General features: G+C 34.7%; 6 protein-coding genes and 1 pseudogene across 8 annotated transcripts; 1 reads left to right on the top strand and 6 right to left on the bottom strand.

Annotated features, from left to right (window-relative positions):
* Positions 1-13,489: 13,489 nt before the first annotated feature.
* LOC145612176 (uncharacterized) lies at positions 13,490-18,373 on the bottom strand. Its single transcript, XM_081667555.1, has 4 exons — positions 18,192-18,373; positions 16,006-16,129; positions 14,158-14,441; positions 13,490-13,732 (listed from the first exon to the last, which is right to left on the bottom strand). The coding sequence occupies exons 1-4, from the start codon at positions 18,342-18,344 to the stop codon at positions 13,640-13,642; spliced, it is 654 nt and encodes a 217-aa protein (XP_081523681.1). The 5' UTR covers positions 18,345-18,373; the 3' UTR covers positions 13,490-13,639.
* Positions 18,374-18,437: 64 nt separating this feature from the next.
* Positions 18,438-20,175, bottom strand: LOC145612758 (uncharacterized). The gene is made up of 3 exons (XM_081668052.1): positions 20,061-20,175; positions 19,586-19,886; positions 18,438-18,562 (listed from the first exon to the last, which is right to left on the bottom strand). The coding sequence occupies exons 2-3, from the start codon at positions 19,851-19,853 to the stop codon at positions 18,438-18,440; spliced, it is 393 nt and encodes a 130-aa protein (XP_081524178.1). The 5' UTR covers positions 19,854-19,886; positions 20,061-20,175.
* A 2,054-nt stretch (positions 20,176-22,229) lies between these two features.
* Positions 22,230-46,279, bottom strand: LOC145611089 (transportin-1-like). Its single transcript, XM_081666330.1, has 30 exons — positions 46,123-46,279; positions 45,432-45,633; positions 41,099-41,386; positions 40,320-40,409; positions 40,111-40,188; positions 39,954-40,034; positions 38,532-38,582; positions 38,314-38,399; positions 34,993-35,059; positions 34,107-34,163; positions 33,982-34,011; positions 33,812-33,871; positions 33,239-33,349; positions 31,982-32,095; positions 29,580-29,678; positions 29,318-29,443; positions 29,167-29,241; positions 28,987-29,058; positions 28,725-28,835; positions 28,176-28,259; positions 27,598-27,708; positions 25,671-25,772; positions 25,466-25,528; positions 25,317-25,391; positions 24,496-24,567; positions 24,293-24,417; positions 23,846-23,897; positions 23,703-23,771; positions 23,539-23,598; positions 22,230-22,902 (listed from the first exon to the last, which is right to left on the bottom strand). The coding sequence occupies exons 2-30, from the start codon at positions 45,624-45,626 to the stop codon at positions 22,819-22,821; spliced, it is 2,688 nt and encodes an 895-aa protein (XP_081522456.1). The 5' UTR covers positions 45,627-45,633; positions 46,123-46,279; the 3' UTR covers positions 22,230-22,818.
* Positions 46,280-47,680: 1,401 nt separating this feature from the next.
* LOC145610162 (26S proteasome regulatory subunit 8 homolog A-like) lies at positions 47,681-52,500 on the bottom strand. The gene is made up of 9 exons (XM_081665433.1): positions 52,164-52,500; positions 51,050-51,147; positions 49,940-50,164; positions 49,770-49,832; positions 49,475-49,638; positions 49,048-49,204; positions 48,845-48,943; positions 48,543-48,653; positions 47,681-48,207 (listed from the first exon to the last, which is right to left on the bottom strand). Exons 1-9 carry the CDS (start codon positions 52,321-52,323, stop codon positions 48,067-48,069), a joined length of 1,218 nt encoding a protein of 405 aa, XP_081521559.1. The 5' UTR covers positions 52,324-52,500; the 3' UTR covers positions 47,681-48,066.
* A 1,315-nt stretch (positions 52,501-53,815) lies between these two features.
* On the top strand, positions 53,816-60,304 carry LOC145611816 (uncharacterized). The gene is made up of 7 exons (XM_081667184.1): positions 53,816-54,421; positions 55,050-55,185; positions 57,262-57,343; positions 57,642-57,817; positions 58,656-58,793; positions 58,883-59,022; positions 59,829-60,304. Exons 1-7 carry the CDS (start codon positions 54,304-54,306, stop codon positions 60,095-60,097), a joined length of 1,059 nt encoding a protein of 352 aa, XP_081523310.1. The 5' UTR covers positions 53,816-54,303; the 3' UTR covers positions 60,098-60,304.
* Positions 60,305-61,499: 1,195 nt separating this feature from the next.
* Positions 61,500-64,676, bottom strand: LOC145610161 (3-ketoacyl-CoA synthase 11 pseudogene; annotated as a pseudogene). Its single transcript, XR_014106224.1, has 2 exons — positions 64,210-64,676; positions 61,500-63,439 (listed from the first exon to the last, which is right to left on the bottom strand). The product of XR_014106224.1 is annotated as a 3-ketoacyl-CoA synthase 11 pseudogene (transcript).
* Positions 64,677-66,945: 2,269 nt separating this feature from the next.
* Positions 66,946-70,738, bottom strand: LOC145611113 (heme-binding-like protein At3g10130, chloroplastic). 2 transcript variants are annotated; one of them, XM_081666351.1, is made up of 8 exons: positions 70,279-70,738; positions 69,306-69,443; positions 69,135-69,203; positions 68,983-69,054; positions 68,434-68,516; positions 68,197-68,328; positions 67,590-67,803; positions 66,946-67,478 (listed from the first exon to the last, which is right to left on the bottom strand). In XM_081666351.1, the coding sequence occupies exons 1-8, from the start codon at positions 70,693-70,695 to the stop codon at positions 67,428-67,430; spliced, it is 1,176 nt and encodes a 391-aa protein (XP_081522477.1). In that variant the 5' UTR covers positions 70,696-70,738; the 3' UTR covers positions 66,946-67,427. The 2 variants fall into 2 exon arrangements, with proteins under 2 accessions (XP_081522477.1, XP_081522478.1); XM_081666352.1 differs by having other exon boundaries at positions 69,306-69,439; positions 70,279-70,416.
* Positions 70,739-71,335: the final 597 nt, after the last annotated feature.

Genomic DNA, 71,335 nt, shown 5'->3' with positions numbered 1-71,335 from the left:
ATTTTCTAATTATGGAAACAATCGAATTACCCATAATAATGCAAGATATTTGTATATTTTCTTCCTTCCCAAGCCAAAAATAAAAATAATTAAAAAAGTCACTTACCTTTTTTTTTTTTTTTTTTTTTTTTTTTTTTTTTTGAGGAAACAAATCACTTACTTGAGATCTTATCAAAAAAAAAAAAAAATCACTTACTTGAGATAGAATTCATTTAATATTTGCTCACAAAAAAAAAAAAAAAAAAAACCTTCACTACACAATGTTTCCTTAAAAATTTATCTATAAATATAACTAAAGTAATTACCGCTGATGTCATTACTTTCCACATGTCAACTTCTTATAAAAAATTTTCCCTCCAAAACTAGTAATGACATTATTATTTTTTTTTCAATATAAATAAAAATTTAAAAATGCTAAATTAATTATATATTTTTCTAATAGATTTTATATTTGAATTGACTATCTATAAATATAACTAAAGTAATTACCGCTGATGTCATTACTTTCACATGTCAACTTCTTATAAAAAAATTTCCCTCCAAAACTAATAATGACATTATTATTTTTTTTTCAATATAAATAAAAATTTAAAAATGCTAAATTAATTATATATTTTTCTAATAGATTTTATATTTGAATTGACTAATTATGCAAATTCCATTGGAGAAATAAAGGAAGGTCGGGTTCTTATAAACATTATTTTTTCTCCTACTCCGTATATTTTATACAAATTATATGAATTGGGGTGTCCATTCTTTATTAATTTATCAATTTATTAGATTTTTCTTAAATTATTTACACACAAATAAGCAAAAAAATATTGTTAAAATCGTAAATTATTGTTAAAATCGTGCATCGCACGAGCCTAATCTAGTTTATTTATTTAATTAAGTTCCTTTGTCTCATTGAGATCGAGAATTCGAGATGGTAATTGACTCATTTCTTTAGTATACATATATATATGTATTCAACTTTTGCCGCCTTATGTTCTTCTTTGGTCGAATAAGAAGATTTTGTGTAGGAAATCTTAAACCTGCAAATTGAAGAATATGCATGTGTATGGATTTTAACATTAAAATTGGATGGATAGAATTATCAAGATATACAACTATGAACTATATGTATTAATGTATAACCCAATAGATAAAATGGGAGAAAAACGTTGGCCATTAAAGGGAAGATACAAATAGGTAGGAGACTTAAAAAGAACATTCATTCATAATTTACCTCAATATAATTAAGAGTTAACTACGAATATAATATTTATAAAATATATGTGTATCACTTTTTCCGTATACAAAAATAATGTAACCAAAAATCCAATCAAAGGTTGGTGAGGATTCTTTTTACACCCTCCCAAAGAGTCTAGCCGGTTAATTTGAAGCGGGTGGATTTATAAGAGATTCCGATCTAATGGGGTCATCTTTCTACTAACAAAAAAATATATACGAACTAGAAAATCTTATGTAACTAGAAAAGACATGTCTCTTCGTGGACAAACACAAAGATTAGACTAACTATAGACTAAAAAGATACCATTAATTAGTGTGTAGGTTAAGCCCCAAAATCAAAGCTAAACTAACATGCATGTGTCAACGAACGTTGAATCCTATCTCACCGTGATCCACTACTTTATTTTTGGTAACAATTGACTTTGTAACAAACTAACCGAAAGGCTATATTATGTCTTTGTTCATGCTATATATAATATATGCATAATTAAACACATGCATATAATGTTTCCTACCAAATTCATGCAATAATTAGTGTTTTAATTATAAGGATATATTGTTTGGAGACATCTTCACATTCAAAAGCATGAAGTGATGGGCATGTCTAAATTTGAAAGATGAGTTTGTCTTTCTATAATTAAATCTTGCTATTGTATTTCAATACTTACTCATGTGAGTTTGTTGGATATATGCCCAATTTTGTATGCAATAATTGATGCATGAATTAAGGTTCCTTGGTATCTTTCTTAAAGGATAACGAGGATTCAAAATCAAGCAATAAATTTTCAAAATTATTCTTTTTTAGTAATAAATACTTGTAATCTTTCATACTCTATGATTCAAATATGGTTTTATTTTTAGTTGATATATAATTGTTTATTGTAAATGATGATGACCACATATATAGTACTTTACAACACAATTTTTTCAAATTTTTAAGAGCATCTTCTGCATGGGGCTCGAATAGGGGACCAAGAGAGGAGAGTGAGAGCGTGTTGTAATAAACTAGTTTCCCACGGAGTTACTTAAAGTTGTCAATAACTAACCCGACCCAAGAACTTGACCTGAACCCAACCTGTACCCGGACAATGGGGTGAAACTAGTGACCTGTAACCCGACCAGATGCTGACCATATGATAACCGACAACCGATTTGATCCAATACTTTTTAAACTGAACCCGAACCTGCTCCCGTCAACCCTCAACCGATTTAATCCGACCCAACAACAATCTGAACCCGAACTAGTACCTGACCCAATTAGAACTTGTACCCGAGTCATGGAAGGTTTAATAAAATTTATGTCTTTTGTTCAACTTATATACCGGTACAAATCTCTAAACCCACAATCTGATCAAATAAAATCTTTTATTCAGCTTATATAACATTTGTTCTCTATTACTCGTATATATAGGTTTAATAAAAATTGCCGAGATTTTTACCATGGTCCGTAATACCCTCTGGGAGTCTAATTGGGTCGGTGGAACCTCCCAATATGCCCTTAAACGGTCATTTTACTCGTTCACAACTTGTAGTGATTTCGTAAACTTAAGCCTACCACGGATGTTTATGACAACATATAATGATCATATATAGTTTCAAACGACATTTTATGACCCCGAAATGTATCCCTTATGGTCTCAAGGCTTTTCGCCAACGGGCCCCGAAACCTCTAAATTTCCTCAAAAAGCGTGGATTATAGCCTTCAATTTTGTAATTTTTTGACCTTTTTCCGTCCGGAAATAAAAATTGCGGAGATGTTTACCATGGTCCCTAATATCCTCCGGGAGTCAAATTGGCTCGGTGGAACCATCCAATATGCCCTTAAACGGTCATTTAACTCGTTCACAACTTGTAGTGATTTCGTAAACTCAAGCCTACAACGGACGTTTATGACAACATATAATGGTCATATGTGGTGTCAAACGGCATTATATAAACCCGAGATGTATCCTTTAGGGTCTCAAGGGTTCGCCACCGAGCCCCGAAACCTCAAAATTTCCTCAAAAAGCGTGGATTATAGCCTTCAATTTTATTATTTTTTGACATTTTTTCCCTCCATAACTAAAAATTGCCGAGATGTTTACCATGGTCTGTAATACCCTCCGTGAGTCAAATTAGATCGGTGGAAACATCCAATATGCCTTTAAACTGTCATTTTACCCGTTCACAACTTGCAGCGATTTCGTAAACTCAAGCTTACCAGGGACGTTCATGATAACACAAAATGATTATATTTGGTTTCAAACAGCATTATATAACCCCGAGATGTATCCGTTAGATCTCAAGGCTTTTCGCCACCAGACCCTAAAACCACAAAATTTCCTTAAAAAGCGTGGATTATAGCCTTCAAATTTGTAATTTTTGACTTTTTTTTTTCGCCCAAAAATAAAAGTTTCCGAGATGTTTTCCATGGTCCCTAATACTCCGGGAGTCAAATTGGGTCGGTGGATCGGAACCATCTAATACGCCCTTAAACGGTCATTTTATCCGTTCACAACTTGTAATGATTTCATAAACTTAAGCCTAACACGTACATTTATGACAACATATAATGATCATATATGATTTCAAATGACATTATATAACCCCGAGATATATCCTCTAAGGTCTCAACAATTTTCGCCATCGGGACCCAAAACCTCTAAATTTTTCTAAAAATGCGTGGATTATAGCCATCAATATTGTAATTTTTTGACTTTTTTTGCCCGGTCCCTAATACCCTTCGGTCCAATTGGGTCAGTGGAACCAATTAATATGCCCTTAAACGGTCATTTTACCCGTTCACAACTTGTAGGGATTTCGTAAACTCAAGCCTACCACAAACGTTTATGACAACATATCATGATCATATGTGGTTTCAAACAGCATTGTATGACCCCGAGATGTATCCTTTAGGGTCTCAAGGCTTTTCGCCACCAGGCCCTAAAAGCTCAAAATTTTCTCAAAAAGCATGGATAATAGTTCAATTTTGTAATTTTTTGACCTTTTTTTTCCTCGGAACTAAAAATTTCCGAGATGTTTACCATGGTCTGTAATACCCTCCGGAAGTCAAATTGGGTCGGTGGAACCATCCAATATGCCTTTAAACGGTCATTTTACCCGTTCACAACTTGTAGTGATTTCGTAAACTCAAGCATATCACGGACGTTTATGATAACACATAAAGATTATATATGGTTTCAAACGGCATTATATGACCCCGAGATGTATTCGTGAGGGTCTCAAGACTTTTCCCCACCAGACCCTGAAACCTCAAATTTTCCTCAAAAAGCGTGGATTATAACCTTCAATTTTGTAATTTTTTGACCTATTTTCGCCCGGAAATAAAAATTGCCGAGATTTTTACCCTGATCCCTAATACCCTCCGAGAGTCCAATTGGGTCGGTGGAACGAACCTCCCAATATGCCATTAAACGGTCATTTTACCCGTTCACAACTTGTAGTAATTTCATAAACTCAAGCCTACCACGGACGTTTATGACAACATATAATGATCATATATGGTTTCAAACGGCATCATATGACCCCGAAATGTATCCCTTAGGGTCTCCAGGATTTTCGTCACCGAGCCCCGAAACCTCAAATTTTCCTCAAAAAGCGTGGATTATAGCCTTTAAATTTTTTAATTTTTTGACCCTTTTCCGTCCGAAAATAAAAATTGACAAGATGTTTACCATGGTCTCTAATATCCTCCAGGAGTCCAATTGGGTCGATGGAACCATCTAATATGCCCTTAAACGGTCATTTTACTCGTTCACAACTTCTATTGATTTCGTAAACTCAAGCCTAACACGGACGTTTATGATAATATATAATGATCATATGTGGTTTCAAACGGCATTATATGACCCCGAGATGTATCCTTTAGGGTCTCAAGGCTTTTTGCCACCGGGCCCCAAAACCTCAAAATTTCCTCAAAAGAGTGGATTATAGGCTTCAATTTTGTAATTTTTTGACTTTTTTTTCCCCCGAAACTAAAAATTGCTGAGATGTTTACCATGGTCCTTAATAACCTTCGCGGGTCAAATTGGGTCGGTGGAACCATCCAATATGCCCTTAAATGATCATTTTACCCGTTCACAACTTGTAGTGCGTGATTTCGTAAACTCAAGCCTATCACGGACGTTTATGACAACACATAATGATTATATATGGTTACAAATGACATTATGTGACCCCGAGATGTATCCGTTAGGGTTTTAAGGCTTTTCGCCACCAAGCCCCGAAACCTCAAATTTTCCTCAAAAAGCATGCATTATAGCCTTCAATTTCCTAATTTTTAGACCTTTTTTCGCCCGAAAATAAAAATTTCCGAGATGTTTGTCATTGCCCCTAATACTCTCCAGGAGTCAAATTAGGTCAGTGGAACCATGTAATACGCCCTTAAACGGTCATTTTATCCGTTCACAACTTGTGACGATTTCATAAACTCAAGCCTATCACGTTCATTTATGACAACATATAATGATAATATATGGTTTCAAATGGCATTATATGTCCCCGAGATGTATCCTCTATGGTCTCAACACTTTTCGCCATCAGGCCCCGAAACCTCTAAATTTACTCAAAAAGTGTGGATTATATAGCCTTCAATTTTGTAATTTTTTTTACCTTTTCCGTTCGGAAATAAAAATTGCCAAGATGTTTACCATGGTGCCTAATATCCTCCGGGAGCCAAATTGGCTCGGTGGAACCATCCAATATGCCCTTAAACGGTCATTTTACCCGTTCACAACTTGTAGTGATTTCGTAAACTCAAGCCTACCACGGACGTTTATGACAACATATAACGATCATATGTGGTTTCAAACGGAATTATATGACCCCGAGATGTATCCTTTTGGGTCTCAAGGTTTTTTGCCACTGGGCCCCGAAACCTCAAAATTTCCTCAAAAAGCGTGGATTATAACCTTCAAAATTGTAATTTTTTGACCTTTTTTCCCCCAAAACTAAAAAATGCCGAGATGTTTACCATGGTCCCTAATACCCTCTGGAAGTCAAATTAGGTCGGTGGAACCATCCAATATGCCCTTAAACGGTCATTTTACCCGTTCACAACTTGCTTTGATTTCGTAAATTCAAGCCTACCACGGACGTTTATGACAACACATAATGATTATATTTGGTTTCAAACAACATTATATGACCCCGAGATGTATCCGTTAGGGTCTCAAGGCTTTTCGCCACTGGCCCCGAAACCTCAAAATTTCCTCAAAAAGCGTGAATTATAACCTTTAAAATTGTAATTTTTTTGACCTTTTTTCCCCCGGAACTAAAAATTGCCGAGATGTTTACCATGGTCCGTAATACCCTCTAAAAGTTAAATTAGGTCGGTGGAACCATCCAATATGCCCTTAAACGGTGATTTACCCGTTCACAACTTGTTGTGATTTCGTAAATTCAAGCCTACCACAGACGTTTATGACAACACATAATGATTATATTTGGTTTCAAATGACATTATATGATCCCAAGTTGTATCCGTTAGGGTCTCAAGGCTTTTCGCCACCAGGCCTCGAAACCTCAAATTTTCCTCAAAAAGCGTGGATTATAGCCTTCAAATTTGTAATTTTTTGACCTTTTTTTTTCTCAAAAATAAAAATTGCCGAAATGTTTTCCATTGTCCCTAATATCCTTCGGGGGTCAAATTGGGTCGGTGGAACCATCTAATACGCCCTTAGACGGTCATTTTACCCGTTAACAACTTGTAATGATTTCATAAAGTCAAGCCTAACACGTACATTTAAGACAACATATAATGATCATATATGGTTTCAAATGGCATTATATGACCCTCGAGATATATATTCTCTAAGGTCTAAACACTTTTCGCCACTGGGCCTCGAAACTTCAAAATTTCCTCAAAAAGCGTGGATTATAGCCAGAACTGTCAAAAACTGACCCAAACCGAGAACCCGACCTTAATGGACAAAGATTTGAACCCAGCTTGTACTCGAACAATAAGGTTAAACTAGTGACCTGTAATCTTACCTGAACCTGACCTGATCTTAACCGAAAACCCATTTGATCCAATACTTTATGAACTGAACCCGAACTTGCCCCCTACCTGATATTAACCGTAAACTGATTTAATCCGACCCGTAAACAATCCGAACCTGAACTAGTACCTGACCCAATTAAAACATGAACCCGAGTCATGGAAGGTTTAATAAAATTTTATATACCTTTTATTCAGCTTATATACTGGTATAATTCTGTAAACCCTCAATCCGATTTAATAAAATCTTTTGTTCAGCTTATATACCTTTTGCTTTCTATTACTCGTATATAGGTTTATAAAATTTTGATGATGCTTGATAAAATTATGAAAGGCGTAATTATATAGTTCAACTTTGCCACATCGATTTTTATTAGAATTGAACTTGAACCAAAACCCGACTCAACACTAACCCGAACCCGAATGTACCATCTTGTTAACCCATCCAAACCCGACTCAACACAACCCGAACCTGAAATTGAACCCGATCTGATTTTAACTCGAATTGAACCTGACCTATATCCGAAAAGGTGAACAACCCATTATAACTTGTACTGAAATTGACCCAAACTAAACCTGAAACTGATCTGAAGCTAGATTGACCCGACATAACCTGATCCTGATTTAACCCGAGACCTAATTTGACCCAACCCAAACCCGACTTGAATATCCGAATTGACAGCTCTAGAGTTACTTCGTAGTATATAACAAATTAGAGAACTTTAATAGATAATAGCTAGTCTCACTAATGGAATGAAAATAAATAGTCATGAATAAGTTTTAGGAAAAATTGTCAAAAATAATACAAACTTTAAGCGGTCCGTCAAAAACAAGTCTAACTTTTGATTATTTTTAAATAATACAAACTCTATGGGGTGTTTGGCTGTTCGCTTTAAACAAGTAATTTTTACTTTCAACCTGAATGACCGGTTAATTTTTTTTCTTTTTAATAAATTTGTTTAACCATGTAATTAACACTTAATAAAAACTTTTAGTTAACAAGTAATTTTTTTTTTCAAAATTTTTCTTTTAGAAAACATCTCGTCCACCAGCCACCACCGACGCCAGCCACCCTCCTGCCCGATGCCGACGCCAATCGCGCCCAGATCCCACTCCCCGGTGCTGGCGCCGGCGCCGACCCCCTTCCCTGCGCGGACCTGCTTCCCCTTCTCTCTTCCCGACAATCCCTGAATAATTGAATCCCCTCTCGCAAAGTCCCTCCCTTCAAACCACTATAATCGTAATCCCCTTACTCCCCACAAAAAAACCACAAAACATCCCTCTCCTGGCCTCGAAACCCGCAGACCTTCCCCATCATAGAAAAGCCTAGTCGCAGTTTTCGGGAGTGGTGGATTGTGGGGTTTTGTGGGTTTTGTCATGGAGTCGGGGAGGGGAGAGGGAGGGGTAGGGATGCGAAGATCGGGGTCGCCGGCGCGAGGGGGGTGGCTGCATCGCCGGCAAGGGATAGTCGGTGGTCCTGGCGCCGGGAAAGGGGTGGCTGCCTGGCTGGTGGTGGAGTGGTTGATTTTTATTTTTTTAATTATATTAATTAATACTTCATCCGTTTTCTTTTAGATACAACACACCCTTTAGCGCAGTAATTAAGAAAGGTGGGGTTTACATGATATAATAAAATTTAAATAGGATGAGTGGTTGTTAGAAGTGTAATTTAGTGGGTCATGTGCTTTAAATAAGGGAAATAGTATAGTTATTCCCTAAAGTAACTTTCCTTTTATAGTGTGTTGCAAGTATTGTGACATTTCCTTTTTAGGGAAGTGTTGCAAGTAAAAGAAAATGGAGGAAGTATTATTTTATATCTTATAAAAATTAAAAACATTAGATAATTTTTTTTTTTAAAAAAAAAATTGTTAAACTAATAAACAATGACACGTGTCTTAAATACCTACTAATCAAGTCACTAAGCGGTTATAACTTGTTTAAAGCGGACACGCCCCAAAGTTTGTATTATTTAGAATTAATCAAAAGTTTGACTTGTTTTTGGCGGATCGCTTAAAATTTGTATTATTTTTGACAATATTTCCTAAGTTTTAAGAACTCATACCAAGTGTTAAAAAAAGTGTTACCAATGGCAATAACATAACACGCTTTCAGCAAATAATATCTCCCTCACAAAATATAACTTACAATTGACAAATCTTATTTTAGTTTACAATGCAATGTTTCAATGGCCAAAATTCGATTCCCTTTAACTTAAGCTACACATTTACAAATAAAATGCATCACCTCATTTTATTTTTATCGTATCCTATAAGCCACAATTAGCTATTAAAAATCCATTATAAATCGAATTTCTTTAGATCATTATTAACAACAAAAATAATAGTTTACTTTAGTTCAACTCTAGAAGAATTTGATTTAATTTCACAAAGGATTACAAAATGGGCATTTCAAGAAAGAGCTTAATTGCAATTATCATAGGAGGTGTTGGTTTCATGCATAATTACTTAATTAGTGAAGTTGAAGGAGTTGATATAGGATATGGTGCAATTAGAAAAGGAGACAACAATCCTAGAAAGGCTAAAGTTGGTGCCCCTGCTAACCCTTATGCACGTGGATGCGAGAAAGCCGCAGGATGTGGAAAAAACCCAGGGGATAAAGATCCAACGGTTAAGAATTTAGAGGTTGTTATTAGTTCGTTACCAAAATAAATTTAGAGGTTTTATAGAGTTAGGGATACAAATACATAGTACTAACCCTATTAACCTATGTAGCACTATGTGAATTATACCATTGAAATAAAAGATTGATTCGCCTATTGATCTAGATCAATGTATTTGTCGTCTCATTTTAACTATGTCGTCTTTGATCAATAATGAATGGCTAATACATGATTTATTATGCATTTTAAAGTTATTTCAAAATTAAAATATACTTGTATGCAATACCAATACATACTCATTAGAGATAACTAAGAATTTTTGTTTTCTTACTTTATATACTCCGTATATTAAAATGATAGTAGATTAATAAATGTATACATGCATAAAGCGTATTTATTTTTCTATTACTCGTATTAAATATTTTTTTTTTTCATTTGTTAAAAAGAAATAAATTTAGAGGTTGTATAGAGTTTATTAGGGATACAAATTAAATATGGATTTTGGCTTTGTCAACCTATATTAATAATAAAAGACTACATGCATGATGCATGTTGATTTTGATCTCGATATGCCTTACACTACATCTTTGTTTTTTTTATGACAATGTCTATATTCTATGAAAAAAGTTAAAAATTGTTCCATATGTCTATAATTCTATAAACAATGTTTGATACGAGAGTCCTAACAAAAAAAAAAAAAAAAAACCGTTTGATACTTGAACATGATCTTATCAGTAATTTTGAATTGATAATGGTACCTTTTTTTTTTTTTTAAAGTATAAATTATTCCGACTATTATCTATACTTATCTAGTTATCTAGCTATTTAAAAAGCATAGGTGCGTGCTGTCTACAACAAATTCACTCTATCATATTAGAACAAATCATTTTATAAATATTTGCTGCAGATTAATTCGGATAAGATAAGTTTAAGAAAAATAAAATTTGATAAAGGTTAACGACTTAATATCGGCAATAATTAAACATCTTTTATCAATTAAAATAAGTTATAATAATAAATTTATATACGATATAAAATAATTTCAAATAAGTAAAAATTGTATGAATAGAAGGCATACATCTTCGTAAGGGGTCCTATGATTTGATTTCTATATATCCCATCAATTCATTTAAAGCCGTAACTATTAGTATATTAGTCGTGGCATGCCTGTGATACTCTAGTGATAAGGAAAATAAACACCAACCACCTAAAGAGGTTTATACATATAGTGGAAAAGGAACGTTCATTTATCAACAAAGAATTATATACGAAGTATATAATGATAATATGAACCAAAAAAGAATTTGTAACATTATTCCAATTTAAGGAGAACTATATAGTTGATAAGACATTTGCTTTTGACTATCAATCTAGAATTTTATTACAAGCAAATGAGCAATACTTTTTTTTAATACAAAGATTGTGACTCATTTTTTCTTTATTATTATTAATTTTTTTTTTTGAAAGAAATAGATTGTGACTTTAATGTTTGATATTTCATTATTCCCTAATACTTTCTTTATTTTTTTTTTTAAATGACAAGTTTATTTTGTTTAACTTTTGTGATTTATGCTCAAGATAAAACATAGCTTGGGATCTTTCTCTCCATGCATACATATATAATCACAAAACATAGCTTGGGATATAATTTTATTTATTACCGACAATTAAAATATTAATCATTAAATTTGTGCATTGACACACCTTATATAACAAAATTGCCAACTAAAAATGGGGAAAATAGATTTTAGATTTATTACACTTTTACTTCAAGAATGATTTAACTAGCTAGTTATTGCCTCAAATTGCTCAAAATTTAATGTATAAATTTAAATTTAACACAAAAATGAAGGTTTTCATTCCTTTATTAGTTGTGTTGTTTCTTGATTTCATTATACTTCATTTCTTTTACTTACAAATAAATTACAACACATGGAACTTTTAGGAGGTAATTAAAGGAAATATTATATCTTTTGTTACATATAATTGCAGCTTTTGATTAAAATGAGATATTTTGGAAATTTCAAAAGTTCTAAATAATGTATAACGAAGGTAGTAATAAAATCCTTTATCAAAACTATGTGAGCATATTTGAACACATCTCTCTTGTGTATGATAATTAGGCCAACAACACTCTTATATGAGTAAACTTCACTAGTCAATTAACAAAGGAAATTCAAAAGACCACTTCAGCACTTCGCGGACTAGTTACTAGCACTTTTTTTTTTTTTTAAATGTTATCTTCTTCACCTGGTCTTCAGATCAAGAGTGCCATATATCACATTCTTTTTAAAATTTCCAATTTCACATTTTTTTTTTTTTTAAAAAAAGGCAGCGATTTCCCAGGGCTCATCAAATTGCAGGGTAGGTTGCAGTGAATTTGATTTGCTTCAATAGTAATGTGTTGTAGATTTTTTGTAACCCTTGTTGATCGAAGAAAAAAAAAAAAAGAATTTGCATTAATTCGACATGGCTTTCTAGATTTGTCTTTTTTCTTTCGATATCCGCCACTGGTCATGTATCATATGTTGCCTAACACTTGTCATTAGTGTAGTTTTCTAACTATCCTCTACCATTATAGGTCGTCTCCTCAATTAGTCTTTTTCATCCAATGTTCGCCACTGGTCGTTATTGTGTTGCGTGCGCAACATCTATCATTTGCGTTGTTCTCTTATTATCCTCTACCTTTATAGGTCGTCTCCTCGATTCATCTTTTTTTTCTTCCAATAACCGTCACTGGTCGTGCATTCGTGTTGCACAAAACCTGTCATTTGCGTTGTTCCCTAATTATTCTCTACCACTAGGTCGTCTCCTCAATTCGCCTTTTCTCTTCTAATATCCGCCACTAGTTGTGCACTTGTGTTGCCCAACACGTTATTTGCGTAGTTCTCCGGCTATCCTCTACCATAATAGGTCGTCTCCTCTTGACCTTGGCACATCTATGTTCACTCTCTATTCGCTAACAGGTGATTAAGTACCACATTCACATTCACATTCACATTCTACTTTATACTTCGTTCCTGTATGTTTTAATATCGCTATTACCGCGAGCACTCTATAGTCCACTTATCACATTTAAGACTTAAAGTTGACCTGTTACAATTCGATTTCTATTTAACTGTTGTTTGTCAACACTTTCTTAAGATCCATTGATCAATTGCCAAACTCCCTACACTTTTTTGCTTTTATAAAGCTACAAATCATTCAACCCGACATCAAATTTTGTCCTATATTTCAATTAGGGTCCACTAAATATATTGGTTACTTTGATCTTGTATAATGGTGATTAGCATTAGATCCTTCTAGATAATTACCATTACGTGTCAATTATGAAGCTTAATACGGAGTAGCATCTAATATCTCAAACTGAAAGTCCCTTTAATTATAGACCGTGAAAAAGAGAGAGAATCACAAATTTTACAACTCTTTATGACTTTATCCATTTTCAATTTTCCATGAACTTAGAAACATAGATTTTATTAAGTATTACTCCCTATCATTTTCACATCTATTTGTATTTGAGTATTTCTAATTATAGTTAAGAGGTAATATGGTTTTTGATAAACTTCTTTTCTATTTCATTTTCCTAATTAACTGTAAATTATACTTACGAGTAATAATATTCAATAGGCACTATATATCAGTAATAAGAAACGCGATTCCTCATTTTCAAACAGACTATCAATATAAATTCAATTCCTTGGGAGTAAAAATTCAGCTACTCCGTCATATATTACATTCAACAACGCGGGATATTACATGGTTATTATGTAGTAAACCTAGTTTAACTATAGCAACTTGAGCATCTTGAGTCGTTCTTCATGCTCTGGATCCAGCTTGGGTGGGGTATAGCACCCATGTAAATCCTCTACAATATATTCCTGCAAACGACACAAGAAAAAGGTCAACTTTGAAGCACATTACATGTTCAAACAATGAAGTTCAAGATACAGCAGCTGCCACTCCCTCAAACCACTTAGGCATGTCGGTACGATGTCCAAATCCATGTCATTTAATAAATTCAACAGCTGAACAACGTAGATAATTTGTTTTCAACTAAACAATTTGCTTACAACTAGCTAACCTAGCAGCATTATACTTTGCACTAAATTTTCTTGAAGCAACTGTGAAACTGCTTTAAGAACAACAAAAATTTACGTGCTATAAATTTCCTACAGCTTTGGCATTCAGGTCACAGCTGCAGATATTCAATAGTGACTGGTTTTCACAAGTTCAAATCATTAATTCGAATAATGCAACAGCAATGGTAGATAACATGGAACTGCAAGCGTTACTGCATACTAACCTTTGTCAGCTCTCTCTTCGTGAGAATATGGTAGTGCCTTTGCCATATTCTTTGAACAGCCATGGTAGCAGCAAGGAAACCATATGCAATTCCAAGGATTGCGAAGATAACCACAAATACAATGACAAGTGCAAAGCATGCTTCCATTGATGCAGGAAAACAATCCAAAATTCCCCATCCATAGCAGCAGTTGTGGCAACCAGCCATGCGCGGATCATTGTTCAGGGAGGAGCAGTGAATTATGAGACCACAGAACCCCAGCAACACGAAAAAAGTCACCACTCCTGTTCGCATTAATCAAGACAAATCAGGAAAAAATGTATGAGATTAGAAGCAGTCATTACTCTGTACTAGCATTTACAAGACACAATGGCAAAGAGACAGGGAAACCTAGATACTCCGGCACCAGTTATCCGTCAGCAACTCAGCAAGTATAAAGTTAGCATAAAGAAAGATGGACCACATGACAAGCTGGTTAAAAGAGAAAATTTTCAGACAACTTAAATGTACATTAACTATATTTCGAAAGTAAATGTGGACGGAAAAGGAGGGGATGGAAGGAGAGAGAGTAACAAAAGGGAGGTGGGGAAGGAAGAAGTGGGATTGCCTTTTCCTTCCAAAAAATTTTCAACACTGGATGAATTTGGTTTATAAATAATTCCCTTCTCTTTCCTCTTTCCAAATCAAGGAAAGATGAATCCCTCACTCCCTCTTCTCTTCCTTTATCTCCATATTACCCTATCGTAACACACTGTAAGTATACATGTCACAGTGTCGCACATCCAAACACATTGAAAGGGGAAAAGAAAGATTCAAAGAGAATCGAGCATTTACCACTGACCACCATACTAAGTTGTTGCTTCAACTAAAAATTCTGATTTGATGCAACTGCTGAGAATCCAGTATTAGAACCTACAACATACACTCCTCAGTTCTCAACTTAATCGAAATTTTCAAAGCCACATAAACCAAATGAAGGCTTTGTCTAGTCTAAGTTTAAAATACAACTAAACAAGTCTTATCTCCTCCTAGCCCAATAGTCATACTGAGTTCTATGTTACATAATCTATGTTCTTATTTACCAGGAAATAAAATTTACCTCCTGATTAAGGTCATCTAGTGTGCTGTGATGGTGACTGATTAGCAATCCCATAGATTTTTAGAAGTATCAGCAGGACAGTTGTCAGGAAAAGAGGTATGTCAAGTTACAAACATGTTAGCAGCACACAACTAACTCTCACTATTATATGTGAAATGCTAGCCATAAAATAAGGGTAGGCCCTTAGGACTTCAGGTGCCCAGTCTCAATGTTAATAAATAAAAACTCAAGTAGCTAGCCAGATGGGTCCACTAATCAGATTGCCACACTAGAACCTGGATAGCATTTATTTTTTGTTTATTTTGCTTGGAAATTATCCAACAATCTCCACGATAGGCAGTTGGCACTATATTAAGAACATGCCCCTTTTACAATTAAAGGTTCACTTTTCTTCTTCATTCTGTGTAATTTGTCTAGCTGTCAAATAGGAAAGATGCAAAATGGTTTGAAGAAAACTGTTGAATAATTTCAACAGTAACTCGTTTTTCAAACAACGTGCTCTAAACTGTCAACAGTCAATTGATAACTCCATCTCTATCCTCCATTTACTTTCGCATCTCTCTCAAGTCACGCTGTAGAAATATAGTATGTCACTGTGTCATTAGAGAGCTCAACGGCAATTAAAATTTCCGTGCAAAGTCGAACTATAGAAAATGTTGTTGCAGAAGCCCCAAATAGGGTCCTATCCTGCCCCTTTTCTAGTAGAAATTTTCATGAATGCAGCATATAGATGGAATAAGAAAATTTACCTATGCAGTAGTAAAATGGTATAGGATGCGTTGACAATATACGATCCCATCCATCACTAAATGAATTCCTGAAAGCCCCATCTTTGTCCATGAGATAAGCAAAGGCTCCCATTGCCGCAATTGCCTGAAAAGACTGGTTGTCAGAGACAAATTTGTTTGAAAACACTAAGGGAAAAATCTAATCTAAATTGGATGCTAATCTAAATAGCTAATACATTTATGAGAAGAACAAACTGCTGTTCAGGGATCAATTTGGAAGGTATAAACTTTGAGTCTAATCAAAAATAATTCTCCGTCTTGCATTAAGCACAGCAAAAACTTCTCCAATCTCAAGGTTAAATACATGCATGATAAGGATGTACTGCTGTCCAGGGATTGGTTTGGAGATACTGGAGATAAAGAATTTGATGAATTTGACAAGTCTCCAACTTTCCTTTAAGAGAGACCATAAGTGGTGGTACTCTGTACTATTTACTGCTTTAAATTGCAATTGATAAAACAGTTGGGATAAAAGAAAGTGTATTAAATACAATACTAATAGGATGGAAGGAGACAAATAATCAGCCAAATTTGAAGAAACTTATCATCAAAAGGAATCCCTCCAAACTAAACAAGCAAATCACATATGCCCAAGGATTGCAATCAATTGTCCTGAAGTCCTCCAAATGAGAATCAAGCCATCCACTCTTCGTTTGCTAAGAATACATGGTGCCTATATCATCCAATAAACATTCATAATATGCCAAATCCAGAAACCGAATTCCCTCAGCCACTAACTCAAAAGCAGGATCTTGAGGCTTAATGTCTAGGTGATAAACATTTCAGATTGCCAGATTCAGAAAGAATCATCACAGGCTTTCGTCAAAAATTATGGCAAAAAGTACTCTTTAAAATATGAGTGCAGAAATCCACAACCCCAACCATCATTGCAACAGATAATCTTGAGCTTCCCTAAAAGACATTTCTGTAACTTCAGAAGAATTAGAAACTTCACATGCTATGTATTATGGATCTTGTCCACAAAATACAACCACATAGCAACATTATTCATTTATTCTTTATTCATATTTCTTATTCTCCCTAAGGTAAAGATCACCAAGCGTTTGTTAAGCAATCAATCATTGCGAACATTCATAGAAGCATTAATTGAGCCAAATGAAGGAGATTGATATTTTCATCCAAGAAAATCAACACCATTGCACTTTTTTTTTTACACTTCAAATTTTCAATATTTGATTGTCATAATTTAAATCTTCAACTGGAAACTACTACCAACCAAAATAAGAATAGACAGATTTAAGATCAATCTAAATTGATTCGCATCAAAATGCATGACACAAACTTACCCTCCCCTTGTAAATACCCTATACCAAGTATAAGCATAAACATAGCAACAAATTATCCACCAGCAGATAGGCATCTTAAAGACATTACAGGTCTCAATACAAATGATTACTTATGTCTAAAGAAGCAAATATCCAAATGATAAATGATATATTACGGAGACAATGTCAAGGAGTAGATGATATTCCCAAGTTCCAATTCAAAATACAATAATACAAGTTATAAAATAACAAACGAGGGAGCATAACTGTGACTCAAGAAAGATAAAACTAGATGTATAACTATAGCACTAGAGAAATTTATTCCCAGCTAGCCCTGTCATAGTCACTTTCTATTACTTAATTTTTTGACATCATTTACTTGAGTCACATCTAGGCAGAAGAGAGGTAAGAGAAATAGAGCAACTGCATAGAAAAGCTTTTACACCATGGTACTAACCACAGCGGAAATGAACTAGTAATTACTATCGAAATCATCACAACTTTGTAGAAAGAAGGTGAAAAAGAAAGGAAAAGAAAAGCTACTGAATATAATTTGGTTTCTTACTCTGCTTCCTTCAGCTCATTTATCTTACGGTACTAGCCTTTTGAAACATAACAGTAGACAAGAAACATAAGTAGCCATTAATCAATATAAAAACATAACAGTAAACCGCCACTCAAGTATACAAGAGAAAACATACTGTGTAGTTATTAATATCAACAAAATCAAGCCCAAAACAGAATTATAAACACCAAATCAAACACTTATCAGCATATCCAATGCTTGATTCTTTTCTCTGGTTTTGTTAGCCACAATATTAGCATCGCCATTAAAAAATATAAGGTCAAAGCTCTACTCACAGTCTGTACAGCCAAAAATACAAGGAGAACATCTCTAGCAACAAATAGCCTGAACTTCAATTTTCGCCAAGTGTTGTCTTCAAATGATTCAACGCGAAGATGAAATTGTGCTTTGCAAGTCGTGCAATGTGAAAAGGCAAAACCTTCCTGCATAAGTTTGTAGATAAATCAGGTCAATTGAAGTAACATTATATCTTATCATTTATTATTAATACCATACAAACTTGAAAGAGATATTGCCATCATTCATATGATAATACTTCTATTTCCGAAAAGACAACTTGCCTTCACCGAACGCCAATGATCAAGACATGAACGATGAACAAACTGCTGGGTGCCTTTGCACATACATGGTGATATCAACTCATCATCTGCAGAGCAAACATATGCTGTATTGAGTATTGACTGACCAAAGAAAGGGTATGACAAAATAACAAGGTAAAGGGGGCTGAAGAAAGTGACACACTTCACACTATGGATCTCCAAGGAAGTAAGCCAGCAACAAACATGACAGTTCCACATACATAAAAAAATCTACATCTGAGAGTAGTAGCATACTTCAAAGATGCACAGAAGAAACATCAAAATAGAATCTTCAATTAACAAAAAAAGATCTACAAATAATTTGCAGACATCTGCTCTTCTAAACACTAAACATCCCAGTCACAAGACACGGCTAAATAAAGCGGTATTTGGTAAAGCTTTAAGCTTGAACTAATCCTAAATAACGACTAACCATAGCTACAAAATAGTTCCCTAAACAATAAAGCTTCCTGCATTCCAAATTTTCACTTCTAACAACAAGAAACAGCAACAGCAATTACACACAAAAATAACAATCAAGCACGGATCATGCAACTAATAGAATCAACATGTACACATTGTTAGCCCTCACCTAACCTCAAACGGTAAAATTACACCAATTGATCTCCGAAATTTCACCTTATAATCGAAAAAGTGTGTAATTGCACAATCCCTCATCATCTCTTCTTACTCGCATTGCTCTAAAGCTGAAAAATCCACTATCTATTCTTGAAACTAGTTTCAATCAATACCTAACTAGTAACTACTCTCCTCAATCCCGATATAATATTCACATTTTCTCCATTCCTCACGATTACAACTACTGCCATAATAGTAAATAATCCTCCATGCCTCTTATTATATGAACCATTTTCACACTCTCCCCATCACTCAATCTACGAACGGGCATATTAAGAAATTCGATCAAAAACCAATACTACCAACCATTTTTCTAAACATATTGCTCAATTCCAAAATAGTATACATAATTATTAATTCGACACTATAAAACAAAAGCAACAACAATCATTCCAAAAACTCTCACAAAATTGTCAAATATTAAAACAATTCAAACTGAATAAAGAATATACCATCCTCTCCATCACATTCAAGACAAATACGACAACAAGGAGCAGAACCAGCTTCAAGATCATCATCATCATTGCCACCACCGCTTCCGCCGCCATTATCATCAGCTTCTCCCTTCACTATCTCAGTAGAAAAAGAAGCCGACTTCACAACAACTTCATCATCATCATCATTATTCATCGGAAGTAAAGGATCAGTATCTCTTTCCTCTGAATCCCTTACTCCTAAAGATGATGATGATGATTCCTCCATTTGTACCTCACCTTTCATCTTTACTCACAATTTTTCCCCAATTAACAAACCCTAACATCAAAATTTGAACATCAATAATCAATCAAACAATTCATCTTTATCCTTAACAAGATTTCAACAAATTTATACCAGAATTTCAGCAAAAATAGAAATTATGGCAAAATTAAAGCAGTTTAAAACAAGAAATTGATGATTAAAACAAGTTTTGAGATCGAATTTGCGTACCGATTGAGTCTTCAAGAAATTGATTGTGGAGTTCAGTATCCTGTAATTTGGAGAGAGAGATAGAAAACGACGCGTTTTTTTTAATTCTTTTCTGTTTAAATGCGGAAAGTTTTACTGGTATTAATACTACTATTATACTATTAATACATCATTTTAAGGGTTAATTAGTGAAAATTAGAAAGAGAATTTGATGATGAATTCCTTGGAAAAAGCCAAGCAAATGTAGATAAGGTCCATGGAGTTGGAAAAATGATTTTGGCACACCTTTGATTGATTTTGGCACACCCATATGTGAGAGCACAGTTTTCTATGCTCTTCTCACATAAGGGTGTGCCAAAATCAATAAAGGGTGTGTCAAAATCAATTTCCATAGAGTTGGTATTAGATTGGACTACTATTATTCTATTAGACAAGAAAGTTGGCACCAATTACAAAGTACAAAGTACGACTATATTGCCGAACAATTTTTAGGACGGTGACTGATTTATGTGTGACGTGTAAGTGATTGATTGATTGTTGTAGACTTTTTACATAAACTTAGCATGTCTAAAAAATAAAGATATGAAGAAGTTGTTATAAAAATCTTTGTTTAATGTTAGTTACTTTACTACAAACTTTGCTTTCACCCTTGCTCCAAATTTCAATCATTAACCTACTAAAGAATGTATTAGATGTAACCCTTGTAACCCCAATTGGCAGTCTCATCTCTCGCTTGATCTTTTTTTTTATTTCTCTCTCTTGAAATCGATTTTCACTCTAATCAGCTTGTTGCCTACTCCCTCCGTTCCTAAATGTTTTTTACGTTTCCATTTAGGGTGTTCCTTTTACTCTTTACATTTAGTATCTTTCCTATTTTGGTCATAAATTTTGGACTAAATTACCCTTGTTTTACAATTTTTTTACTCAAAAGTCTTTACTTTTTCTTGTGCTATTGTACTTTTTGTACTATTTTAATAGTTTTTCAACACTTATTATTACTTTCTCTCTCCTCTCCCCTCTAATTTCTTCACCCACATGCTCAACGTTGTATTTTTCAATAAATTTGTACTTTCAATTATTGAAATATTCAATATACCTCAACTTTACACAATTTCTTAATTACCGCGCATAATTCCAAACGTAAAAAGCATTAGGGAACGGAGGGAGTATTAAAAAAGAAACTCTAACTAACCATCAACCTTACTTTTTTGGTTGAGTTGATCTTTCGACATAGTATCCAAACCAAGTAGATTTAAGGTCGCAAGTTCAAATCTCATCTACCTTTCTTCAAAGTGGAATATTATGCCATATAATTTTAGATGAGTTGGTCCTTTGACATAGAAATAATGTTTGTTTATACTTTATTGTAACATTTGTTGGTTTTCGTTCACTTTTAGGATAGTTACTTGATTCTGTTATGTACTTCAAACATTTTATTTGACGTAAACTAAGATTTTTTATGGTCAATTCATAATTATTTTCATTGCAGACGATTCCTTATGACGATTCAGGTTAGGTAACCCCAAATCACTTTGGATCTAGAATTTGCTTTAGTTGTTGCTAAAGTCAGCTGACTTTACAATTAGTGGTAGAGTCAATCAACATTTTCATGGTAAATTATTAGGTCCGACAAGGCACTAAGTGCAAAGTAAACATGTTGACCAACTTACAAGTCATCAAGCTAAGTAAATGATCTCTTACAGTCTTACTGTGGATATGTTGTGGTAATAGCTACACAAAGTAATTAAGTAATCCCTCCAACATTTAAATATTGCTCTATTTGATTTTCATTGTCATTAGTACACGTTTAATGCTTTGTATCATTTATACCCCCAGTTCTGTACACATAAAATTTGTAATAATTGGTACTCTAATAAACTCATTAAAACGAACCTAACACAATAAAACATAACTAATTAATTCTTATGATCAAAATGTTTTAATTTGCTCAGTTGCTCACAGTGTTTGAGTTTGTGTTTTTGTTAGCAGAGTTAGAAGAACTACAGTGTGAAAAGTTAGGCATCAAAAGTTGATGAATTAGGTGTTCAGATTCAGATTACAGATATTTCTCCCATGTCATTACACTTGCCTAGATATCAATCTTAGTTAATACAATAATGAATTAAAAACTTACCATATGGTAAGAAAATGTATCACATTGCGCTTTGAACAAAATCTCAAAACCATGGATTAAAGTAATCGACGAATATATTATTGAACAACGTACATCAAAATGAATGCAACACATTGTACTTTGATCAATACACCAAACCAAAGATGGTCTGAAACAGAAGACAGAAATAAACGCTTTAAAAATACATTCATCAAAACTTATCAGACTAGGTACACCAAAACTTGTAGGAAACCGATATTTGTTCCAACCAACATGGTCAAAAGAATGGGAAAAAAATTACCCGTAAAATGTGAAGAATGTACACAATACATAATACATTGCCTTCTCTCCTAATACAGGAAAGAGAAGCCAACCCTAAACCAAAACTAATATACCCAGTTTACATGTATGTTCCACGCCAAAGCTTAAATAATTTGCTCAGTGTAAGAGATAAGAATCAGTCGCACCTGGGCATAAAATGCGTTGCTTTGCCTAAAATTGCAACCACCAGTCTTGACGCAGAAAGAATCAAACACTGAAGCCATATGAGACTTGAGAGATGACAGAAGATTCACTAGTACAATGCAGTAGCAAACTCTTATACTGCCAAGATACCAACAAAATGCGTTGCTGTATGCCAGGCTCCATTCAATACCAACAAACCCATTATATTTGATACTTCAACAACTTATCCGTCATAGATGGTTCCAAAGATGATATACATTGCTCCCATTGTCCATTTCCAAGCATCTAAAATACAAGAAACAAAACTTAACCTCTGCAGTCATCAAAAAGTTCAACCACGCAGATACACAAGATAAAATGCAAAATTCACACTACAAGCGATTTTTTTTTTTTTTTTTTTTTTTTTTTTTTTAAAAAAAAAAAAAAGGTTAGCACAACCAAAATACAGTTGGATTTTGGAATTAGAAGATGCATACTGAATGCTTAAACAAAAAATTTGTCTCAGTCCCATATCAGATCAAGGATGTCACAGCATAATAGACTGTGCACATGATGTAGCTGGTGTGGTGCACACAATAACATGATGCATGTAAAAGAAGCACTTAACGTGTAATTATTCCTAAACACAAAATTTCTGGTCTCATATGCTCACATTGGCAGATGCTCTGGGTCTAATACACTAGAACACTTCGATGGTTGTGCCACCATAATTAATATAATAAAGAATAGCATATCACCATGTCATATCTGAAGCCTTTCAATATACCCTTTTAGGGCGATATTGTTAAGAAGCACCATATGATGTCATTTAAAAGTTAATGAAAAAGCAATTACTGAATTACACTTTATTTATTAAAAAATATTTCTACAGATATATGATGAAAGAGAGACTAAGCACTAAGGTATTGAGTCACTGCAGACCTGTTTATAACCATGTAACACCTGACATACTTCATTATGCAGATCTGGGCTTTTAATTTCCTGTGATCAAAGAAGCAACAACATTAACAGCTGAAATAATCTATCCTCAAACTCTTCTTGTGACAGCTTTAAAAATAAAAAAAATAAAAAAAAAAACTTCTTACATGCCAGCTAGCAATTGCCTTCACCAAGAAGGAAAGGGAACTTAATGCTGCAGTAGGATTCATCTTAACCTGAAAGGAATGAGATAGCAGATTACAACATCAAGCCAGCAAAGAATTCAAGAGCCATTGTAAAATATACTCACCATTGCACATAAACCTCGAAAAGCGTCTTCTTTTTCTATGTCATCTCGTATCCTGCCACAGCACAGTTGGTTAGCAGAATACCAAACTGCGTAAATTTGTAATGTGTGTGTGTGTCTGTAAGTGTGTGTGTGTGTGTGTGTGAGAGAGAGAGAGAGAGGAGGGGTGAGGTGGGGGAGCAAAAGAGTGGAAGAGCCTAAATCACATTAGTTTCATGGGATCAAAATGTCTAGCTAAGGTAAATGAAAGTTGTGTGCAGACAGGATAATCATTTTAGTTACCAATATATAATTAAAGAGGAGTATACCAAGACCGGGGGGGCGGGGGGGGGGGGGGGGGGGGAGACACTGAAATTTGACATAACTTCTTCTGCTTTTTAGCTGAGGCATAGTGAACAGGTGAAAAAGCTAAATATGCAAAGTGTTTTAACTTCTGACATTGGTACTTACATGGCCAAAGCACTACACCATGGTTGCATGAAATGCTCCATATACGGAGATACAAGCTCGGGACATGCCCAGGCAAATCTTCCAAGAGTAATGGTAGCATTTTCTATAAGTGACTTGTTAAGCTCCTGATGATGGTAAATATGTTATATGAATACGAAAGATTAAGAACAGAGCCTCATCATTAATCGAAGAAGGGCGATCACCTGCGTATGTTGAAGTATTGGAACTAGGGAAGAAATGACTGTCATTACAACTGGTTTAATATCTTGCTGAGCCTGAAAACTTTAGAATGTTAATACACGTATAGATGCAAGTACAAAAGCCAAAAAAGTATTCAACACAAAGGAAAGTACGAAGTAACAAATTTAAAGCACTATAGTAGATGGTTTACATTTTGTAATTAGGCCTAGGTAATGTAGTATTATTGAACTACCAAAACTTAAAGACCACCTCATAATTAGACAACTGCTAGAAGGTAGAAGAATTTGTCCACCACAGAGAAATGAATAATCTTATGCAGCCAAGCTAGTCCAAGCTTATGATTTACCAGATTTAGCTTTGCTCAATTAATTTTTGTAAATTTCAATCTCTTCTGTACCTGGCAGTTTTTACCTTGAATTTATTGTTTCACCAACTCTTCAATTAGTTAGTGTAATTCAAATTTGTTGGAAAACCTCCCTCAGCTTTAACCTTGACAACTAATAGCAGATTTGATTTCCAAGCCTAAAATCAATCAAATCCACCCATCCGTAAACCTTTTTCATTCCTCTTGACAAGCAAAATGTAATTGGGATCGCATCAGCATGAAGACAGCCATGAAAAGGTGGTAAATAGAAACCCAAACCTTCATCTTCTTATGACAACACCAACTAGCACTCTATCTTCCCATGAAACCAAAACACTAACCTATTTTTGGCTAACTAAGACCCATTAAAACACAAAGAACACTCACATTGAATAAGATCAATCTTATGTAGTAAGATTCGTCTATAGACTCTAAACACAGAAAAAAAGTGAGCAATACCTTCACTGCTAATTCACCAATTGCCCAACAAGCATTATTTGCAACAGATATTGTATCTTTTATCTTGGAAATATCCTGAGATAAAAAGCCATAAAAGTTATTCCCAGGTAAGGACATAAATCAAATATTTAAAATATAAACCCACTTACCAATTGCTTTGCTGTGATTTCTAAGAACCGAGGCAAGTAAGGGCGGAGATGAACAGGACAAACCTATCAACAAGAACAAATAAGTAAAAATCTAAAACTAGATTGGAGGAAAAAATTATATCACAGGAGATAGCAACCACCACAGAGGATTGAGTCCAAATGTCATCCTTGTTTTAATTAACAATAATTTAAAACAGCAACTTACTCTTGCAAGGTCACCGAGAAGTGCAAAAGCACTCTGTTGGACATCAGGAGCGTCATCCATACAAGATTGCAACAGCAGATCTTTCATGTTACTCTGGGACACCTATTATATGATTTTTCCTGTACATGTTAGTGATAAAAACAAAAATCGACTGAAGACAGAAAAGATTATTCAAATGGTTCAATCTTTGGATGAGGATCTCAAATGCACACATACAACATGAACAACACCCAAAAAAATATTGCAGATGACTCAATAATTTATTATAATTCTCATTTTTCACATAATTTATCAAAATCCTCTTCAATCAACTTTCAAATACTTGGTCAAAATTGACTAAATAAAAAAATTAAAATAAAATAAAAACTAAATTTCTAATACTTAAAACAAACAATTAATTCCTTGATCTGCACAGCATCGTAGGCAAATTACTTACAAGTATTATTTAGTAGTTATCTACGATGTAAATTTAGTTGTACAAGAAGAATTAATTTTGCAAAGTGCTCTTAGGTTTCAATATCTTAGAGAAAAATGACATCTTACCACAATCTAAGTAGTCAATTCTTTGTAAGTATCAACACAACAAAGTCAGGGTTGCGCAAGAGAGGTGATAATCGAGACCTCAAACAAAGAATACATTTAGAGACATCAAAGCATTAATCAAAACATACAACTATCACTCCTGAAACTATAATGGCTACAAGAAAAACAGCCAGATATCTTGCGTATAAAAAATAAGACTTGATTCATTTCAAAAGAAAATATGTACACATAGAAACTGGTTTAAAATAGAGAGGAAAAGAAAGTGCAACATTCTGCATGGTTAAAAGAAGTCTCATGAGTGCATGCATGCTTATTGGTTTTTAGAATAAAAGACAAAGAAGCCCCAAATCCCCAGACGTTTGGGGGAATGGGTGAAGTTAAAAGATAGATAGGTTAGGAAACTGGTGAAACAGACTTTTTATTTTAAGGATGAAGGGGGTGAGAAGACAGAAAATTAGTTATAATTATAAGGTTCCACTAAGAGTAGCTTATATATTGCAGAGGTAAATAAAGGGAAAAGCATTCAAATTCTTGCCAGTCTCCTAGTTTACGGAAACCCATTCATTACAAATTCTATTAATTTGCAGATGTGCCAAGTAAAGCTAAAAGTGACCAACAAACACCACTGATCTACCAAGCAATGATCCGAATACCACTACTTTATAAATTCAAGATCTCCTCTCCCCCAACTTCTCAAACTTTCCAAACAAAGGAAAAAATAGAAAACATTATTGATGGTTTCCAAATAGACAAATAAAAAGATACACAGATAAGAATCATGACGGGACTATCACAAAAGGAGACAACATTTGTTAAAGAGAAGAGACAAACAAGAGAGAAACAAGATAGTAACCACGTGAAATGCATGTTTAAGGATCCACAACTTATTTTATAAAAGGGGCCTAAAAACAGCTTAGAGCTCAAAAAACCACCAATCAAAAATTTGACCACCCCGTGGAACTCAGCAAATCACTTATGTCGTAACCATATTTTGATAACGCTTACCTAGCTTTTCAGCTACTAAACATAGCACAAAAAAAAATCCCTAGTTACAAATCCCACCAATAACAAAACAATTGAGCCAAAACCAGGAGAGGGGGCAGTACTATGGACGTATAAGCACACAAAACACAAAGAACTATCTTGGTGTGCAGCAAACTTGCCATTCCAATTAAGCTTAAATTACAAAGCACGAATCAACATAATTCAACAATGTGTTGGGCCTGTTGGCTAAGTAATCATTGACCCAACCCCCCAAACAAAAAAAAAAAAAAAGGGAAGAATAAGTAATTGTTTTAGAATGAGTATTTTAATGGAAGGGGTGGACACAAAGGATGACAGGACAACTTAAAGAACATAGGTAAGATCAAGCAAGAAATAGTACCAAACTCTCTATGCCACTGCCAAGGCCCTCTACGAGTCCAGAGAGCAGATCCAGAGAGCAAACAACAAACTCTCTATCATATTGAACGCCACCAGCTGTAGTTGGATTGACCTAAAATGAAATTATAATTAGCACAACATTTTCAAGCCAAAGTTTTTCCATATATTACATCTAACAAGAAATAAGCAAAGGATAAAACTGATATGAAATGTTGGCTCAAGATAACACATAGTTGATTACAAAATAAGAAATGACCATCTGTGTCTAAACAGCAAATCCATACCCCGCAGCTCAGGCAAGAATTATCATAGCCCATGAACCCATCTGCATCTAATCATTTTAACTGGGTTTCACATTCAAATGTTTGTTTGCAATAGATATACACAATACACCAACTTAAATATTATTTCCAAACAACTTTATTTGATAATGAAGATATCAAGCTGACAATTAAGTCTAATGTTAATGATTTTTTGCATTACTACCACGAAATATGGCATGAAGCAATGTCTTATCAACCAAACAACTGAAAAAGTATGGAATGAATCAGAAACAATCGCAAAATTAAGATGGCTAACCTTTGCCAACTGTTGTGTCTGGATGATGTTTATGCACCTCTGAAATACGGGTTCAGCAAACTGAGAAAATCCTGGACCCAATGCCTGAAAAACACTGTAAATGTCAATCTCCTTTTTTTTTTTTTTTTTTTTTTTTTTTTTTTTTTTTTTGTGTGTGTGTGTGTGTGTAGTCTACAATTTTATAAATAAATAAATAAAAATCTGTAATGATGTATCTTTAGCCCACTTTTAAACTATCCTTATTTTTTTTTCAAACAGCTCAAGAGTAAGCCCATAAGTTCCTAAGCATTACATGTCCCAGAAAATTAAGGCATGCCTTTCTGACTCTGGACATTGTAAACCAATTCGACAAAGAAGTGTTAGTAAAGTAATACACAAAATAAATGTATACAGACAACACTAGGTGCACAAATCAGAGAAATTTTCATGAAAGACCCCACCTATCCAAGGGAACATTGAATTAAAAACCAGTTTGCTCTATCAAAACAATCCTCAAACACCCATTTTATGTACAGAAGGTAACTAGCTCTAACAGAATAGTGGAATTACCTGTGCTATAGATGTAAAGCACTCAAGCAATGGGAATATATCCCTATCAAAACTGGAAAGTTGTTGCCACTTCGATATCAGCGGAGGCATTAGGATTTCTAGATACCTAGGCTGCAATTACATACAGCAAAATTTATGTTCATTAATACATATGTTGATTACAGGACAAAAAGCTAAATTTAGCATAATAGTGAAGTGAAGCACATAATGGAATATTATAAAAATGTTGATCGAGCAATAGTTTTCTAAACGAGGGGCTTACCTGATTTAGCTCCCCTCCGACAGCATCAGCTAAAGTTCCAATAGCATCATAAACGATCCGCAAATTTTTTTTCTACGGTAAGTGCAAAAGCAGCAGATAAAACAACAGTTAAAAAGAGTTTCAATGAGAGGATCATATGTAGCAAAAAGAAAAAGGACACCCAGACTACAAATAAAGAACCTGATATTTGCCAAACGCGCACATCAAGTGCTGCAAAATAATTTCTAAGCGTGGTGCCAGTTCTTCAGCAGCTTCCTATAAAATAGAGCACCAATAAGATGTAAGAAAAACCGAAACTCCATGAATAGAGCATGAAAGTTACAGCAAGAACCTCTTCAAGTGTTGCAAAAGCTGAACAAGCAGCTTCCTGAACACGCTTGTTTGTGTCCAATATTCTTCGCAGAAGACCCATTAACACCTTCTCAAATTGTTCATTGCCGTTTTGATCACCAAGGCCCTGCAATTATACAAATAGGCGTTCAGAATGCAAAACCCAAATAACGTTTCAAGTCAACTTCTTAATATATGAAAAAATAAAAAGTCAATGCAACTCAATCAAATATTGATTATTTCATTACACAGAGACACTATACCTGAACAACAAATTTGCTGAAACGAGAAAGCGTCCAACATGAAATGCTCCGTATAAGAGGAAATTTATCATCCAAGAGAGGAATAAGAAAGCCGACAATCTGCAAATAAAAAAGCTCACAATAAGTTAAATTAGTGATGTCATAGAGTTAAAAAGGTATCCTGCATGTTAGGTTGAAAAGATAGAAAATTAACGTTTGACAACAGCTGAAATAGTACTACGTAAAAGATAATAGTATTTAAACAACCCATGATAAAGTCCAGTTCTGTGCAAAAAAAAAAAAAAAAAAAAAAAAAAAAACAGCAAATTCAACCACTTCATAGCAACACCATAACATTTTTCAATCTGTTCTTTACTTATTGAATTTCCCAAAAAAAACAAAAAACAATCCATCAAAAGAACAAACCCCTTTACTTTCCTACCCCTACTTACATTCAGGAAGTGATAGGAAACTGAAAATAGGATAACCCAAAAAATATGTGCTTGATTGCTGATAAATCCAGCAGTCTTATCTATCTATCTACAACACACAACATCAGCATCAGACTACTACAGGCCTACAGCAACCCCACACCCATACACACTGAAAAATCTCAAGAGTGACGAGAGCAACCCAAGCTTCACAACAGATTATTTGGCAAGTGGAAGTATAATGGAAGGAAGGATACTTTTTAGCCAATCTGCCACCATAAATACACAGCATAAATATCAGAAGACGTTGACCTAAATCTTCCTACATAGTTACAGACTTGTTGCAATGTAAACACATTTATAAAAGACGGGTATGCAATTCAAAATTAGTACTTGTTTTCATTATAGACATTTAGATTTATCATCAAATAATTACTAGGAATTCATTTGCATACTGACTGATAGGTGTTGCCAAGAATCCACATCCCAAATTACATTTTGAGTTATAATAGGAGGCCACAGTGCAAAAACTAGAAACTTCCAGGCTTTCAGCTCCCGTAGTTTACACATAAACTCCCTCCATTCCAAAATAATCGCAACACCAACCTTTTTGGGGCCAATTCTGAATGATTGCATGTTCGCAACACTTCCTGATTTGCCATGGGACCACTACTATTATATTGTTTCTCTCCCACAAAAACCCCACTCTGACTAATTTCAAAGCCCTCATTAACCCAAGTTGCAGAATGATATACCATGTACTACCAGCCTATTCACCTAAAACTACACGCAACCAGAAGTACTCCGCATTTAGAAATGGCGGGATTAACAAGCAATTATTCTTTACATCAACTTTGGATTGCAAGCTATGATAAGTGCTAACTTTATCTAACTCAGCAGTTCAAACAAAAGATTTCATTGATTTGGAATTTTTAAATCATTCAAGCAATGAAGCAGGCAAGTATTTAATACCAGGGCCCACTGCAAATGGCTTTGTAAAGAATGACACACCACTAGAAATTCTTAGTCAGCCAACATTTCCAGCAAAATGAAAAGACACCAACATAGTTATCACACAAACAAAGTTTAGGGAATAACAAAGGACTATGATTCGATAGGAATGGACTATGCAGAAATGAATTATTTCCCCTCTGATGTGCATCACCATGGAAAGAATAAAATGAAATAGCATTAAAAACCCTGTCCAGAGCTTTTGGGTAGCACGAAAATGTAGCCAAAAGATAAGTCATATTATGAGGGGTCAGAATCCGAGGTAAATGGATCGAGCTGTTAATGGTTTCTGTCAAAGTCTGGGTTGCTCATAAAGTCTTAAAAAAAAAAAAAAAAAAAAAAAAAAAATAGTGTAATCTTAAAAGTAAGGAATTGAAAAAACATATTAAATAAGCCATAAGGATTGGATTCGCGTTAAATTTTAATGTCAAGTTCGATTCTCACGGTAATTTTGCTTTGGTTCATACCAGCTCTGTGCTCTACCCAGTAAACACCTAATTTTTCCACAATCGTATGCTTTGGTCTTCAGTGGTAAGCCCATGATGATAAAGGGTTCTGAAATTAATATATAATAGTCACCTGCCAGATAACCAGTTTGCCACACAGGCATACACTAACAATTTTAACAATCCGTCCCTTAACACCTCCAAACAAAATGAAGCATGTCCAGAATGTGCTGAATGTATACCAGCCCTGTAAGCAACAGGATTGCCTTTTACACTGACTTTTTCCTTCTCCCTCCAGCTGGTTTCAGGGATGCTATGATTGCTATCAAACAGCAGCTAGCCCAACCAAAAGGGTTGCATCATTCATAAAGATATGGATTACGCAGAAAAGCCACAGTCAAATACATTTCTTAATTTCCAAATAAATGCAAACATAAAGCGATGGAGATTTAGAAGTATGAACTGCTCAAATTGTACAAGAGTATCCACAACCTACATGCATAAATCTGGATACATTATCAGAAAAGGGCAATACCTCTGAGAGATGAGGATACAAACCATTAATACAGCCCTCACCAACAGCACCAATGGCTAAAACAGCAGCTTCCCTCTGTTTCCAGGACTCATCATCACTAGCTGATAAATTAGCCTACAAAACACGTAAGTATTACACAATTAACGTTATGCAAACCTACATTTAAAAGAGATCTTTTGAGATAAACGCATAAATGTTATGAAGGAAAGTGGTGAATTTAGACTTTATTCCCAGAATAATTACAAAACAATATGCTAACAAAATTAAGTGTTTTATTTACGTTTTTTTTTTTTTTTTTTGGGGGGGGGGGGGAATCTATTTGCCCTAAATAAATTGAAAATAATATGCACACCAAAATAAAATCATCAAAGGTCACACATATCTCCTCATCCTGGCTGGGCCAAATTAAAGCCTCCAAATTATTTAGAGCAGCCCCAACTATCCCAAAAACCTCAACAACAAACATTCCAACAAAAGAGCTGACACAGAATGAAGTATCCATTGTCAACTGCTGAGATCTCTCAGAATCCAGACAAAGCAATGAGACTTGTTCAATAAGTTAAAAAAAAAAAAAAAAAAAAACTACAAAGATAATTAATGGCATAAAAACCAAGTCACATAAGGATCCATTTGGTCATGAGCCGTTAAACAGAAATGGGCAGAAAATACATCCAACTGCTGAGATCTCTCATGATCCAGACAGAGCAATGAAACTCCTGTAAAATCAGTTAAAAAACTACAAAGGTCAATTGTGGCATAAAGACCCAGGCACGTAAAGGGTTTCTAATATGAACTGGTACAGCATGAATCCAAATGAGAAATTGGTGCTTCACTGACTTGTGAATAAAATAAAGAACAATTCCAATTACCCTCATGTTAAAACTCCTTTTGGCTTTTGTCCTAAAATTATATGTGAAACATTCGACTCAGAACATTGTGCACAAATTCATAAATTCACAAGGACCAAAAATCAGAGCAAAAATGAATACCATAAATAAGCATATACATAATAGAACTTGTAAACTTCAAAATTTTCATAGATTCCAATCAAAATTAAATCAGTTGCTACCCTAGCTACTATCTTACAGATCCCTCTAACAAAATCCATAGCTAACTACTTGTCAAAGAAACAAAATAGCCAAAAAGAACTTGTGGGAAAACACAAAGAGCAAGAACCACAAGAAAAAAAAAATTAAAAAAAAAAAATTAAAAAAAAAAAAAGGTCTAATACTATGTTTCATCACAAGAATTGATTACCTGAATTAAAGGCATAAGCGTAGGAAGAATATCGTCCCCAAACACATTAGAAATAATATCCAGAGCAGCTGCACTACATTTTCGTAGATTCCATACATTAACAACATCATCCTGTGCGACAACAAAAGATGAAAAAAGTTAAGCAATGTGCTACCTCTAGGAAAACAACAACAACAAAGCCTTAGTGCCAAAAAAATATGGGGCCGACTAACAATAATTGTCATAAAGAACTGTCCACAAAAAAATGAGAAGGAAAGAAAAGTGAGAAAATAAAAGTAGTCGAAAATGGAGAGAAAACATAGTGAGCAAAAAAAGAGGGCAGTGTAAAGTCAAAGCCCAAAAAGAGGATATAAAATAAAATTTGAGAAGGTTTTGTAAAAGAAGGCTAAGAAGAGATTAAAAGAAAAGGAAAACATGCAAGTAAAACACATACAAAGTTTGAGAAAAACTTAACAAATGAAAAACATGCTAGTATGCTACCTCTAGCAACATAAAATTAAACTTCCAAGAAATCATAACAAAAAGACAAGTTGGGTTTTTATAAAACAAATGTAACAGGATAAAAAAGCATACATCTTCCTCAACTTCCTCTGATCCATGTAGACGTGATGAATGAAACCGGGGCTTCAAATCCTGTGACACCATGTTTTAACATTATTCTAAGCATCACAATGATTATAAAAAATAAAAAATAAATAAAATAAAAAAAAGATCAAGACAACGTAACTACAGACAATAAATACCTGATCACGATCAGGTACAGACTCATCCTCCTGCAACCACATGTTTTGAAAACATGTTATACAAATCATACACTAAAGATTTTAATTTTCAAACACCAATTTTAACAACAGCACAACAGTCTTACCTCTGCTTCAGCTATTGTTTCATCATCATCAGCATACACCATATTTGACAACAAAACCTGCCACAATGTGAGTCAATTAAAAAATAATTGTCACCTTTCATCAAACAAAAGACTAACTAGGATATATAAAGAAGACTGTAGACAACCAGAATAGAGCCAATTTTACAAGAGATGAGAACTTTAAAAGACTAAAGTACCATATGAAAGCTTTAAAATTTAAGCAACAAAACATGTGCACACATGTGTATGTGTGTGTCCACACATAGGGGAGGGGGAAATCCCCTGCAAAGTCGCTTGAAATATCAAAGCTGTGAAACTGTCAAGTATAAAATATAAATACATCCTTTTTCACATGTTCATAATTATTAGCTGCAATTTTAATAAATGACAATGCATGTTTTAAGCGAAGCAAGCTTGACGAAAGATTATAAACTTTCAGTTCAAGAACCTTAACTATTTGGGTCAAATGAGAAGACAAAAGTTTTTTAGGGTCAAATGAGGGCAGCTCAAAAAGTGAATCAGCAAAAGGGTAGGGTTCCGTTATGAACTTCTGGTGCAACCCTATAGTCATGTCAGAGTACACTCCCTCTATAACTTCATTCTTAATGTTTGCCTTTTCAACTCTCTGGTGTAAATCTTTGGCAATTCATATCTCTAATTACACATTATAAAAATAAGATAGTACGATAATTTACATTGAAACACATCAATTCGGATTTCAAATGACTATCTTTTTTACTTATGACAACATGAACAATAAACAGAAAAGGCCAAAAAATACAGAGAAATTATGAGTTAAAAGTGCAACTGTTCTTACATTTCAGCAAGCAAAGTACTCCAAAAGATAAAGGGAATAAAACATTAAAAAAAAAAGGCCAAGTCTTACAGGAATAAGACGAGGTAAGAACTCCTTCAAGTTCTCAGGTGGCAATTGAGCATCACAATAAGCAGACCTGCAACCCATCAATGATAATCCTTTTGTAATGAATGCACATAAACTGTGAATGCATGCTATATAATATGGTAAAATAGCAAAAACAGAGGATGAGTAAAAGAATTCAAGAGGCTTGCTCTCCCAAGGTGTAAACCAAACTATCACAGCCACTCGATTGTATTCAGCATGCCTTCGCCCGCCCTAACCTTCTCTATTTATTAACTCCCTAACGTATTTCCCAAGCTACCTATACCTAACTTATAACGATACTGCCTAAAATGGCCTCCCCTTACATCAGTTCATTGCACAAACATCATCAGCGGAGAAGGTCCAAAGCTCAAAGCCACAAATGATAATCTGCTGCGACCCCATCTGGTCTCCCAACCTTCCAGGATGGACATAAAATGTCACATATTGACTGACCGAATTTCATGTTCAATTGGTGTATTTAGGGTTCAACCATTCAAATGCCAAACCTGATTTCAACCAATGCTTCTCATGGCAATCAACCTATGAGGTAGTCATACTTTTGGACACTCTAATTTAAGTGTTTCAGATCATGTAGCATAATAAAGTTAAAATCAAGATAGCATAATAAAGTTAAAATCAAGATGGGAAATCTTGTTCGCTTGGGTGGATTGGAGGGAGGGAAGGGGGATGTGTGCGTGTGTGTGTGTTTTTTTTGGGGGGGGGGGGGGGATTTACGTGAATTAGCTGTATTAGTATCCCATGTGGAAATGCAAGATTCAACTTCACTCCTCGTTCACCACTATTCACAGATATCTTAACATAACAATGGCTGTGTAACCCTAAAACCTGTATCGGCTTCTTACACTCAAAGCACCAAGGTCCCAATAAAGGTTTAAGTCCTTCTGTAGGTCTGTGCAATGATTGCTTAGCAACGTTCAAACTGATCTGCAGAACCTGCTAGGCTTCAGGATTGTGAAGCAGGACACATCTCTTGCATTTGGGTGGCTAAAGCTGATGTGGTTCCAAGGCATCAATATTGTTATTATAATTATTTTTATCGTTATTTTTAATTTTATTATTAGATGACCGAATTTATTAGGATATTTTTGTAAGTTTTATTCGGTTAGTATAAGATAAGCTTAACTTTAAAGATCATATTTGCAAAATATTATCTTTACAAGTTAGAGTTAGTTTCCTAGTTAGATTAGAATTTGTTTTACACGATTTTTAGGCTAATTATTTAGCTTATAAATACGTGATGGTGTTTAATGAAAAGTATGATTGATTGATTTGAAATTTATAAAGTTTTATGTAAGCTTGTGCTTGTGTATTCTTGGCCTAGTTTAGGTTTAAAGCTCGTGTTGCTTAGTGTTTCTTGACCGAGACTCAAGATTCCAAACCTCTCAACTGCGATTGAAGGTTATACCCATTAAAATCCATATCAAATTGGCGTGGCTGTTGTTTGACGAGGGACGAGTTTGACAATTTTTGTTAAAAGACTCAGTTTCAAAGGTCATATTGATCGACTTGGTTCTCCTTCGTTTCTAAAGATTTTTAGGTGATTCTTTTTTTCAAATTGGTTAATTTTTTGTCTAGTTTTCACCTGCAAAATTTGAGAATTTTTCAAGTAGCGTAGCTATTAAACTGGGTTCGTTATTTACAACTGGTCAAAAATCGAATTAATCTGGCAGTGTTGAGGAAAAAATAAACTGCAATCACTTGGCTAGGAATTTTTTGCTGAATTTTCGGTCGAGTCTTTTAGACATATAGGGCTAGCAGTATACAAAATTTCAGAATTTTTCTAGGTGTCTTCATTGGGTTTTGGTCCTCGTACTTTCAATCAATTTCTGGACTGGTTTTGTGTGTTTTCTCATCCACATAAACATGGAAAATAAAAGTTGGTTTGAAGCATTTATGATGGAAATCAAGAAAATGAATGAATGTTTGGATAGAATTGATGCTCGTTTTTAAATACGTGACGTGAGATGTGGTGTACAAGATATGTCTTATGAGAAAGAGAAAGTAGAGCAACCTATTGTTGAGGCTATATACGAGGAAAAGATTGTATCTTTACCGAGTGATAATCTTACAAATCCAATTTTAGAGCAATCTCATGAACAACTAGTAGAAGAAAAAGAAATTGTGGAGCACAAAAGTGTATATTTGTCTAGTTTTGTTGACAAGGAGGTTACATTTGTGGTATCTAAGTTGGTTGCAAAAAGTCAAATTTCAACAACTTCCTTTTATGGTGATAATTGGGATACAAATATTTTCACGTATTATTTCCATTATATTGATTGCATTGACAAAGGTGTGTCATCAATTAAAATTTTGGAGCATTCAATTGAAGTTTGTGGTGCATTCAATGGTGTAAAATATAAGCATGGCGTGGTTGGATGGAGACATATTCTTTTAGTTCATGTTCGATTAATTTGGATGATATCTTGGTTCTATGATTTGCTAAAACTTGGGACAAGTTTTTTTCAAGAGGGGGAGTATGATGTGGTTCCAAGGCATCAATATTGTTATTATAATTATTTTTATCGTTATTTTTAATTTTATTATTAGATGACCGAATTTATTAGGATATTTTTGTAAGTTTTATTCGGTTAGTATAAGATAAGCTTAACTTTAAAGATCATATTTGCAAAATATTATCTTTACAAGTTAGAGTTAGTTTCCTAGTTAGATTAGAATTTGTTTTACACGATTTTTAGGCTAATTATTTAGCTTATAAATACGTGATGGTGTTAATGAAAAGTATGATTGATTGATTTGAAATTTATAAAGTTTTACGTAAGCTTGTGCTTGTGTATTCTTGGCCTAGTTTAGGTTTAAAGCTCGTGTTGCTTAGTGTTTCTTGACCGAGACTCAAGATTCCAAACCTCTCAACTGCGATTGAAAGTTATACCCATTAAAATCCATATCAAAAGCCTTCATACCTTTACAGTGTTTGTTTCATTTTTTACCCCTTCAGAAACAGTGGGCTTGTTCACCTTCACCCTCATTAAATTTGTGGACCTATTCAAAATATGGGGGAACAAGAAGGGAAATGCACAACAAAGCTACATATTGGGAGAGAATGGGAAGCAAAAAAAAAATGACAATATGTCTTGTGTTTCTATAGCGCTACTCTACAATAGCTTTCCTCGGATACTCCTTGATGATGCAAAGCATGACTAGAATGCTTTTATCTCAATTGACCTTACTAAAAGACACATTGTCATCCATCAATTCCAAACAATTACTTCAACAAAAATATACTACTACAAATCTGGTTTAATTAGCTATGGACATACTTACCAAAATTCACAAGCTTCAAGCGCAACTTCATCATCACCATCCTTGTTGACTTGCAGCATGTATTCTATGACATTCTTCAAATGGGGCTGCAGTTTTGCATAAATTATTGTGACTACTTTCCCTTATCCAAAGCCCCATAGAAAAGTAGAACAAAAATGGAGAATCAAACTTTTTTCAGTGAGCAAAATAAAGTCAGTCATAGGAAACAAGATGCTAACCTCAAGAAATGAGGGCTTAACTTCAACTAGCTGAACAAAAGCTGAACAGACCTGCTCAATGTGAAAGCATCAAAATCTTTAAGAACAGGAACAAGATCCATAAACCTTAGCATATGTCACATAATTTGGTCAATACGATGAAATTTCAAAATAAAAATAAAAAGTGGAACTATCAGCCAAAAGTGCAATGTCAGTACACATGATAAAAAGTAGAAAACAAATAGAAAGGAAAAATATCAATCGAATCTGATTGTAATTGGCATTTCTCAGTAAATTAGAAGTATCATGTAGCTTGCCTGCTAAATTCAGTATTCTTGGACAACACAGACCAGTTGACAATTACAACTTTCACATTAAAAAGGCTATCCCATCAAACATCCAATTCTGACAAACAAAAGTTTTTCCATTTGATGCCAAGCCATATACCCCTACACCCCCATATTTAACTTCCTTTTTTTTTGTGATCGGAATACTTCAAACTTATTGTCTTATTCCAATATGGTTAGGTATTCAAAATTGTTTTTGATACTTGTTTCTCTTCAAGCAAGTTTAGTTCCTTATTATATATTCGTTACTAACCGGAGTACATGTATACCTTCAAGAGTGCAAAAACAAGAAGACCAACCTTCCAATATCCAATTCCTCTGAAGTATATTTTCAAAAAGTAGTCATATTTAAATTGGTTGGGGGGGACACACATATTAGCTATAATACATCAAAAGATTTTCATAGATTATAGGGACCACCACATAAGGATGAAATGTCACAAATAATTAATTAAAATGGGCAATCAGTAGGATTTAACATTAGCTATAATACATCAAAAGATTTTCAGATAAAATATAAGTAGAGTTGAAATGTTGGAATATTGTTACACCACCTAAGATTATTTAGTTGAGTAAATAGAGTTATTTTTGGCAGACAATTTGAAAACTTAAAAAAAAAAAATTACAGGTTTATCACAAAATTTTAGTAGAATCATTCGTCCCCTGGCAAGGTAAAAGCTAAAAATACTACTAATTCGTATACAATATGCTCACACAAATTCTTATATGTGATGCCACACCATTAATTGATGGTGCGACAAATTTAAATGATGTTTGCTATCCATGTATGGGTAACAGGGTAAGTGACCATGAAAAATTGGGATTCTTGACCATGCATTAACAGGTATACTACCGAGCAAATATGAGGACGCTGATAAGCAAGGTTACCACTATTGAATCAATGGGGTTATTGATGATTTCGCACATCAACAAGCAAGTGATATCTCAAAAGACTACTTTTGATCAGTTAATCTAAACGAGGTTAATATGGGTCCAGCTTTCACTGTTTCATGATTTAATCAAAATAATGGCTCCTTATAATACAATTAAATTTGTGTGCAGGGAGACTAATCAAACGATGACAAGAAAGACTTACCAGTTTTCGCACCTCTGGAGCAGGATCATTAGCAAGAAGAAACAAACCATGGAGGTATTGGTCCATTGACGTATATAGATACTGAAACCAAAATCACATACATAAGGCTACATTGAAAACCAATTCATCTACATTGTGAAATTGTCAACAGACTTACAGATGGCATTAACATAATGTATTGATTGACTGAATTCAATGCAAGCTTCCTCAGCAAGGCATGTGGTGATCGAAAAAACTGTTCCATAGAATAAACAACCAAAAGAAAGTAAGAGAGGCCGATACACATGTTCAACAGCCCCAACAAATTGCAAAAATTCTAATATGATGTAGGAGTGGAAAAGGCAATAAAAGCAAGCAAAGAATTACCTCAAACAATTTTGGAAGGAAAATGTTGATTGGGCGTTCAGTCATCCCTGGAACATCTGCATCAAGCACTTGAGGTACATCTTCACAAACCTATTAAATCACATCCTTACTTTATGTCCAATATATTTCTAGTGATATGAGAGTAGTTGTAAATTATAACTTAAGGCATTAAAATGCAACAAGTAAAAAAAAAAGAGTATTCAATATTGAGTTATAATTACTTAGCTACTTCTATGTTTTTTACTTTAGAAAGAAAATGACTTCATATCAGTGCTGACTTCCAAGTTACCCATCCCCTTCATGTCCATGATGTGTGACAAGAGAAAATTACATCAAATACAGTAATGTTTAATGAAACACTACTGCAAATACAGCAATCAAATTCAAGTATTTTAGAAACACACAGAAGCAAGAAATATAGCTAATGGTCCATGAAAGTTCAACCTTATGGCTCAAATGACTTTTCATAGAGATGAAGGTAATGGCCAAAGAGCCTAAGAAATGGATTCTAACAAGAGCTACATCATTAGAAGCAGTATGGCATTAAAACTCAAATTAGCTTCAATATTATAAGTCTTTTTTATGAGTCATATAGCTTTCAATACAAATTCGATTGAAGAAACTAGAGTTTCTAAACAAATATAATCAGATTATCAAACAAGAATATATCTATATGGTACTATGGTCGTGAATGAAGATTGTGAATGACTATCAAGAGAGCTGTTACTTGTCATAAGTATTAGATATACTGTTTCATATCGACCAAAGCATAGCCGTACCTTTGATAAAGCATCCATAGCTCCTTCGACTTGATTGGGATCAGCACTGCCTAAAGAAGTTAAGAGAGCCTGTAACAGCTCAGGCCAACCAATAACACCCACCAGCTGCACAATAACACTAATAATGGTCCCAGCAGTTGACCGAATGTGCCTATCAGGTGATCCTAGACAAGGCAACAGCTGTGATTTTATATATTGCTGATTAGCTGGGGCCATAGTATTAAAAACAGTTCTAAGATTATTCTTCAGAAGTAGCCCAGCAGCTTGCCGAACTTCCACAGGTTTTATCTGCAAGGAGATAGGAAGCAAATTTAGAGAGTTGTTCGTTATTCAATCAAAAAAAAATCAGGATTGACAAGCAAACAATACCGAATAATAATTCTGTCTGATCTATATGTGCAAAACACAACAGTAATGATTAATGACAGTATTTATAAGGAATGCAATAAAAAGTATCTTCCCAGAGAGAGAGAGAGAGAGAGAGAGAGCAACAACGAAGAAGAAAGTACAGGATAACAGCAACTAGTCCTCGCAGAAAATTGATACAACAAGAACTAAGACTAAAAAATTAAAGTACAATCTATAGGAATACAGCGTCTTGCAAGGGGATAAGAATAATAGGAGACAGTGAAACTACAAGCAGATGTGGATTTATGTTGAAGCACAGGGTGTGTGCTACCCCCAACCCCAAAAAACAATCCCAACTTTGAATTTTGCCAAGAAAAACATCTTGCATCTAAGTTTAAAATCTTAACGCATACTCCTAAGCATATATATAGTTAACTCAATTGGTAAATCCGTTTTTTTAGTCTTGCTAGGTCAAGATGCAGCTTTAATTTGTGTAGTAAAGATGTGTATGTTCAGATGGATGTGTCGCAACACGTTGAGGGACAGAATATAAAATTAAAATATTCAGAGGAAAGTTAAAGTAGCAGATAGATATTGAGGATTAGATAAGGAAGAATTGGTTATTAATGGTTTGAGAGACATTACTGAAAAATGCACCAGTAAGGAAGGTGGAGGGTTGGGGTAATGGAGACCTAAGCATAGTCCAGACCAGAGATGACTTAGATGGAACCAATTAAAAAGGACATGAAGAGATAGGGCTTAGTAAGTGATGTAGCATTACATAGAAGTGAATGGAGGAGAAGGATCTTTGTGGGATACGCTCATGCAAAGACCCACATCACTAACACCATTTTACATTTAATTTTAATAATAAAAACACACTAACCCCACTGTATTTTTCTTACATTCCCTATAAAAAAAAAAAAATTACCACTACATCCATTTATATTTAAATAATATCAAATATGCCAGGTAAATTGTGTGCCAAAGAGGAATGGGGATTTTATGCAAGGATTATTATGTTATTCTATACCTCCTCCGTTTCAAACTAGTGAACACAATTCTTTTATCACGTACATAAATTCAAACACGAATATTTCAAATTATCATATTACTTTAATGATCTTATGAAAGTACACATTGAAAGGAAACTAATAGGATCCCACATGAATATGTTTTTTCTTATCTATAAATCACAAAAACTAGTCAAAGTAGAATTTGTAAATAGTGTTAAAAGTCAAAACATGTCAACCAATTTGAAAAAACATTTTTTAAGCATTTCATTCACATAAACTACGAGACACAAATAAAAAGTCATTATATTAAAATATATATATATATATATATATATATATATATATATATATATATATATATATATATATATATATATATATATATATATATATATATATATATATATATATATATATATATATATATATATATATTTCTTTAATTTTCCAAAAAAATAAATAAATAAATAAATAAGAAAGATCTTAACCATTTTTATGTTTAGAGAATTTGTAATTCAGCGATTCCCATTTCACATTTAACTTTTCGTTTCTTAGTATCATCCGTTGGTGCTATACACCCCAATATCCTAGATCCACCACTTATTACAAGCAAAGTCAAAGAAAGGTTTACAAAGCTTATACTCATGAAATTTTAAACAAGAATTCAAGGTCCACACCAACTCTCTAAGAAAAATTATTCAACAGCTACTCGAATGTGTTACTCACAAACAGAAAAAATGCAGCCATATAAAACCCGACACGGATCCGCTGATACGGGCATGAAATATGGTCCGGAATAGACCTAGTTATTGGGCTAGGGCCCAATGATAATAGGGCCCGGCCAAGCTTGACAGGGCATTTATTGGGTAGGGTCAATATAGGGCCAAAATGTTTGTCCAATTTAATAGATAAATAAAATGGGAATGTAAAAAACAATTACACACATCCTATCGTATTCATAAATACTTAATAATGTTTTTGACAACAATTACTTTAATTGATAGTTTGTTACCCGCCCATTATCAACCCACTATAAACCCGCGACCCGTATTGGCCCGACCCTTTATTAGCTCTATAAGATGTGACCTTCCTTACATCCCGCAATCTGACCCAACCCGCCCAATAACCTGATTGAGATACACCATGATGACACTAGGTATGGCAAAATTGCAGATTTGAAGCAATCCAACAAGTTCTTCCAAGCAATCCATCAAAGTCGACCCCTTTAATCTCATTAAAAAAAAAAAAAAAAAAAAAAAAAAAAGTGATGATAACTTAAATTTTGAGTGTATGAATTAAAGTGTTACAGTTGAATGGGAAATTCTATAGGACTAACATAAGATCAGTGTTGCTAGTTGCGCTTCTAAGCAAAAGCACATTAAAGAGATGGAGGTTCCAGAAATACGCGTATTAAGATGGATTTGCGGGAACACTCTAAGAGATAGAATAAGAAATGAAGTTATTAGCAAGATGGTGGGTGCTGTAGACATTATTAGACAAACTAAGGGAAAATCGTCGACGTTGGTTCTATCCAGATTAACTAATTATATTTTTGATAATTTTGTTAACCGTAGTACATTATTGTGTAAATGATATTAGTTTCTTAGGATATACTACCTCTGTTCTTTGTTCTTTTTTACTTGACCCTGTTTTCTTTTATCACGCTTGTCAATGCAAAACTTTAGCGATTAATAACTTTAATTCTTCATAAGTAAAAATTATTAAAAATAGTATTATGATAATACTTATTGAAACGAATTCAAAAAACATCTTTCATGAATATATTTTTCTTTACATATCATTCACAAAAGACAGTCAAAGAAGGGATGATGAATAGTGTAAAAGTCAAAGCGGGTCAAGTAAAAAAGAACGGAGGAAGTATATTTGTTGTATCCCGTACTTGTGTCCAAAGTTAAGACGGTGTCTATATGTCCAAAATAATCAGAAATGAAGGACCGAACACTCAAATGATCAAATCCGTACCCATAATAGATGCTCATACCTGTTTCTATGTATTGTAACATAGCTACTTAGACATTCACTAAAGCAATGCAATTAACTTTTAACTATATTAGTGCTAAATGGCTGGTCTGATGTCATCATATGACGTTGTTAGAGGTAAGATCTTTCAAAATATGCAACGTATATGTTTGATGATAATAAAAAATTATCAGTAGACTCCTACAAATTTTTAGTTACTCCCAACTAAATCTATAGGCAAGAGCTAGATATATCCATGAGTATTTTTCTTTCACAATTTTATCAATTGTGCTCATTTAAATTTCTCCAAATAGTAAAATTAATAAAATGATCAAAAAGACCCTACCTAGCTCTAGTTGTACCTTGGAACAAGATAAAGGTGCTAAGCTTCAACCATAAATAAGTCAAACAATCTCAACTTACCTCATTAACTCACTAGATGTTATTCAATAATTTTCCTCCTCTCAAACACAAGTCAATAACAACTTAGCTTGAAAAATAAAAATTGAATACCATCAGTTAAAAGTTTAAAACAAATCCTAATACATTGAAAGAAATCAACTACGTGAAACTTCTAAAGACAACCTAGCAATCTAGCATCACTAATCAATATAAGGAGCTCCCAAAGATATCTAGCCTGTTAAAATAAATTTCCCTTACATAAGTTGTGCTTAAAAGTCAAATGGAGCAAATTCACTATAAGCACGAGAGCAAAATTTTACTTCAAAACTATTTTCATTCCCCAAAAGTTCTGAATTAAATTACCTTGCATTGGCTTCAAAAAGAAAGATAAATATAATTTAACAAACTTTAGCATAGTTTAGTGGGCATCCACAAATAACACAATGAATAAATCATCAACTAATTATAATATTCCCTACACTTAAATCAATTTAACAATAATAACATAAAATCAATCAAAAATATCAAGAAGCAAAAAGCAATTGAAGGAAAGAAAACTGACAAAGATGCAGAGAATGGATGGATACCTCAGCATGAGACAAAATGAAGGCGAGGTAGTTATTGAAATCCGGAAACTGTGAGTAATGTTGCAACTGCTGCCAAATCTGAGTTTTATCAGAATTTGGAACAGGTGACATTTGCTGCTCCAATAATCCACATATCTCCTTGATCCCTTGCTCTTGTGGTTGCCATAAAGCACCATTCATTGCCAATGCCGCCATCACTTCACTGGTCAAAGAACAAAACGGCAATTCCAGGTTAAATATCAATATATCGAAAATTCCAATGAATAATCCTACTCCCTAAAGACTATATTACAACATTAGTTCGCCACAAATGTACATACAAGCCTGTCCCTGCGCCGGGGCAATCAAGGCGGCTGCTGGAGGAGAAAAAGACATGTTTTTTTAGTTCAATCTTAACAGTTAAGGGTTATAAACAAAATCCTGCAACATATTAGCAACTAAGTTTGATTCAATTATCAAATTAGAGTAAAAAAAATGCATAAAAATTCAACTCGCTTAATAATGTGAATAGCAACACTCTATCAATGAAATCGCTGAATAAAATCAATCATTACTTCAGTAATTATTACAATTAGTTCAACAATCATCATTATAAGAACCCTAAATTGACTATACTGACAATTAAATCAACGATAAACCCTAGATTGTGAAATTGATATTCGATTATTAAAGAAAAAAAAACATATCTTACCTTAGAAGCTGCTTTAATGGAGGAGAGAAACCTCAGAAGCCGCTTTAATGGAGAAGTCGGAGTAGGCTTCAATGGAGGAGAGAGAAAGAGAGAGGAAGAAAGGTGCAGCCTTGCAGCGATGCGGAGTAAACGTGAAAAAATACCGAAGAAAAAAAATGGAGGAATACTAATGACACGTGTATAATGTTATTCTAATTGCCACGGAATACCTCTTAATAACTAGTGTTTAGCCCAGGCAATGCCCCAGGTCGATGCGTAAAAAAACTAATATATTATAGTTTCATAGATTATATTTTATGTAGATGAAACTTTACTTTTAATTTTTTTGTATGTATGTAATAGTGTTAAATATTATTACTTTGGATTTAGTCTACAAAAAATTTGTCATGTAAAAGTACAAAGAAAACCACTCTCATAGTCTACATTAAATATATTTAAGATGAATAAGTTAACCATATTACTATATAGCAAAGTTGGTATGACTTCTTATTCATTTTTCAATGGACCCAAGTTCGATTCTTGTCAAAAACATTTTTTCAAATGACACGTGGCATTCACATTTCTAATTGGGTGATGTGGCACGCTCTTGGTGGAAGAAAGGGGTGACACGTGGCGTGTATCCTTGATTAGGAACGCCTTTTAATATATAGTATAGATTTTTCAATGGACCCAAGTTCGATTCTTGTCAAAAACATTTTTTCAAATGACACGTGGCATTCACATTTCTAATTGGGTGATGTGGCACGCTCTTGGTGGAAGAAAGGGGTGACACGTGGCGTGTATCCTTGATTAGGAACGCCTTTTAATATATAGTATAGATAGATAGATAGATATTCATAGCGATCAAATGGATCATACGAAGTACTGTAATTTATTTTCATGTTATGGTACGGATTAAGAAATACGAGTAATTTTTTTTTTTTTTTTTGTGTTTAGAGAGCCAAAAGGGTAGGTGATGAGAATCAATCACAAGATCTCTTGGGATTAGGAGAGAAGCTCTAAGTACTTGAATTATCATTCACTTTAGATGGGTCGTGATTGTGAGTAGTGATTTAAACGCAACCATGTCATTCCAGCTTGTTAAAAGGTACTCCACTTGAAGCTTTATCTAACAAAAGTTTAGACTGGCCATAATCCTTTTCAAGAACTTTAAACATATTTAAGCTTAAGACCTCTCTAAAATAATGGACCAAATGACCAATACACTTCCTAAAGGTTGTTTTGGAACAAATTTAATTTATTATCAAACCCTAAAATATTTTTAGGGTAAATAAGCGTAACCTAATGATAAGTCATATGGCATTTATCAGTATAAAACAAAAGATAACAAATATGAAGTATATATCTTAACTATTGGATCATTTGATCTTTTAAATTTTTTTCTCCACTAAAACATAGTTGTGTATCAAATTTAACAATTAATCTTGTGTCTTGTCATATAGTTGTTTCGTACAACTTTCCACAAAAGGCTCCATCAAGTTGTTGCAGTTTTGAAGTTTGTTTAAATCTAGTTCAACTCATTGTAAACAAAAATGTGACTGTACTTTTGAATCCACACTTAAAGCAAATTTAGAGGTGTTTGTTGGGATCACATATTCACATGTACCTGAAGTGTACAATTCTGAAATTTTAAGATGTCGTCTAATACAACACAGTGCCCTTGAAAGTATAAAAAAGGTACAAAGTATATGGAAAAGAAAGAGCGCTTAAATGCTAGGATTGATAGCATTCCCATCATTGCAACCAAATACAAGGCGTGAAGGCGTAGTACATTTAAGTCCATTACCAGTTCGCCATGCCTCTTCCTCATCATCAACAGTAACACATGCCAAGCAAGCAGATATCTATCACCGATATTTTGTGATTCATTCCATCACTTTACTTATGCTGTCAAACAGGTACAGATGCACAATATCTCACACAAATTACAAGGACTTCTTGGTTCTACTTCCACAGCTTGCGCAGGGACATGTTCTTATCTGTATCCTTCTTCATAACCTTGGCCACAGCCATTTCAAAGTCTTCCTGTGTAACATGAATTCTTCTCTCCCTCAGAGCAAACATGCCAGCTTCGGTACAAACCGACTGTGAATTTAAGCAAAGAGACAGTGTTATACATCTATAGAAAATCATAGCAGATCCGCACAAAAACCCACAAATGCCTACAGATTAAAAGAACAAGGCCAGCATCAGAGCAACATGCTTCAGCATTAGAGCAAATTTTACACACTCCGAGATATTGATGGTAAAGAAAGCCATCTACAGGATGTATAACCCAAATAGGAAAGGATGCAAATAAATAACTACTTGCAAATAAAGCAAGAGCTACATGACAATCCGCTCATATAAGCAAGGGCTCAAAAGGGTTTATATATACTACAGCAACTTTCAAAACATAAAGGGAAGTAAAAAAAAAAAACCTTCAGCTCTGCACCAGATGCACCATTCATCTTATCTCCAATCTTCTTAAGATCGATCCCTCGCATCAAGTTCATCCTTCTTGAATGAATTTTTAAGATGTCAAAACGCGACTGTGAAAGTACAAACAAGCAAGAAGCATTAAGTACTTCATAAAGTAGTAAACTTGAATGATTAATTGTGACTGCAATGGAGACAAGATTCTGATATAAGAACAGTACAGTTCAATTACTATAGAAAAACTCAAAAAACCCTATAGAAATTTCAAGTCAGAGACTTTATATAGCAATAGCAATTAGCATACCTCTTCATTGGGATTTGGGAACTCGATCTTCCTATCAATTCTTCCTGGCCTGAGAAGAGCTTGATCTAGAATATCAATTCGATTTGTAGCCATCAGCACCTGCCAATTTCAAAAAGTTGATGATCTTCAACAGTAGTACAGGTACATTAATCTCTCGTGTCTCAAGTCTTATCACAACATAAAATTGCATGAACAAGCAATACCTTGATCTTGTTGGATGCTTCAAATCCGTCAAGCTGGTTGAGAAGCTCCAACATTGTTCGCTGAACTTCACTATCACCGTTCCCAGAACCAGACTCCATTCTAGCAGAACCTATACTATCAATCTCATCCATAAAAATAATTGATGGAGCGTGCTCTCTGCAAGCAAAGAATAAAGACATTTTCTAGCATTAAAGAAAACCAAAAAACCACCAGTTTGCGATTAAATCAATAATTAAATGCCATTTTTTGAAGTAAATGTCTACATTAACAGTATGATTCAAGGGTGTTTCTTTAGTTAGCTCATCTTGTGTCAAATGAGTCAAATCAAAACGCCAAAAATGAAATACAGGTGGAGATGAACCACGCTCAGCAGCTTCCTCAAATTACATGAATTAATTACATCAATGTTTCACGACAGATACATACCTAGCCATCACAAAAAGTTCTCTGACCATCCGAGATCCTTCACCGATGTACTTCTGAACTAACTCAGAACCTGATACCCTGATAAAAGTACAATCTGTATGGTGAGCAACAGCTCTTGCCAATAGGGTTTTGCCAGTTCCAGGAGGACCATAAAGGAGGACACCCTGATAGTGGGACAATAATGTAAATTAGGTTATTGAAAGCATACACCTTACACTAAAACACTTTGACAAGAGTATAACTTCCACTGAAAGCAACAACATTTAACAGAGTAACACTCTAGAGTCTAGAATACCTTTGGTTGAGCAATTCCAAGACTCTCAAATAACTCCGGATGTTTTATTGGTAGCTCAATAACCTAACCAAGTAACGGACAAATCAAGTGTGAACAATCAAGTACACAGGCAACATATCCCTAAATAAAACGAATAATAAGATTTACAGAAAATAAAACGAAAACAACACCTCCTTTATCTCTTTAATCTGCTGGTCAAGACCACCAATCATATCATATGTAGAATCAGGAACTTTCTCAACTTTCATCAGATTGACTAGAGGGTCTACTTTACTTGGCAACACCAGATGCAGGACATAGCTGTCATTTCGTAATGCAACTCGTGTAGATGGTGTGAGCTTATTGATGTCGATATTCTTATCTATATCAACAACATATTTACCCTCTGGATGCACCTGAACAGCTCAAGGATATATAACAAAAAAAAGCAAGAAAGAACAAGTAAAAATATCAGCCAATGATAAAGAGAGCAATTTCCTACCCTCCATACCACCACCACCACCCCCCCCCCCTCAACAAAAAAACCCAAAAATTAAAAAATTAACACGCACACACAATATCTTGAATTGCACCTAGATAGATAAGTCCGGAAATAGTTGATATTAGAATGAAAATTTGTACATCAACAATAGACAATGATTAAACAAAATTGAATGTCATTTGACATGTATTTAGATAATGCACTAACATTGAAAATTGTCTAACCAGCCCATAACTTTTTCTTTTACTAAATAAAGTTATTATAATTACTAATGCCCTAGAGAGATTCATAGTGTTACATGGGAGGAGAAAGAAAATTCAGACCTTTATTTGTTAATTCCTTCTCAATGTTTAATATCCATTTTATTTCTCTTTTGCTGATAGATATAAAGAGTAATGTCTAAAAGACAAGATGAGAAAATCTCTATGGGTGACATCTTTAATCGCAACTACTGTTTTCACAGCTAATTTAACCATCTAGCTCAAAACTTATTTGTAATACAATCTCAATAATATCAAGACACAATAATTACATCAATATCAAAATTCTAAAATATTCTCAAGCCTCGAGAAGGAAAAAAAAAACAAACAAACACACACACACACGCACGGGTTTAGGGAGCTTTGTTAAGTTCAAAAACGAAGGTATAACATTCAGTTGTGAGATAAAATAAGTAAACCAAAAATGGAAACCAAGGTAGCCACAAAGAACATCATCGGTGTTAAACCAAATACTGAAGGATAAGGTATCAAAATCCGGATACACATGAGGGCTGGAAAAAGAAATCAAACACACTTACTTTGACAAGAACCTTGGATTTTCCCATCACTTTGACAACTTCACCAACATATGAGCCTGGTTCTTGAAGCAATTGTAACTCCTCTTTCAGTGCTCTAACTGTCAAATTTACATACTTCATGCATTAGACACATGCAACACTTCAATAGGGCGGGTATTCAAGGGAGAAATAAAAATAAAAAATAACTTTGTTTGGGGGGCGGGGGGACTACTACTAACACCCTCAAACTAACAAGTATGGCTATCTTGTCGAGATGTGCTTCCTTCCCTAATTGTACATGACTAAATGGCGGGAAATGGAATACTAACTACGAGGTAGGGGCACAACAATTGAAGACTGCCTTATCAAATATTTTCTTTCTTTAGACACCGAGTTATTTTAGAGTTGAGATGCTAATTATACTCCGTAGTTGCTACACAAGAACAAAAACCTATTTTAAGGTTCGTGTAACTAGGATATGAGGTCACGAGTAAGAAGGAAATCAACAGTTTTTTGTAACAAAAACCGATACCCCAGTTGGGAGATAAATTGGAGATATATTTCCCCCAAACCCTCCAAATCTGAGGGGCATGTCTAATACTCTAACAATTCCGCAATTCTTAAATAATGAGTTTCCTTTCGTTCCGCAAATCTTAAAGGTTACAATGATGCATGTCAATCTAATTTTCTTTCCTTACTGATACCACATATACTAGATTGTTTGTTCATTCTCTTTGTCTGAAACATTTGAGCCAACAAACACAAAATAATAGCAAAAACATGCAATCTCCAATCTAGAACTAACCAGTATACTAATGACAAAAACAAGCATCAACATATACAGCCAATTCAACTACAAAGGATTGAAAAAACACATGATTCAAACATTAACTTCATAAATTAGTAAAAACACTTTTCCTGACAAATTAAGACCATAATACAATCAGAAGTTACTAAATTAAGCGAAAATAATGATAAAATTGAATAAATAACCGCCAATTTAATCAAATTCTGCTCAAAATTACTAACCGACTTACATTATCACAGTTCATAAATTGAAAACCAAGCATAAAAATAACCAAAAATTGAGAAATTAGGGTTTATGATTTGACAAATAAAGAGAAATAGAAAGAACCTCGAGAATTGAGGTCGTTACGCTGAGCTTCAAGACGTTGAAGATTATGATTCTTGTTACGAAGACGAAGTTGAAGTTCATGGATGTGTTGAAGATAATACTGTCGAAGTCCTTCTCCTTGTTTTACAGGTTTCTGCTCTGCTTCTTCTGTTGTCGCCATGTTTGTGTGTCTATCTCCTGTTCCTGAGTATGAGTGTTTGAGTGAATTTTTTCCGATGGTTTTAACGAGTTTGTGAGTTTTTACAAGTTCGGTGGGTTTGTTGTTGAGCTGGCGTTTGGAATGGATGACGGGTGGATGGCTAATGACTACTCACTCGCCGGGTATGAACTGCTGGATAAATTAATAGGCACAACACGATTTGCGAACAATTAATCACGACAAAAAATACTTTAAAAAGTACTTGTAAAGCTTTAGTTTGGTTGATTAAAGTTTTGTAAAATTTATAAAATGTAATTGATTGAATAAATTAAGTGTTCTTTGTTGGGTTTGTGGATTGAAAATCATTGAAGACAGAAAAATGTTTATTTTCAACTTTGTTAAGATAAATTCCTACTCACTACCAATGAAAAAATCTTAATTTTGCCATTGATATGAATTTGACTTTCAAGCATTCATTGTCAATGGAAAAGTGGATTTTATTCTTGTCCCTCCTTCAACGCCATTAACAGTCTTCCTATTTTGATTTAATCATAGTCGTATGAGTATATTTCTCTATTTATATTTAAGTTTGTGCCCTATATTCAACATGGAATATTAGTTGTTGAGGATTGATGATCTTAAAATGCCAAAATTCAACAATCTAGAAGCAATTTCGCCATCATAGACTACAAATATGACATATACGTATTATTGTTTTATTCTATTCCAAAATTGCTCAAAAAGGCAATGCATGAAAGCATTGGTTAGCACAACCAAACGAAAACCACCAATTTTTACAGTTGCACGAGTAGGCCAGTGTATCATTTCATGTATCATATAATTGAAGGAGACGTAAGAAGTTTTACTTCAAATGAACACCATCACTTATATAGTGTTGTTATACTTTCTATTTATAGAAAGATTACGATAATAGAGACACATCTCATCATATACTTACCTTAATATATTGTCTTTGCCATCCTACAGAGTAATGTTTAATACACAATGATAGATGATTGAATGAAGTAGTTTTATCTTACTCAAACTAACTACATCGTGCTAAACAAATTCTGATTGAGAATGGACAATCCCTAAACGAACCTATCAAGTACACCAAACTCGAGTATGATCGCTGTAACAAGATAAATGAAGTAGTTTTACCAAAATCTCGTCTCGAACTAAACTTTACTTATCAAAATCAAACAAACCTAAAAACAGACCAATCAAGTTCACCAAACTCGACCGATTGGCCACAGGCCACACTACCTTTTTCCCCAAGCTTTGGGCATGTCAATGTGTGCAAGTTATGGTCAAGTGAGTGGGCCGGGTTGTTCATGGTGCACCATCTTTCACATTTTCCTCTGGTACAATAACGTACAATTAGACAAATCCACAAATGAGTTACAAGTCTTACAACTTACAAGTAAACCATTTTACCCAAAACACCCTTTTCAGAAAAAAGCTACTGATCCTATAAAATGGAGATGAAGTTTCTAACCTCAGTTTTCTTCTTTGCGCCTAGCCCTTGGGGTTTGTAGAGAGAGAAAAAAAAAATTTAATTATTTCTAAGTAATTTGTTACTCTGTTCGTCTTAAAACGTTTGATCTTTCTCACTATTTCATCCCCAATTTCTGGAGAAAATTAGTTTTGTAGGGTTAGGAGGGTGAGGAATTTCTGAAATTTGTGTTGAAAAAATCCCAGAAAAATTGTTTTGATTTTCCCACCCGCGTCAAATTTTTATCCCTTAAATCTAACAATTTTGTACAAAAAAAATTACATACATTTCTATAATCTTATGCTATTTTGATCGCAATTTACAATCTTGAAAAAAAATTGTTTTATATTTACTTGTGTAGAATTTCTAGGGTTCTTCAATACTTGAAATACAAATTACTGGAGAAAAACAGAGAGTTTTTTCAAATTTGTTTGATTTTCTATCTGGGATTTTGTTGAATTTTTCTGGGTCGAGTTTAGATTTTGATTTAGGATTATATAAGAAAAATGGACAAGAAAAGGGTTGCTGTTCCTCTTGTTTGCCATGGTCATTCTCGTCCTGTGGTGGATCTGTTTTATAGTCCAGTAACACCAGATGGATTCTTCCTCATCAGTGCTAGCAAGGGTATGATTTTGATTATTGATTTCGTCATTTTAATTTCAGTTTTTTTCTTCCTTTGATATGAATTGTTAATTGTCAATGGGTTTGATAATGGTTGAATTTTATGTTAAGGTTAATTGTCAATGAGAGTGGTAATGACTGAAATTTATGGTATGTTTGATTTATTCTTTTGATTACCTGAATGTTAATTTTGATGATTAATTTTGATGAAATGGTTGGGCTTGGGAAGCTGAATTTTAAGTCTGATTTTAACTACATAGTTTTGATCATAGATTATACAAGCGTTGACCTTATCATCTATTTGAGGCTAATTTAGTCATCTCTTACTATTTGGGATGTTATATCTGCAATCAGTTTGTGTTTCGTGGGCTCGTGGGGTAATGAATTGTGCTGATCAGACTAATAACATATGATGTTTGGAATGGAATTTTTGTTGGACACAGTTATACGTTATGTTGGTAATATGGTATTTGGTTTTGACTGTTGATATTACTCTTTGCAACAACGATTTCTGTAAATGCTTGATACATGCTATTTAAAACACTTCCTGCCAAAATGATCATTGCTGTTTTGTATTGGATGTGTCGTTACGCTAATTAATTCTGACATTAAATTGTTATTTCTTATGTAGATTCTACTCCAATGCTTAGAAACGGGGAAACCGGAGATTGGATTGGAACTTTTGAGGGTCATAAAGGTGCTGTATGGAGTTGTTGTTTAGATACTAATGCTCTTTATGCAGCAACTGCATCTGCGGATTTCACGGCGTATGTTTACTTCTGTTATTGTTCTTAACGTTTCATATACTTTTTGATTGGTCAAAATGTTGTTTATTCTGTTGGGAATACCTGCCTATTACATTGTTGAAAGACTTGAAACGGTTAAAATGTTTTTTCATAAATGGAATGTTGCATTCCATTTTGTTTTGTTGATATTTGATAAATGTCTCTTGTGATCTATTGCAATTTGCGACTAGTCTATGGTTCTTTCTCCATACTCACGGTTACTCTTAAGCAAAAAGGATGTTTCATTTGGGTTATCATACCCTCAGGCGTTTGTAGAAAAGAATATGTGTATTTATTGGCAATTATGGATTGGTATCATGGGTTGCTGTGCATGATCATCTGATAGTGTCATGTTTGCGAAATTTTGCGCTTCAGGTTGCGAACTCTGTTTATTTGTAATGGTTAATCTTTTCAGCTGTGTATTGCTGATTATAGTTAATTTATTTTATTAGCAACTTAGTAAGCATGTTCTTCTAACAATTTATGTACGGTGGCATGCAAGATTTGTTAATTTATTTTCACTGCTGATCATCTTGTTTCTTGATATCAGTAAAACGATGTGTACCCGGCTGTGATAGTCAGACCATCAAATAGTATTGAGTGTAGTGTATTTAAATCTTTAGGCAACAAGGCCATCTGATAATATGCACCTGTGACTATTGTCATGCTGGTTTTCCAGACTATAAAAGCATGAAAGTGAACATGCGAGAAACAGATTGCTGTGCAAAGGGACAATGCAAGAATAGAAAACACCTTACATACTGAGCTAAGGAACGGACCGTAGTTTAAACATGCACTACACAGCATATAAGAAAGCTGAGGACTGTTTTATTATGTTAAAGCTATGATTGTAGTGATACGGTACAGTAAAATAAGCAAGAAACATCGGGCTAGGACAGCTTTATGGAAAGAGAGGTAAAATTTAACCAGGTTTGAAAGTTGCAAAGGTGTAATTCATAGATGCATTGCATCACTTACAAATCAGGGTGGGCAATTTCATACAAGTATAATATAACCCAGCCTCCAAGCTTCATTAAGGCAGAAACTTAGATTGGTCTGAGCTTGAGAATCTATGGAGTATGCATCCAGGAAGAATTTGAAGATCTGACAGAGTACTAAAAGCATTAGCCAGAGGAATAAATGGTGAAATCTCAGCTTGATCATGTGCCTTAAGTGTGTTCAACTTGATTTTACCAGATTAAGTGTTTTTAGAGGTCTTTTAGAATTGTTTCATGAGTAGGATAATGAAGGTGAGGATGACTTGATTTATGTGGGAGCAACAGAGGAGTTGTAGAAGATGGAGAGCTAGCTTATATATCTTTTGAGAGTCAAGAACCGGACTTACCTTTGGAGGTTGCAATTCTTCACTGTGGCCTACATGTAAAGAGCAAGCTTATATATCTTCTGATAGTTTGTGTCTATATGAATGGAAGACAATCAGTGTCTGTGGAAACATGAGCACATTTTGTATGTTTTCATGTAGGTCTTATTCTATTTGTAATGGACATGAACACATTTTGTATGTTTTCATGTAGGTCTTATTCTATTTGTAATGGACATGAACACATAATGCTATATATTGCCTGAGAATATATTATCCTTCCCTATGAATCTTTATTTTCATGAATAGGAGAATGAAACGAACATGGTATAGGACTCCTTTATGCTGGGATGGTGGTGATGGTTGGAAGTTGGACCAGAATTGTGTAGAAATGTACATACTATTGCTAAGAAACAATTTAGGCTACATTTCATTTCTTTAACTCCATTTTAGAAATGAGTTTAACTTTGACTATTTTCAATGATGAAACATGAAAGTGCCATTTTAGCCCTTGTTTCTTGTTACACACTGAACTTTTTAGTATGTGTAGTTTTTTGCTTGCATCAGTTCTTTGATCTATAATGTTAAATGTTCTAACAAGTTTCAAATGCGGATTACTAATTTGTGTGCAGTTCAAAATTACTTTTTTTCCTTCTTTTTGTTTTTGTTGATATTTTCTTGAGTTTATGTGTAAATCATGTGCATGTATACTTACAGAGTGTTTATTTCAAATGCAGAAAAGTATGGGATGCTATAACTGGGGATGTGAAGCATTCATTTGAGCACAAGCACATTGTTAGGTCCTGCGCTTTCTCAGAGGTAAATTATTTGACGAAAGCCAATCAATTTAAACCTCTTTATTTGTGTATGCATGTGCACCCCACCCCACCCCCCCCCCCCCCCCCCCCCCCCCCCCCCCGAAGCTGGAATGCTCATTTTTTTTTTTAATGTTATATAGGCCTGAGCCAATTATACATGTGAGTGACTGTTTTGATGCCCCCCTCCCCCCGAAGCTGGAATGCTCATTTTTTTTTTTTTTTTTTTTTTTTTTATGTTATATAGGCCTTAGCCAATTATATATGTGAGTGACTGTTTTGATGTCCATGTTTGGGCACAGGGTGCTAATCTTCTTTTGACCGGTGGGATGGAAAAAGTCCTTCGGATCTATGATCTGAATCGTCCAGATGCTGCTCCTCGAGAAGTGGATAAATGTCCTGGCTCAGTCAGAACCGTTGCCTGGCTTCACAGTGATCAAACTATATTGAGCTCTTGCACTGACATTGGTGGAGTTAGGTACGTTTGCTGGTTATTTCTTTTTTAAAAAAAAATAATGAAAGAGGAGTTGAAGAGCTCAGATAAAGTTTTATAGTTTTCAATCTTTTGTTTTCATTGGGTAATGGTGTGTGAATTTTTCAGTATGCTGTTCAAAATTCAAATTATCTTTATAGTTCAAGAAACATTGGTACCTAGATGACCATGATGGGTTCCAACCATTCTTTGATAGCTTCTCTTCATGTCATGTTTGCTCCTAGGCCCTTGAGTAGTTTCTTTCAGGTTGAGTGCTGGACACTTTTTGATTGATCAGGAAGGCTAAAGTTTTGAGAGACACTAGGAAGTAAATACCCTTCTTGCACCCTGCAATTAGCCAATTACCTGAACTCTTTTCTCGCAGCTGAAAAATTTATGAGATTGTATGTTTGTATATTGTACGGTAATATGGGCTTTTGAATTCCCAGTTTCAATCAGCTGGCCAAGGCTTAACCTGGTTGAAAGGGCAGCCTTTCTTTCCAATGTCCATTATCATTTTGGAAAACTCTGTAGGGTCACTATAAGTTCCTAATTAGTACTCCCTCTGTCCAGCAACTCGCACACTCACACGCTCTGATCTTTATAGGACAAGCTAGTGATATATAACACTTGATTAAACATTTCTTTTATGACAAACTGGTGAGCTTTGGGTTGTTGTTCAAGTGGTACCAATGCAGTTATCACTTATACTGGATTATGTTTGAGTAGATACAGTTGTATGCAGGCATCTGACTTCTTGGAACTGTCATATAGTCCTGGTCTCCTGGAACATATTTGCATTAAATTGCATAGGCTGTTTTGACATGCTTTCGATAATATGCAGATTATGGGATGTGAGAAGTGGTGAGATAGTCCGAACTCTTGATACAAAGTCATCTGTCACCAGTGCTGAAGTGAGTCAAGATGGCCGCTATATTACAACATGTGATGGCACTAGTGTTAAGTTCTGGGATGCCAATTAGTAAGTGCATCATCAAATTTCATTTATTATCGTTCTCTATTTATATCATTTTGTATGTGCTGTTATATACAGTTTCTTCTTTCTTCCAGTTTTGGATTGGTCAAGAGCTATGAAATGCCATGCACCGTTGAATCTGCCTCATTAGAGCCCAAGTATGGAAACAAATTTGTTGCTGGAGGGGAAGATATGTGGGTTCGAGTGTTTGATTTTCATACTGGAGAAGAGATAGGTATGTTATTCAAGTCTTCTGTGGAGCTTGCTCTCTTTGTTGTTTGCTTATCCAATTTAAATATAATATTAATAAAAATGGTGGGTAACCTACTACTCTTTATTAGGAAAGAGTTTTTATTAGACCACACACACATTCTTGCACTCCTTTCAATTTGTGCTCTCACTAGTGGAAGTGCATTTAGATTTGGGATAGTACAAGTAATTTAAGAAAATGCTGCATGGGGAAGGAATGGTCAGCTGTATGTCTATGCTTGGAGTTGGATATATAGGAATGAGCAAGGAGCTAAAGCCAAGGGGCTGGTTGATTAGTGGATTTGAAGCTGATGGTTGTTTTGACTGAACATTCTCATTTGATAGTACTACTCTTTGTGTCCATATTTGAGGCTATATCGGTTGAGGTGCGGAACACTTTTATAAACTTAGCTGAAACACCCTACATATCCTTCTCTACACATTTTTTTTAAAAAAAAATTATTCTTTTATTTTTTTTATCATAGTTTTAACTTTCTAATTATTGTAAATTTGTAAGTGACGTATTAATTTAAATGTTGCCAGTTTGGGACAGAGGGATTATTGTTCTTAATATTCTACTATTCTAGGAGTAGAAAGCGGAGCTTATTACTTTCATATGGAATTAACCTTTTAATCATAAAATTTAATAATTTCCATCCCCCCCTTTTTTTTTATTTTTTATTATTAGATCCTAGAGGACAAGTAATTCTGAAAAGATGGCAAACATAAGTCAGGTGTGATTATCTCATTGACTTAACTGTGGGTTCTGATTGAAACCTGTATTTTATGAAGCTTGCAACAAGGGCCATCATGGTCCTGTTCATTGTGTGCGATTCTCACCTGGAGGGGAATCATATGCCTCTGGATCGGAAGATGGAACCATCAGGATATGGCAGACAGGTCCTTTGACACAGGAAGAAAATGAGACAGCAGCTGCTACCACCGCCTCCAGTGGAAAGGTTAAGGCCGCTGGTGCTGGTGCAGAGGAAGTTTCGCAGAAGATGGAAGGCTTCCACATTGCTGATGAGGGGAAGGCTAAGGAAGAAGTAACAAATGCATAATAGAGGGTCATAAAATAATGCTGCCTTTAGATTCTTTACTCTGGGTTTGTCTGGTTTTCTCTTATAACTGAAACCTCAGACAATATGCTTTAATAGACACCCGGGATGTTTTTGTATAATTTAAGGTTAACTTGTATGAGTTATATTTGGAGTGCTTCATCATCGTATCTTTTCTGAGATGAAAATGTGTAAAGAGGAATTTGTTGTGTCGTTCCTTTTATTACTATCGAGTCTGTTGACTACTGGAAGAATGCAGTATGATGCTGATATGATGAGAGTAGTGATAGGTTTATCTCAGATACAAGTATACTTATCTGGTCCAATTTCAACAATTTCTGAGAATGCAGAATGTTTCTGATATGTGGCTATCTCACAGTTCGGTTTCTCTAGTCATTGTCCTCTTTCACTCCTTTTAATCTGCGAGGCATGGAAAAATGTAGAGGAATTATTATGATACTCCATATGATTAAATATCGGTCTATCGTGGACTTTTTTGGTCATTATGAAATATACAAGCCCTTACATCCCGCATGGTTCAAAATTTTCTTCAGTTGTGGTTAGAGGAAAATTTTGAACCATTAGAGCCTTAGAGGTCTTTTCTAATACAATCCAAGTTATCAAGTATTTGATACACAACAATTGCAGTTTTGAAGAGAAGTTTTTATTCAATTTAATTTGTATTTAATGATGGATTTTAAATTTATATCTCAAATGTCGTATGGCTTTCAATCAATTCTTTTACGTGGTATCAGCCTTTCCAAATGTAGAAAGATGCCAAGTATGGATATTTCAATAGTGATATCCACGTACTTGTCCCAACATCACAAATTAAAGCAATCAGAATCAGGAGGATTACAAGTCTTTTTTTCCAGCTTTTCCAGAATAGTAGAAAAACAGAACCAAAATTTTCTAGAACTATACAGCTTGCTAGAAGTTCAGAATAGTATGCTTGTCACACTAGTCAGCATCTTAGAATTCCCACCACAGATTTTGATTTTTCTTCTTTTCTTTGAAAGTTCTAGGCTCCCTTTCCCTTCTTGATCAGTACTTTCCTACGAGCAAAGCTCTCGAAGCGCGCCAGACACAGGTGGAATGTATGTCGTGGTCATAAAGGTTGTGACTAACGTACAAGTGGAAACACTGGAATGTAGTTGCGTTTGTTGTTAAGGTAGATGAATGCGGCCCTTCAACGAAGACCTGTACTGGTCCCAGAAGGTTGAATCCTGGCAGTCTCGACCAGAAAAATATGTTACGTGTTTTTGGACATGAAAGAAATAAAGTTCAAAAAGGTTTTGTTAGAATTGTGAGGCATCATTCTGTTTTAGTAAACGTCTGATGCCTCTGAAGCAGTTTCGCTTTGTCTAACATTCAATGATATGATATACCATGACTTGAGATGAAATTTGAATAGAATTCTTAATTGGCATAAAATTTGAGAGTTCAACACGAAAGATATGGTACAATTGAACCATCCAAGGTTAAACTAATAGGTACATCACGAGTATCTTCAACAGCACGAAGACTCCAAGAGAAAAAATAACTAAAAGAATTTCATAATCTGCTGGGTACAGTTAAAGCAAAAGATGGGAAGAGGACTTCACCACACAAACATCAGCATTGGCTTCTAGCCTTCTACCTCTACATGTTTAAAAATGTACCAAAATTTGCCCTGCCTCTCTCAAGTCATTAATCGTAGTTTCTCTGTGACAATACAGGGACCGCAACCCATTGGCAAGATGGCTGTAAGTGAATCACAAAAAACATGATCTAAAATGGAGACACCAACGGAACATTGACTGGAAACTTATGGATCTCATCCATCCATGGATTCTTTTCCTTAGCAGGGTTTACAGTTCTGAGAGCCTTCCAGACTGCACTGTTGCACTTGAAACCAGACCCAAATGCAATCTGCCATACTCGATCTCCTTTCCTCATCCTCCCCTTAGCTTCTGAGTATGCCAATTCATACCACAGAGAGCTACTTGAGGTGTTACCGAACCTATAAAGGGTCATCCTAGATGGCTCCATGTGCCAATAGCTGAGCTGCAAGTTCTTTTCTAGCTCATCAAGCACGGCTCTCCCCCCAGCATGGATGCAAAAATGCTCGAAAGCCAACTTGAAATCAGGTATGTAAGGCTTGATCTTCATATTGAAAAGTTTCTTTCCAACCAATGTGGCCAAGAAGAGCAGTTGTTCGGACATTGGAAGAACAAGAGGCCCGAGAGTAGTAATGTTGGTTTTCAAGGCATCACCAGCAACTGCCATCAATTCTTTGGAGAGAGAAACACCAACCTTCCCATCAGCATCTTCTTCTTGGTAAACACAAGAATAGCACTTGTCATCGGAACCTTTATGGGTCCTAACACTGTGAACCAACTGGTACTTGGACCTTCTCTTATCCGACCTTTTGTTAGAAAGAAGTATAGCAGCAGCACCCATTCTAAACAAGCAATTTGGAAGAAGCATTGAACGTTCATTCCCAACGTACCAATTCAAAGTGATGTTTTCAGTACTAACAACCAAAGCATAAGAATTTGGGTGAACTTGAAGGAGTTGCTTAGCAAGATCAACGGAAATGACCCCGGCACTACATCCCATTCCTCCTAGGTTATAGCTCACAATGTTCCCTCGTAGCTTATAATGGTTCACAATCATTGCAGAGAGAGAAGGTGTAGGATTAAACAAGCTACAGTTGACAACTAAAATCCCAATATCCTTGGGTTTCACATTGGTCTTGGCTAAGAGCTCATCAATGGCACCATACATCACCTCCTCGGCCTCAGCCCGAGCAGATGCCATAGAAGGGTTAGGAGGTGTATTGTGAAGAGCCTCTGGGAGGTAAGTTTCCTCCCCAAGGCCAGACCTCTCAAGGATTTTTCTCTGAAAACCAAGGATTTGGTCAGAAAACACCCCAGCAGACTCGGTTTTATGCATGAAATAGGGCCTCGTACATTTAAGGGAATCATTCGGCTTAGCGCATGAGAAATTAACAAGGTAAACAGGGCGAGGGCGGGTCATAAAGTACAAAGTGGACAGGAAGACAATAAGGGTTGAGCAGATAATCACAGAAATAAGGTTATATTGAAGATGCTCCCAAAGCAAATTAATGTCTTCTAGTGAAAAAGTGGAGAGCTGAGCAGCAAGTATGACTACAAAAGGAGTCAGTAAAAGGTACATAGCATGGGTAATAAGGTAATGGTAACCAAGCTTGACATACTTCAATCTCACAGACTGCTTAAAATCAGGTAGCTTTCTCGACGGTGAAGCCGACGAGGTGGTTGCTGATGGTGGGATCAAGGGTGTAGTGGGTTTCGCCTCCGCCATTTTATTTCTTCTTCCACTCTATGTAAATATTACAAAATTGAATTAGACTGAATCCAACTATGCAAAAAAGCTAGTAATGTTCATACTTCTTATTCATACCAAAAGCATGACAAAAACACTGTATCATTAAGCATCAGTATGAGATTAAACACCTTTAACTCAAATTTCAAACAGAATTTGAATTTTGTTATTGTTTACATCTAAAATTTTCAAGTCAACCCGATTTATGTAATTGTCTCACAATTATAAACCCTAAACAACATTATTTTAGATCCATAATCACAAATTACACATTCTCTAAACTTCCCAATTCTAATTTCATCCAAACTAAGTTCCCATCTTTTTCAAATTCAACAAATCACGTCAACTCAGATGAAGACTTAGCACTAAAACCAAATCTATCAAAATTAAAACCAACCCATTTCAATTAAACACTAAAAAACCCCAAATCATGCTTAGAAATGCCATCATCATCATCCAATCCTAATCAAATAGAAAATTATAAACTAAACACTTAAAAAGTTCACACCTTTTTCATCATTACAAAATCAATCAATCCAAATAAAAACTAATTAAAAATAAATCACATCAATTAATCTAAAATATGCACAAATTTGCCACCAAATAAATTCAAACAAAATCAAATCTTTATCATCAATACAACATCAAATCAACCCCAGATGCATACTAAACCCATGAATCAAATCAGTTCATCCAAATATACACCAAAAAAGTTCCAAAAAAATCCAGAAAAATTAGGGAAAAAAAACCCAGATCAGAAAACTAACCAGAGAGTAAGAAGATCCCACCAGAGCAGCAAACAGATGTCAGAGTTGTGAAAAGGGACCCTCCCAAATGCAAAGAATGGAGGAGGAATCTCAACCACGTGAAACCCACAAAAAAGCCAAAAAATTAAAAAAAGATATTGACTTTTTAGCAAAACAATTCACTATTTTTCTTAAAAAAAATAAAAATTAAGCTAAAAATGAATCTATATTTAGACAAAAACCCAGTTTAATAGTAATTATTTTTTATAATTATAAGTGGAGAAGATAATGGGTAACCACTGACTGAAATGAGGAACTGGAAACAGCAAACTTACGCGTTTCTGGCGATTATTTATTAAGAAATTAATATTAATAAAACTAAATTAAAAAATTAATTAAAGGAGTTTTTTTTGGGTAGTGAAAGATTGATTATTTGTGTTGCTTGCGCGGCGGCGCCTACTGGGTTTGAATTGTTTGAGATTTGGGTGTTTATTTTGTTTGTGATCAACGGCTATATTTATAGTGCCATAAGCATAACGTAAGGTAAGGAAGACTTGTGACAAGTTGTGGAGTAATGTTGTATGTTCGTCGTGGCTCTGAAAAAGTTGTATGTTCCTCGTATTAAAAATCGGGTTTGACGTGTTTTAATTAACTAGTCTTTTGGCCCGTTCAATATATAGGTTTTTACTTAGATTATATGTTTTTTAATTGTTTGAACTTTTGATATAAAATACAAACTAACTGTTTTATGACCATTGAGACGAAACTTTAAAAGAAAAGAAAAAAAAAAGAGTGCGAGTAGAATTGTGGAATAATATGAAGGAATTTTTAGGTTTTTGGGGAAGAGGGAGGTCGTTTCTAGCCGCTAGGGTTTCGAGGGTGGTGGAAGGGCCAGGCGACGGTTTCCGGGGAAGAGGGAGGTCGTTTCTAGGGTTTTCAAGGCTAGGGCTGGTTTTTTCGGGGGAGGGGAGATCGGGCTGGCGCGGCGAGGGGAGGGGCAAGTGCGGCAGCGAGGGGAGGGGGGGAGATGCGGCGAAGGGCGGGGGACTCGCGGCGGTACGGTGGCTGGGTTTTACGGTGGTTTGTGTGGGTAGTAGGATGGTGGTATGGTGGTGTTGGGGTGGCTAGGGAATGGAATGGAAATACTTAGGGGGGTGGGGAATGAACTTAGAAGGATTTGAGGGAATGAAGGGGGTAAAAGGAATGGAAAAAAACGATTAACAACAGCAACAAAAGGAATCAGGGTGGTTGATTCCCTTTCCCTTTGATGAATACCCCCAACCAAACGACTCCTTAATTAGATCGTCTAATAAAAGATTAGCTAATCATTGGTCAAAAAAATTTGAATGAAAGGGATAATGTCAACTACTTTACATATGTTACTTAAAGTTGTTGGTGGTTAGGGAATTAAATACTAGTGCGTAATAGTATCATCTTCAACTATATTTTTCATGTTTGCACAAAATTAAGTGTCAAACTTGACGTCTTGCTTCGGTCAATTGCTCATGTGCTTTCATTTCCTCCTTACAAAGTAATGTACGAGTAGCTTTTCATTGCATACAACTATAGTTAGCTTTCCTTATCTCTTATCCTACGTACGATAAAACCGTAACCGTCTTTTAATTATGATATTGTGACATTTTTTTTAAGGTGGGAAGCATTCTTATTAATTGATCAATATTATCTTCAGCGGATTTTGGGACCATAAGGGCGGTTTAAACTTTTAAATCTAGTTAATACTTCGTAACATATTTCATATTAAGGGTCTATTCACTTCAACTGAATTTTAGTTCAGTTCAGTTTAGTTTCCAATTTTTATTTCTCATAAACAATTCAGTTCAGTTCAGCTTAATTCAGTCCAATTCAGCTCAGTTTAGTAAATACGAACAGACCCTAAGTAGATAGCATAAATATCAAATCCATTTGATTTATAAACTGCATTTGACTTACCATTTAGGAATTAAGATTACTCGTAATTAGTTAAGTCAAAATTATGAAGCAAAAAAATGAAGTTTTTTACTTCATATAAATTTAAGATTGTTTAAAAGAATATACAATTGATTGATAATCGAACACTTTTTAAACTCGTCTAGTCTAGTCAAAATTAGAATAATTCACATTCTAATGAACGTCTTGTTTCGAGTAGACTTGATCAAGGTTGGCCTGGCCTGATTTTGGGCGGGTTTTTTCGGCCCGATTTTTTTTGGACGGGCTTGGGTATGCGGTTTGATACATTTTTAGTTGATTTTTTTGACCCGACCCAAAAATGGCCCGAAAAGCCCGCACCACACGTCCATTTTGGGTGGGTTTGGGGCACAAAAATTCCGGCCCAAAACTTGGCCCAACTCAGCCCGAGGAGTGGCCAATTTTTCGTTCTCGGTCCGGCCCGAACCCATATCGACGAGAACTTCTTTACCTATCTAACTCAACCAATTTTCCTTCATAGATTTGATCCATAGACATACGCATGAAGCTTTCTAGGAAGGTTTAACATCCTAACGATCACATGTTTCCAAAGCTAATGAAGTCAATTTCTACAAGTTCAATGCATGATTAATAAATACTTGTACAACTAATTAATACTGTTTAATTTGAATAAACTACTGGTTCTGGAACCTTTTTGACCAATATGGCCACATTGCACGCATGCTACTGCGAGGTAAAGTACTTCTCAAGTTCAAATCTCGTTGCCCATAACGGCATAACCTACGCCTATCAATGATTGGAGGTAAAACTGTAAAAGTCAAGTCAACAGTGTACAAAAGGAAAATAAAATAAACAAATAAATAAAAGCCGATAACTCAACTACTCGTAGGAAATACAAGATATCTACCGAGTGGCAAATTGAGTAGTGACTCGCGAGTACATGATCTGGTAACCACTTATCGACACATATTTTTGGAACATAAGATCTTCGATTTTAAACACTATTGTTCATTGATAAAATAGGCTTTTGCCTTGTGAGAAGGCATGCCTAGTTTTGTTTCCATACCTTTATAATCAAACATTCATCTAAACTAAGACCAAAGTGAAAATACTTCTTGATTTTCGTTTTCATACATATTGTGCCTAGAATATCATGAAGTAAAGTATGTACTCGATATGGTTTATCTTTTTGAGACCTCAATATGGTTTATCTAATAGTGCTAATCCATATAGATTTCATCTTCAGCTTCGAACAGCTTGAACAAACATGGCAATCAGAAGTTCTACTTCAAGACCTTGACTGTCGAGTTTTCCTAATCTTCTTCTAATCTAAAATCTTCAAGCCATATCAGCACCTCATTCCTCTTCAGTACAGTTAGACCACCAAAAAAGCAGGTAAAGAGAACAAATGTAAGAGCCTGTAATCAAGAAACACGATTCACAAAAGATGAACTTGCATAACAAATGATTCTTACCAAGATGAACTCCCATGTTCGGCCAGGATCATTGTAGCGAGCAAGCAAGCACCCCTTTCTTGGTCTGAGACCATCTCTGATGAGACTTTCCCGAAGTTCTTTCTCTTTTTGTCTGACGATTTCCTCTGTAGGTTTTCCACTAAATTTCAGTGCTGCAGCAATATCTCCTTCTACTTTTCTTAGGTTGATAGTCTCTTGATTAGGGTTGGGCAAACTAACACACACACACACACACACACAATTGCTCAAGTTAGCCATACAAACAAGCCCTTAGTAAGCTGCTGGCAGAGCCACCTGACACTACTTTTTTTTTTTTTCCAAGAACATGGTGAATAATATTGTAAATTGTGAGCATGATATGTACCAATTGATATAGCACTAAGGCAATAACTGATACCCTGTCCATAAATGATAGGTTACTGTCAGGTCGTCTCAAATTAATATGCTCATTTCTTATTTTAACAACTTATAATTCCAAAGAAAGATGACTTGGGCATGGAGGAAATTAAACCTTAAATAACGGAGGATAGTTATGGTATCGTAACTTTGTGGCCCATTATGAAGGAAGTAAAACCAATTCTAACAGCCATGGAGACCAAAGTCTCACCTGTCAAGGTCTTTATCTTGTGGAAGGACAATCTGAACGGACACCTTTGACTCTCCAGCATCATTGGTCTCAGTGAAGACAGGGGTAGTCATGGGTATCTTCTCTTCCTTGGAGTTTTTTCCAAATATGTAACTGGAGAAAAGAACAATTCTCATTGTTTATCATTGTGGAGAACACCAGTTTAGCTAATCTGCAGATGATAGGTCTAAGCCGTCTAACAGTAGCAATAACACTTACCCAGCCACAGAATTAAAGCCAGCTGATCCAGATAGCTTGTCACCCTGAGTTTCTACGACTATAAATGGGGCATACTTTCTTACCTGTGTTTTTGGATAAAAAAAATAGTGAGAAACGTTAGTGTACTGACTGTAGTCTCCTCAGGATCACATATTAGATTTAAGTGAAATAAAAAACCAGAAATGGAGCATATGAATCTCATCAGGCTAGTGTCATTGAAGGATCTTAATCCTAAAATCTCAAAAAAAGAAACAGAAAAGACAAAACAAAAAGATAACTTTATCAGATTGAGATTAGTGGGTGACATTTATGAAATTTGAGGTGACTAAGTCCATTGTATTAAGATACACCTGTTGTACTTGCTAGGGTGCAAGACCATGCCATTTAATTTTCTATTATTCAATTTGATAGTAAAGGGAACATACTTTAGCTTCCTAATCTATCCTTACAAACAACCTTAAGCAAGGAGGCAAAGATTTGTATCATATGGAACTGCACTAACAAAAGAAGAGATTCAGCCATTATATACTTCAGTCTACAGAATCAAACCTCATAGTTTGCAGTTCTTTTCAGTATCTGATATTTAGGTGTTTCCAAATCCGGTGTCTTATACATACGAAGCTGCATATAAGGAGTGTATTTAATTAATAATCTGAAGCGCATATGACATAAGTCCATTAGACTAATAAAGACACCAATACCTGTCTAAACACATCCCATAAGCCTTCCAAAGAAAAATAGTCATTGGCCTTTATAGAATCCCAGTAGTCCTACATATTTCACAATGTCAGAAAAGTTCTTATAGGGTTTCTCGAATTTTCATATAAGTCTGTACACCAAATTTAATCGATTCACATGGCGACTGAGCTCACCACATGACTACAGAATTTTCCTGTCTCAGGGTTGATGCCCATCACTGAAGTTCCAGTGAAGATCAATTCTGGTTTCCACGGCAAGGGAACAAATGTCATCACCATAGTCCACCTTGTAGTTATTTCATATGGCCCTGTCTACAACAACTCAAGTCACTTATATGAGCTAATTTTGGATAGTAACCCACACAAACTAAAGATCATGGCAGAAAATCCCACATGTCATTCAATCCAGAGTAATGAGGCCGAAAATCTAGTTACATGTACAGCATTATTAAAACTGGAACTAGAAAATCTTAGCTCTAGTTAGTTAGTAAGATTTTCAACGCGATAATTCTAATGCCTTAACAGCCTGTTTGGTGGGTGGTAATATATGACGTGATTGTGTCAATGTCCATAATAATGCCACGCTAATACCACTAAATACCAACTTTAAGGCGGTAATTAAATTTAGTACTTGCATATGAAGAAAAAACATACTTCCATGTATATCAGTATGAAACTTTCCTAGCAAAACTGCACAAAAATCATCACTACTACCACCAATCCACCATATCAAACTGCCTGCTACAATCATATGAAGTCATTTATATATTCTACCTAATTAACTGATCATAATACATAATACATAATACAGTGTATAACTTTATTATCATTGATAAATTATGATGCAATATTGATGCTTGCTATGACCATTGACCAAATTGCACACACATCTTAATAAACAATAGCTTAATACAGGAAAGTACACTAACTAGTACTCCATAATTTAGCTATAATAGAATTAATTCTAGCCCATAAACATCAAGCTACGAAAAGTTGAACACTAATATGTAACGGAGTAATACGATAATACCCCACTACCCTTAACAATTAAAACATCTACTGTAAAAGTGTAACTATTGCTCAAATGTCCAACTTCGAACAATCATTTAATCAACCAAAAAGGAAGATTTATTAAAAGTATTTTTACCTGCTTAGCCCAATGTAGTTGAAAAATAGGTCTAAAAATCTGCTTCAAAAAAGCAATATTAAACAAATACCCAGAAATAGTATCATGCTTAGTAATGGGGTCCCTGAACTTCACACGCTCATCGTAAGCCGTCCGATCAATCCCTTGATCATCAAACAAATGAGGTAAATCTTCATACAAAAATTCAACCATTCGTTGAACATCAACCGTTGATTTTGCTGGGATTTTACTCTCTTCTACTTGTAAACTTAGTTTTATTGCAAACCTTGAATTCCCACATTTTTTTGAAATTCTAGGAATTGGGTTTTTGGGATTTGATATTGGGAAGGTAATTCCGGTGAAACGTCGCCGGAAAGTTGGGGTTACGCCGGAAATTGGCCGGGAAATTGTGTGGGGGAGTTGAGCTCTTGCTGCCATTTTTTCAAGAAATGGGTGTTGCTCATTTTTTGTTTTTGTTTTAGTTGGATTAGAATTAGAATTTGTTGGAAAATTAATTTCAGCCACAAAAATGAATTTGCTCTGTTGTTCATTTTGGGGACAGTAGAAGTTCAAGTCTTGACATACATTCTTGGGCTATGGCTATGGGCCAATGGCCCATAAGATTGGTAACATATGGGCATTAATCACATTATATTATGTGTTGTGAGTGAGGGATATCTTAAGTGGTTAGAGCTCTCCTCTCGGTTCTAGGTGATCATGGGATCGATTCTCATCATTCGCTCTTGTGGCTCTCTAAAAAAAAACATAATATTATCGGTTTTTTCTAATTTTTGTGCATCTATAGGAAAACGAAAAATACAAGCTTAAACGAAAAAATAATCTATCAATTGAATATTTGCAATCAGAGGATATAATGTTGTGCTATTCATAAATAAAACCACCAACACTATTGAAAGTTTTACTCTAAAATCACTAACATCAAAAGCGAGTTTAAGGTAAACCGTAAACGACTAATGATGTTAAAGATTTTGTGCCTGGTAAAGAACTTATTAGGAAAAAATTAGCTTAGTTAATTAACATTAGTTGACTGAATGCTAAAGAAGCTTATTTGGAGTGT

The sequence above is a fragment of the Chenopodium album genome, chromosome 24, assembly GCF_948465745.1.
Source record: "Chenopodium album chromosome 24, dcCheAlbu1.1, whole genome shotgun sequence".
In the NCBI taxonomy this organism is placed as follows: Eukaryota; Viridiplantae; Streptophyta; class Magnoliopsida; order Caryophyllales; family Amaranthaceae; genus Chenopodium; species Chenopodium album.
This window is presented reverse-complemented; position numbering and strand designations above follow the sequence as displayed.

Bases quoted from the DNA above. Each gene is read 5' to 3' on its own strand.
- LOC145612176 (XM_081667555.1), bottom strand. From the start codon at position 18,344: ATGCAGGAAGGTTTTGCCTTTTCACATTGCACGACTTGCAAAGCACAA. The intron at 16,130-18,191 runs GTGAGTAGAGCT...CAGTCTTTTCAG, and splicing joins TATTTTTGGCTGTACAGACT to GCAATTGCGGCAATGGGAGC. The intron at 13,733-14,157 runs GTTAGTATGCAG...TGTCGTTTGCAG, and splicing joins CGAAGAGAGAGCTGACAAAG to GAATATATTGTAGAGGATTT.
- LOC145612758 (XM_081668052.1), bottom strand. From the start codon at position 19,853: ATGAAAGGTGAGGTACAAATGGAGGAATCATCATCATCATCTTTAGGA. The intron at 18,563-19,585 runs GTATATTCTTTA...TTTGCTCTGCAG, and splicing joins TGAATGTGATGGAGAGGATG to ATGATGAGTTGATATCACCA.
- LOC145611089 (XM_081666330.1), bottom strand. From the start codon at position 45,626: ATGGCGGCATTGGCAATGAATGGTGCTTTATGGCAACCACAAGAGCAA. The intron at 33,350-33,811 runs GTATGCTTTTTT...GTTGTCGCACAG, and splicing joins CAGAGGAAGTTGAGGAAGAT to GATGATGTTGTTAATGTATG. The intron at 32,096-33,238 runs GTAATCAATTCT...CGTGTTTTGTAG, and splicing joins CGCTTATGCCTTTAATTCAG to GCTAATTTATCAGCTAGTGA.
- LOC145610162 (XM_081665433.1), bottom strand. From the start codon at position 52,323: ATGGCGACAACAGAAGAAGCAGAGCAGAAACCTGTAAAACAAGGAGAA. The intron at 48,944-49,047 runs GTATTGCTTGTT...TGAAATTGGCAG, and splicing joins AAGCATCCAACAAGATCAAG to GTGCTGATGGCTACAAATCG. The intron at 48,654-48,844 runs GTATGCTAATTG...GTACTTTCACAG, and splicing joins TCCCAAATCCCAATGAAGAG to TCGCGTTTTGACATCTTAAA.
- LOC145611816 (XM_081667184.1), top strand. From the start codon at position 54,304: ATGGACAAGAAAAGGGTTGCTGTTCCTCTTGTTTGCCATGGTCATTCT. The intron at 54,422-55,049 runs GTATGATTTTGA...TTTCTTATGTAG, and splicing joins CCTCATCAGTGCTAGCAAGG to ATTCTACTCCAATGCTTAGA. The intron at 57,818-58,655 runs GTACGTTTGCTG...GATAATATGCAG, and splicing joins ACTGACATTGGTGGAGTTAG to ATTATGGGATGTGAGAAGTG.
- LOC145611113 (XM_081666351.1), bottom strand. From the start codon at position 70,695: ATGGCAGCAAGAGCTCAACTCCCCCACACAATTTCCCGGCCAATTTCC. The intron at 69,444-70,278 runs GTAAAAATACTT...GAGTTGTTGTAG, and splicing joins AACTACATTGGGCTAAGCAG to ACAGGGCCATATGAAATAAC. The intron at 69,055-69,134 runs GTATTGGTGTCT...CCTTATATGCAG, and splicing joins TATGGGATGTGTTTAGACAG to CTTCGTATGTATAAGACACC.